Consider the following 72,089-nt stretch of genomic DNA (forward strand, 5'->3'; position numbering starts at 1 on the left):
ACTTTTACATTTTCAGAAGAACTTACCATTGGAATTGTGCTCGTGACCAACCATAACTCTGTGTTACGGTTCGTAAATTATCGAATACCAACCGTAACTGGTTTAATTTGGGTAAAACCCAATCGTAATACCAGTTACGGTTGGTAAAAAAAAAAACGGTACGAACCGTAACCTAATTACGGTTGCTTATGTCGTTCAGTAGTTACCAACCGTAACTCATCGTGTACATGGCAGTATTTATTGCACTATTTACGGTTGGTAATATGTAAATCGAGACCAACCGTAACTTATTATTGACTTTTTTTTCCAACAGTAAATCACTCTATATGTTTTCAATTTTCTTTTGATGTATTTACGGTTTGTTAGTAGATGACCATTACCAACCGTAGGTTTGTTACGGTTTGTATAGGTCCTCTCGTTACCAACTGTACCTTCATACATGCTTTCGTTTTGTTGCCTCGTTTAGACTAATGTGGGTATATTTTTGTCCAGGTCGTGGATGTACCTCCCCTAATGGATGAACAACCTTTAGCAAATGAAGTTCTCACTGAAGATTCTAGCTTTCACTATTTAAACGAGGAGACATGGAAGGAGAAATAAGATGCAAAGAAGTAGGCTAGAAAACGAGCCAAGTTGATTATGTGTATCATATTTTGTAATGGTACCACAAGTGAAAGTGGCTTTCAAATGGTTTGCGAGTGTAGTGGACAACATATAAGTCATGCAAAAAAAGGTATCGTGCACGAAGCCAAAACAAAGAGGAAGAATACTACTTTCACTAAGAAGACCTGATGCCCCTTCAAGCTTCAATTTGAAAGGAACGCGGCAAAAATGTGGTTTTTGGAGAAAGTTGTATGCGGTAGTCATAACCACCCTATATCGGAGAATTTGCTAACACACCCTTATGTTGGACGCCTTACTGAAGAAGAAGAGAAGATCGTAGAGTCAATGAAACAAATTCGTATGAAGCCCATTGATATCCTCACTCTCTTAAAGCAAAGAAACCCACAAAATGCTTCTACTTTGGCTAACATCTACAATGCAAGATCAAAATTGAAGAATAATAAATGGGAACAAAGGAACGAAATGCAACAATTAAGGCATTTGGGGAGACGCATAATTACTCGGTTTTCCACGATGAAGATGAGAAAGGAAGAATAAAACATCTTTTATTGGCTCATCCTGAGTTTGTAAAGTTGGCATGGTGCTCTCATCAAGTGCTTCTAATGGATTGCACATACAAAACCAACAAGTTTGAGATGCCGTTGTTGAACATTGTCGGGAAAACTTCTACCAATGTTCCTTTTAGTGTTGGTTTTTGCTTCTTGAAAAATGATCTCAAATAGAGGTATGTGTGGGCATTAAAACAAGTGAAGTTATTCTACATAGAGGGATTTACTCCAAAGGTGATTATTACCGACAAGGAACAAGTTTTTTTGAATGCAATAAAGAGGGTTTTCCAGAAAGCTCATAACCTTCTTTGCACGTTCCACTTGTGGAATAATATTGAAACTAAGTGCATGCGCATTGTCCGTCCAACCAAAAAAAGCGAAATAGATAGAATAAAGAAACTACCGTTACATAAACAAGAGGAAGCCAAAGAGGAATATAAGAAGGATGACAAGTTGGCGGAACTAAAATGGGATAGTTTCAAAATGGAGTGGAGAGCCTTGACACATTCTATCACCGTAGATGAATATGAGGATAGAGATCGTATGTTAGTGGCTCATTGGAAAAGAAGTTATCCAAGTGTTGTGAAGTATTTGTTGGATAATTGGTTAGATCCGCACAAAGAGAAGGTTGTATCGGCTTTCACTAACCAATATAGGCACTTTGACAACCAAGCTACAAGTACGGTGGAGTCATCTCACAACCGGTTGAAGAAGAAACTTCATAGTTGTAATGGTGGGTTAGTTACGTTATTCAAATCCATGGATGCGTATTTTCGCTGTGATCACGATAGAATTACGGAGTCTTTTTAAAAAATCCGAAGTATAAAACACACCAAATGGTTAGACAATTCGTGGTTGAGGGGAATTACATATCAAGTTTCGCAACGCGCAATTGATAATATAATGTATGAAGTACAACATTTTGAATTGGGGGATTATAAAAAAGAGTGTGTTTGTCCAAACATGACAAGTTTGGGACTCCCATGTCGGCATGTTATAGCCACATACCAAGACAAAGTGATCCCGATTCAAGATGTTGATCCCTTTTGGCAAAAATTATCATTCCGTGAAACAATATTTGATCAAGATTTTGGAGGAACGTTTACCGAAACCGAGATTGGAAAATCTCTAGCCGAGAAATATGCTACACTAAGCCGGGGCCAAAGGAAAATATGGTTGAGTAACTTGAGAGATTTCCTATATCCATAATTTAGGTATGATACCAAGGAACCACCAAAGGGGAAGAGTAAGGGGAGGCCTCCTACCAAAAAAAGAGGTACGCAGGAAATAAAAAAACAAGGGATTTGGCGGAAGAATCAAAGTAAAAAGATCCTTCGGGGTTATGAATGGTTGAGAAAGGAATATGAAGCGGAGAATGAGATGGAAGAGGATGTTCAAGGTAGAAACAAATGAAAAAGAGGTCAAGCGGCTAAAGGAGAACCAAATGTACAAGAAAAATGTATCGAGCTTCCTACTCAAGAAAGTGCAACAAGTAAAATTGATGTTAAAGGAAAAGGTCCGGTATTTCGCTCCAAAGAACAACAAAGAAGCAAAGTTGTTGTTAAAGGAAATGAATGCAAAGAAAGTGGAAAAAAATGTGATGGAGTTAAAGGTAAAGGTTCCTATGTCGGTCCCGAGGTTTCCTCCCAAGATAGTTCAATAAAAAAACTTTTTGGTAAAGTTGATGTTAAACAATTAGCAAGGAACAATGAAAAGATTCCGATGGTTGAGAACATTCCATTAAGTGGTGATAAGGAGAAGGTGACGCTTCGTATAAAAGGAGAGCCTAAACCACCTAGATGAGAATGGTCGATATATACGGAACTATTACATTCTCTATGAAAGTTACCTTCTTTTTTTCCTCGACTATATTCATGATTATATCAAGGACACGGATGATGTTCATGGTGATGAGAATTGTGGTTACCACCTCTTCGTGGATCAACTTGGACCCTTTGAAGACGCGAAAGAGTGGGTTTGTGACCAAGTTACTTACGTAAGGCAAAAATGCTTAATATAACTACGTGGTCACCCGACTTCTATAAGACGATGATGAGAGTTGAAAGAGACGAAACTGATGAGGTGTTAAATGAGAGCTTCGCAGAATGGGAAAGACGGTTAATCGGCAATATATGTTTGACAAGCGAATATTGGATGTGCATGCCTATATGTGGACAACTACTCGCCAACGCATTCAATTGCATCATTCATTTAATCTTCAGAGACATGAGCTATACATTTGCACCAACAAAAATACCGTTTGACGAAAATTTGTCAACAACAAAAATAGTTGTCATAGGGCACGTGCAAGGAAATCATTACATCGGCCTTCGATTGCAAGAAGGAATCCCATTATCTCATTTGAGGATGGAATTTGATTGTGACGTTGAACTCCCCAAGTCTTGGTGCAATCGATTTGAGGCAAGGATCGAATTATGGAAGGCCATAATACAATCCTTTCCATCCCAATTCATAGTTATGACTGATGATTCATATGCGTAAATGTTTTGAAGGGTGGTGAAATACATTTTATATTTTGTATTTTGGTATTTTGATTAAATGTAACGATATGAAAAGTGACAATATCATATCTATTTGATTCACGTTATGAATGAAGTATTTTGTTCAATTTATATTGTTCTTAACAAAAAATTCAAGTATGTTTAACTAATTTGAGTAGAATTCAAGGTTTCAGGTTATTTATGGTTGGTAACAAGAATTCCATTACGAACCGTAACTACCTTCACAAACATATTTTAACTGTCATTGCCATATACAGTTGGTTACGATAATCTAGTTACCAACCGTAACTACCTTCACTATCATATTTTAACTACCATTGTCATTTAAGGTTGGTTACGATAATATAGTTACCAACCGTACCTAACACCGACAACTAAAACCAAGCAGATATAAGTCATTTATAACCATTAAACCATCTTCATTACTAAACCAACATTACAACCATTAAAAATATAAATGACATTACAACTCATTCATTCATGCGATTTAAAAGGATACTAATATCCAGGTCTACGAGTGCGATAGAAGTCTTTAAGGATGTTGAAATGAGGTAAGTATTGAAAATTTGACCTTTTTCATCGTCTCCATTCTTGAATAGAGCTCTCTAAAACTTCAGCGTCAGTTTCACCCTTTAATCGTATTTGACCCATAATACGAACTAATGCCATAAATTCTTGAACGTTATCCCGAATAGTTCCATATCGAACATACAACATAATTCCATCGCGGTTATAAGGGTTACCTGTTTCGGGACAAAAGTTTTCAAAAAGAGTTCTCAAATAACTTGTACTCACAAAACCACCTCGACGTCGTTCTTCTCCTCTTTTTGGATAGCATAGAACATAGTTGCGGCAAATACATAAATCTTCTTCCAAAGTAAAATCAGGGTTTTGCGCCATAATCTAGTTTAAGGTAGGAGATGATTCATGTGGAGGTGTAACTTCTAGTAAGGAGGACAAGCATATATATATAACAAAAAAAAATTGTAGTATGTAACAGATCTATTTTTTGAAAATGAAGTTGTTGAAGGTTTTAACGGATATATTTTCAAATAAAACAAGGACATGTCAGTGAAAACTTTTTTTTTGTTAGAAAAGCAGAGTTACGGTTCGTACATATTTCGAATTTATGAACCGTAACTCTGGTGAAAATTTAATTCCAGAGCTACGGTTGCTTAATGGCTAAGGTTATGAACTGTAACTCTAAAAAAAAATTAATTCCAGAGTTACGGTTGTTTATAAAAATCTAAACCAACCGTAATGACTCACATCTGAAAATTCTGACTTACAGGGTTATTTACGGTTTGTAAGTATAAAAGAGTTACAAACCATAATTCTAGTTACGGTTCATCCCGCAGATTAATTATGAACCGTAAATGGTGACCAAAAAACTCTGGATTCCAGTGTGTTTTAAGTTACGGTTCATCCCGATATTTTGTTATGAACCGTAATTGGCTCTGTATCTTTTTAAATCAAATACTATCACAAACAAACACACATATCCATAACTTCAAATTCATAGATAATATCCATAAGTTAAAATCCATAACTAACACACATATCCATAAGTTAAAATTCATAACAACACAAATAAGTTCAAATTCATAAATAATATCCATAAGCTAAAATCCATAATTAACACACAACTATTAGTTTGTCATAATATCCATAAGTTGAAATGCATACCTAACCACACACAACTAACACATATCCATAACCAACACACAACCATAACTAACTACGGCGACCACCACGACCCCTTTTGTTGGTGCTACCACCACCACGAGTTTTAGGCCCATCACGACGACCACCGCGACTACCGCGACCACGACCACCTCTTTGGATAGTACCCACACCGTGCACCTCCTCTTCAAACTTTGTCTCTTCGCTTCTAGGTGAAGGTTGACTATGGCTACTACTCGCATCTCCAAGAGAGTTTCTACTCCTCTTTAAGCCTCTTTCTTCCGTGACCAACCCATCATACAATTCTGCCATGTTTGGATTATGCGTGTTCCTTATTTGGTCTTGTAATATCTTTTTTTGAGGAACTTTAATCACACTATTACTACGGATGCATGAAGTCATGCTATTTGCCAAAACTTGTCCTCGCTCTTTCTGTTCACATATTAAAAAGAGTGTTAAGATTATTTCATAATATACATTAATTTTAAAATCCAAAGTCATGAGGATAACAAAATTACGTATTGAAATGAAATATAGCTTCTTCCAAGTCAGACCAAATAGACCTTTTTTCTCTTTGGTCTCCTCGACCTCCTTCCTTTGTGCTAGAGCCTTTTGAATATATGGCTGGGCTTCCGGATCATTATTGATCACATGTGGATGACCAAAATGATAATACCAAACCATGTAATCATCAAAATATTCTTTCGTATTGTTACAAGCCCTTGCCTCTCCCGCTGCGAGTTGGTATCTTTGTTGATGGTGGTTGTTCCAAGCATCAACCGTCGGAGTTGGGATGTAGTTGAGTACAATGGTGGGGCCTTTTGTCTCGGATCCTTCCTTGGATAATTTGAATTTTTCCTTTAAAACCCTTTCTTGAATATGACCAATTTGGCGTAGAGTTCGACGAGTATTAGTCATAACGTAGGCTGTGGGATGATACAATGGTTTGTTGTAGCTTGCAGTCTCTGTGAAACGACGAGCATCAAATCCATTTTGAATCCTCAAATAAGGGTCAAAGATAACATCTTCAACTGTGAAAACATCTATTTCCTGCCTCACTCGATTGAGCTTCTCCTCTTTGTTCCTTTGTTGTCTACCAGTGAACTTGAACTTCTTTCTCGTAGGGCCATAATCATGTTCTTCCCATTCAGTATAAGGTCTCAGGCTCGGAAAGTGGTCATAAACCCATGCCTAAAAACAAATTAATTTAAAAAATTGGCACATGACTAAAAATATATCAAACTATCATATAGTAAAAATGTAACCAAACTTACCATTAGAAGCGCAACATTCCCGGCAATTTCAGTAGCTCCAACCCTCGAGGCCTTTCTTAGGCTGTCAAGTAAATATGCAAGGGTAGCAGCGGCCTTTCTTAGGATGTCAAGTAAATATGCAAGGGTGGCATTCACCCTATTTCCTGAGTTATCGGGAAAGAATACGGTCCCAAGAGAATACAACAAATACGTTGTGGTTGTATGCCTAACTCTTGTTTCATCCATCACCTCACATTCCCTTTCCTTTAAGAGCGTTCCTCCAAACTTTTTCTTCAGATTCTTCAAAATAGCTTTCTGATGATAGGTTGCTTATGTGGTTCACTTGGGTCATAACCAACATCCAACCGAAACTCCATCTCGGTTTCGTCTTTCTCCCACCCAAGTGTTTCTTGAACAAGGCTGTAAAGGTCAGTCCAAGACATGTTGTTGTCGAAACTTTCTGCCACAGATTGTTCTTCAACTTCTAGGTCAAGAATTTGCTTCACATCATCCGGTGTTATTGTCATCTCTCCAAATGGAAGATGAAACGTATCGGTTTCAAGCCAATATCGTTCTCTGAAGGCAGAGACCACAACACTATTATACTCCGATTGGGAATGAAGAATTCCAGGCCCTAATACTGTACAACCCACTAGATTGCGAACCGAAGCACATTCTTCACTTAATGGCCAATGGTTAGCCCTTTGACGCATGAGAAATTTCATCGCCCTTGCATGGTCCTAAAAAAACAATTGTACAAAAATAGAAACATATTTTGGTGAAATGAAATAAACAAACAAAATGAACCAAAATAAGTTATAAATTCAATTAGACACAGACTTTTGCGGCCCAGGAACCGGTATAACCAAATAAGATTGAAAACTTATATGGGGCCTCGCCCCTAGGTCTTCTATTCTTCTTCGGTGGAAACGACAACTCCTTTCCCTTAGGAATGTTCCTTTCGGTGCAGGATCCTTTCTTGGCTTCTTTTCTTTCAGTGGAGGTGCAGCTACAACAACATCTTTTCCCTTGGCATTTTCTCCCTCTTCATCATTTTCTTCCTCTTCATTCTCTTCATCATTTTCTTCCACTTCCTCCTCTTCATAATTTGGTTCCTCTTCCTCCTCTTCATCATCATCGGATTCTTTAGATTCTTCTTCATCTTCATCATCATTAGATTCTTCCTCTACAATTTCATTTTCGTTGCCTTCACGGTTAGTTTCGACTCTGACCTCTTCTTGATCATTAGGTTCCACTCCATTTAAATCAACTCTAGATTGAGCTACAGTTGGTTCTCTCAACCTAATTTCAAATTTATTCTTCATCTTCTCATTCTTGTGGATACCTCTATTATCTACCCCTAAATGCTTGTCATCGCGAGAGGTTGGCGTATGATCAACCGGGGTTAAGTTATTTTCTCTCTTATTTTTAACCCTATCAGGATTCCTACACAAGCATTACAATTGATTGATTTACTAAGGGTAGAACAAACAATATAGAAAACAACAAACAAAAATATTTGGTAAGCATGCTTATTTACGATTGGTAATATGACAGCAAAAAGCAACCTTAACGAATTACTCTTGGTAACTAATGAACCGTAAATAACCTACGGTTGGTAAGCCAACTTAACTTTTGAACCGTACATAACTATTTGAAAAGTTCTTAACATACAAGATGATTAACGAATGGTAAGTTTAATTGAGTTACAAACCGTAACTCAATTACAGTTGATAAATGTAATGCAAATATAAACCGTAAATATTATTTGAAACATCCAGAAAGAATTATGGTTCGTAATTCAAGTATCGACACCAACCATAAGTTTATTTATGGTTGCAAATAAAATTCGTAACTGAACATATATTCTCAAGACTTAGAACTTACGGTTGGTATTTGAGTTAAAACAAACTGTAAGTTCAACCAAATCTAAAGTTACAATTCGTATTTGGGTTATTACCAACTGTAACTCACATGCAACTGCAAATTAAAGTTTCAATTTTCTTACAAAACCCTAATTTTTGATACAAAACTAACTTAAATCCAACACAATAAACTAAACCCTAACTGGGTTTTTTGAAACATACCTCATATAAGTCATTGTGCTTGATTTTGACGGTTGAGGAGTTTCAAATTTATGTTCTTGACCTATTGGGGGATGTGGTTGATTAGAACGGCTACAATCTTCGTCAACCTTCTTCTTCGGCATCTCTAATATAGTTTTCGATCAATGATTATCAATTTTTCAAATCGCCGGTTAATCGAGGATGATGGAAATTTCAGTTTTAATGAAGGAGGAGAAGATAAAGATGAAGATGAAAAAAAATTGTTTTGATTTTTTCTGATTCCACTAGGTTTAAAAATAGGGGAGGACAATTCGGTCTTTTCAACAAAAAAATAAAGGGTAAATTAGTCCATTTAAGGTAAAAAGAGTAATCTAGTCAATTTACACCCCCTATAGGACATCCCCTAACCAACTAGAGGAACATTATTATCACACTGCCGCCCCTCTATTAAGACCCGTCGTCCCTATAACAGGATACTAAAATTATGAAAAAGCTTAAGATTTTTTCCATTATAATTCAAAACTTGGTGGGTGCAAGTGACCCCACTTGCACCCACTTCCCTCCATCCCTGGATAAATGCATTCAGCAAGGTTTCATGAAATTTGTGAATGGTCATGAAATGTAGGGATAAGTGAATGGTTCTCTGCTTTATGCTAATACTAGTCTCTTCCATGTTCAATCCAACAATTTACGTTAGAACTGCAAGGATGTAAATCTGATTTTGAATATAGACTGCAGTTTGTGGTCGGTTACTCACATCTGGTTAGACATCAATCACATAGGCATCAAATAATCCTGATGATTAATTACTTGATGGGTAATTAAGAGTTAATCTATTACTAGCATTAACTGGCTACCATTTGTGTAGCCACATTTTTTGAGTTATTCCATTTAAGTTCAATCTGGTAAACGGTGCAAGCAGAATATGTTCTTTGTATGTGAACTAGAACTTCATCCGTGTCGTAATTGCACAGCCTCCATAATAAGAAAGAAAAAATTATGTTACTTGTCATTTTTTTGGCTCAATGTAAAATGACAATTATTCTACATGTTTTTTAATTGTTATGTTTTTTCAGAGAATTGTTAGGTTGACGAAATACTTGTCTCGAAGAAATCATCGAGTAAGACATATAGTGGGACCAGCTAAATACCTTTACTATCTTAATGGTAGATCCATTACCCTACCATCGTTGGATTTTTCTCGGTTTGTTTTTTGGGACAAATTGCGGTCAACATACATAATTGTTTCTTTCATATTATAACCAGCTTATTTTTACATTAAAAAAATCAAGCACAACATCCATCATAATGTTACTTGTATCTTAACGACATAGAATAAGTATTGGCCCATTACCACATTGGACACCTACACTACCACCACCAGAAGCACCCATTAGCACTACCTTTTCCACCACCATCATTATCATCACTGGATCCATGCACGACAACTCACGAACACCACCCCAACTATCCCTAATGTTTATTGATAAATAAATTTAATGAAAGTATATTTATTAAGATAATTATAAAATTTATAATGAGAGATTAATAAATATTTATTATGAGAAATTAATAATACAATAACGATATAAATAACCACAATCATTGATTTATCTTCTTCCTAGACAAATCTCGGCCGCAACGAAATAGGAAAGGATATTTATTTAAATGTATCCCTCGATTCTTATATATTGTAGTTGTTTGTGGAAAATCAATCCAATGTGTGCTAACAATAGAAAGATATATTGAGGAGTTAGTTAACAAACATGTCCTTATCTTCAAATGTTTCAGTATTTTATCCAGTAGTCTTACAACCTAGGAGACAAACATTGTTAATTGTTAGAGAGAATTCTATAGGCAGTAGAAAACGACTTCAAAAAGCTATGTAGTATTCCTACTTCAAAATAAAATAAAATAAAATCATCCAAAGTCATTCACCAAATTTATAACAAAACTAAAAGCATTCAGGATTACTTCAAAATCATTCAGATTAATCTTACTAAATCTGTCAACTTTGGGGTTTACTTTTTTCTCTTTGGTGACATAAGTCGTCCCAAATTTATATAGGTTTTGCATTTATTCATTTTCCTAAAGTTGAATTCTCTGTAATTCTTGATCTATTTCGTTTCTTGTCTCTTCATATTCACTATTTACTCATTCTCATTAACTCTTTCTCAATCATAATCATATGCTTGAGAAAGGGAAAATAAATAGAGAAAAATATGAGAAAGTCAATCCACTACAATTAATTGCGTGTAACCTTGTATTTGGTCTGTTAATCTCAACAATTGGTTTATCTAAAAACATAATTGAAAAAGAAGAAGAAAAAGAACTAATAATCAAGAGTAAATAAATAATTTATCTACCTTAGGATACTATTTTTGCTCCATTACTATTACTTCTTCCACCACCACCATTAACGTCACCCCTTCACCAGTCACCGACTCATCAACACTAGAGCTGGCAAACCAAGCCAAAACCCGCGGGTTGGCCCGTCCCGTCCCGTGAAAACCCGCACCCGTCCCGGATGGTAACTAAACAAGACGGGCGCGGGTTGTATAATTAGTGGCTTGTGAAGAAACGGGTTAACCCGGCCCGTACTGTGAAACCCGCGGCTGGCCCGTAAACCCGTAATTTCATTCCCGTACTGTGAAAGAGCAACAGAACAGATCCAGGCTCCAGTCCAGCCTCTTCTTCGACAGCAGAAATCAATCACTACCTCCCCCATCCATTGTTCTTCTTCCCACTGAGTTCCTCATATCAACACCACTAATTTGATTCTCTGAAATCTCGTTCTTGAACTGAGCTGCAGTATCAATAGCACCACCAATCGAATCTCCTTATGCAACCGATTAAACCCATTTCATCTTCACAGCATCGACAACTCCTTCAATTCCTTGACAATGACTATGAACCCATCTTGATTCTTCCCTGAACTCTTGATTCAAACCCACAATTCCTATGGCTTCTTCTTCTCTGAATTTCATATCCCAGAAACAATCGTAACAGATAAAATTACCTCAGCTCAGACCCATCTTTCAATTTCACATACACATGAACCCATCACTGAACATCAACATAAATCTAAATACAAATACATGCAGCTCCACTCCATCCCAAACTCAATCCTTAGTTCCATTAGTACCAACAAAACTCGATAATTGAAACAACTCGATTCAGAAACTAAAATTATATCAACTTAGAACCCTAATTGAAACAACTCGATTCAGGAACTCTAATTCCTAATTGGGGAAGAACAACAAGAACCCTAATTCTTAGAATCAAAATTAAATCCTATACAATCATCTCTACCTTAATCAATAACAAACCCATGAAATATTATACCAAAACAAATTCAATTTCATAAAGAAATCAATCAAAACTGAAACCCCAAATTTACCTGGTTTTGATTCTTCATCAGAACAATCTCCAATCGATAATTCAACATCCAAAATCTTCAACAAAACAAACCCATCCTGTAGTTCCGTTTAAATCTTCTTAATCCTTTCTCGTATCGAATTCCAAACAATTAACAGAAACCCTAATTTTACTTCTCTATTTCATCATCTCGAGCAGAACTATATCAATCCCCTGACTCTCCTCCTTAAAGATTCACCACCACAATAACACCTCCATCATATAATAGTTTCATCAAACACTTCTCTCAATCGATCTCTCACAAACTCTCAGAATCGCTCGGAAAAGAACTCAAGAAAAACGAAGATGAAGAAGAAATAAGAAAAAAGAAGAATAAGAGAGAATAAGAGAAGGGATACGACTCTCAAAGATAGTTAGGAATTAACCCGTGAGCACCCGTGAACCCGCAAGCTTTACCCGGGACGGGCGCGGGTCGGATAAATGACCACCCGTGAAGAATTTCAACCCGCAAGCTTAGGATTGTATTAACCCGTAACCCGCGGGTTGTTCACAAGCCAGCCCCGTCCCGCCCGTTTGCCATCTCTAATCAACACCCACCACCATTATCGCCACCGCCTCTACCACCTACTCCGACCATCACAATCACCGTTAATATCTAATATATAGCTAATATCAAATAATTAATTATTTATTAATGGAAATGTATTTATTAGATTAATCGACGAAACATTTATATTGGAATACTTATCAATAGAATATTTATTATTCAAATTTAATGGAATACTAACAATATAAATGTTGGATTCAGCAAACCATAATCATTTATTTATGCTCTCTCTAGACAAATCTCGGTCGTACTTTATCTAGCCTAGCTTAGCTAAGCTTTATTTTGTATTGTAAAAGATGTTGGAGATTCTTTTCTTATTAAAATTTGAATCTTGGTTTTGTAAGCGTCAGAATTTAAGGTGACAAGGAATAATGAAACTTTATTTGAAAGTTTCAAACTTTGGAACCCATAAACTCTAATCATGGACAGAGGGTAGCCAAGGTGAATAATGATCAGATAATAATACTCTAAAGGCTAGTACACCACAGAATTGTGGGGGTGGTTGTCATATAGCAAGAATGATGACAAATTTATCAAAATGTGGGGTGCCTAAAACAGTGTTATGGTAACGTTCCTATAAATACGAGGTTAACGTAATACCATAAAGCAATTGCTCTCAAATGTGCACACATCTAAAAGAAATAAATGTGAATTGTATCAAGTTGGCAAATGATACAGATTCTTGAGAGAGCTTATAATTGCATTATCGAGGGGAATGGGCTTATATCCTTACTAAAGAGTAAGTTGCAGCGGTAACCCAACCTAAGCGATTAGATATCCCATGGTCTAGGTTCAAAAGGGTAAACTAGGTTGTGACGAACTCGCCAAATAACACTGAAAGAGATTTTCTCTTTCTCATTCCTATGATAAGAGTCAGTGTTGCATGTCATGTAAGAGGTTGAGATTTTCTCTTAATGATTCTTATAGCTTAGTCTAACTAAGAAAAGTATAGCAGGATACTTTCAAATAGGATATACCTATATGAGTGATAAGTGGGGCCGCTTCTATGATAACTATAAAGGCTAAGTTAATCTAGAGCACTCATAGAATTTCAAGAAGGTTCAGGGCCGAAATGAACACAACTGAGAATTTGACGATTATAAAGAGATATAATGTCTGAGATTTATTGTATCGATTTACATCAACGGCTGACAGTTCAACGACATCGCGTCCACTGATTGGCTAGTAAATCCGATATATTTTCACTAAGTTTGGTTCAAAGCCAAAAGCTACCATTTACCGATGCATTATATTTTCTGCTTGTTCTCTTAAAAGTTTGTAAGATTTTGTTGAGTCAGTATTTTCACTCATGTGGAGGATTGTTGGAATTTTTAGTGAAAAATTATTATGTGAGTGAAAAATTGGTCTTGAAAGTTTAAACTTCAAGAGGTGTGTTTAAAGGTCATGCCTTTTCACCATAAGACACTTAGTGCACAAGTGTTATAGAGAGTCACCATTAGACATGGTGAGTCACCTATGGATGAAAAGATACCTTGTAGAGTCACCATTGACCATATAAACCCATATCCTAGTTTTGTTTTTACACAAGTTAGAAGAGAACAAAAATAATTTTTGATGTCAAAAGTCAGATTCATGTAAGAGCACAGTAATTGTCAACATTCATCGGCCTAGTAGTATTGTAGTGCTACTTACTACAAGGCGTGATCGTTGTATCTTGGAAGGCGACATCCGTAGAACCGTGAACACCGTATGCGGGGATGAATTTTCTTTAAGGAAAGAGGATTACCTCTCCTCGATCAACCAATCTGATAAGTCTTTCTAACTCTCTTCTTATTAGTATTTTGTTTGTCACATGAACAGGATTCCGAGAAACCGAAACAACATATTATTTCCCAACAATATTCATATCACTCGAGAGAAATTTTTTTGTATAATATCATAGTGTATTAGTTTGTTTTGGGATTAGCTTACGTAATTATGATTCTTAAAATCGATAATCTAGTTTTGATGCTTCAATTAGGTTGTAATCCTACTCCCTCCGTCCCACTCCTAAGTGACCTATTTGATTTTAGATTTTGTCCCAATGATAAGTGACCTATATCACTAAACAATGAGATATTCCGGAATTATCCTTTTAGTTAATTATAAATAATATATGAAATATGTATAATTTGATAGGCATGTTTATATTCGTTACGTAGGTGTTTTAAAATGCTTTTCAATTGTATGAAATTTGCGAACATCCGTGGAGTATTTTGAGAGATAAACCATTTTTAAATTTCACTAGTTATTATTCATAAGGGTATAATTGTAAAAAATGATTAAAAATACTATTTTCCTTGCTTGCCTTAAAAATTGTGCAAATTTCAAATAGGTCACTTAGGAGTGGGACGGAGGGAGTATTATTTAAGTAGGCGATTAAGTTGGGCATCACAGTAACATTCTTGATTCACATTCAAGGATTTCCTTAGAAAGGCATCTGTAAGTGTTGCGAAGAACCAAAGACCTTTTGTTGGTTGTTGACCAACAGAGAGCATGGGACTTTGAGATTCGACCGAACATGAACTTTCTACGTCAGTTCAAGAAAGTGTTTACCTCCCCACTCTTTAAAGCAAGCGAGCTTAATTGAAATCTTTACTCTTTTTTTGGTTCACCAAACGGATTTTGATTAACCAAACGGATTAGGGACTAAAATGTTAAACAAAATAGGGACTGTTTATTTAAGAAATATAAATAAGGACTGAAATGCTTAACATAATAGGGACTTAAAAATAATAATATATGAAATCATTTATTTACCGAAATAAAAATAAAGATAAATATTTTAAAACTTTGTATCTTCCAAATGATACGTCGGATTTCTGTGAATTTATATATCTGGAAATCTCTTTCAATCACCTATGCAACGAGTATAAACAACCATATCAAATTTTTATTTTTTAATATATTTATAGTTTTCCGAAGAAACATCTATAATTTAAAGATAAATTGAAAGAGCTTATGTACTTTTTATATGTTGCCTATATTATAATGCTCAAATACTTCACTTGATATACTATAAAATTACTTAGAAGAGTCTATAGATTTTAGTTTAGACACGAAAGATTACCTCTGTTTCATTAAAAGTGATACTTTAATTTTTTTTTTCTTTCCATTTTTACCTAATATTAGGCTAAATTAAAAAGTAAAATGAAGGTACCACATTTGAAACAACTCGATTCAGGAACTCTAATTCCTAATTGGGGAAGAACAACAAGAACCCTAATTCTTAGAATCAAAATTAAATCCTATACAATCATCTCTACCTTAATCAATAACAAACCCATGAAATATTATACCAAAACAAATTCAATTTCATAAAGAAATCAATCAAAACTGAAACCCCAAATTTACCTGGTTTTGATTCTTCATCAGAACAATCTCCAATCAATAATTCAACATCCAAAATCTTCAACAAAACAAACCCATCCTGTAGTTCCGTTTAAATCTTCTTAATCCTTTCTCGTATCGAATTCCAAACAATTAACAGAAACCCTAATTTTACTTCTCTATTTCATCATCTCGAGAAGAACTATATCAATCCCCTGACTCTCCTCCTTAAAGATTCACCACCACAATAACACCTCCATCATATAATAGTTTCATCAAACACTTCTCTCAATCGATCTCTCACAAACTCTCAGAATCGCTCGGAAAAGAACTCAAGAAAAACGAAGATGAAGAAGAAATAAGAAAAAAGAAGAATAAGAGAGAATAAGAGAAGGGATACGACTCTCAAAGATAGTTAGGAATTAACCCGTGAGCACCCGTGAACCCGCAAGCTTTACCCGGGACGGGCGCGGGTCGGATAAATGACCACCCGTGAAGAATTTCAACCCGCAAGCTTAGGATTGTATTAACCCGTAACCCGCGGGTTGTTCACAAGCCAGCCCCGTCCCGCCCGTTTGCCATCTCATCAACACCCACCACCATTATCGCCACCGCCTCTACCACCTACTCCGACCATCACAATCACCGTTAATATCTAATATATAGCTAATATCAAATAATTAATTATTTATTAATGGAAATGTATTTATTAGATTAATCGACGAAACATTTATATTGGAATACTTATCAATAGAATATTTATTATTCAAATTTAATGGACTAACAATATAAATGTTGGATTCAGCAAACCATAATCATTTATTTATGCTCTCTCTAGACAAATCTCGGTCGTTCTTTATCTAGCCTAGCTTAGCTAAGCTTTATTTTGTATTGTAAAAGATGCTGGAGATTCTTTTCTTATTAAAATTTGAATCTTGGTTTTGTAAGTCAGAATTTAAGGTGACAAGGAATAATGAAACTTTATTTGAAAGTTTCAAACTTTGGAACCCATAAACTCTAATCATGGACAGGGGTAGCCAAGGTGAATAATGATCAGATAATAATACTCTAAGGCTAGTACACCACAGAATTGTGGGGGTGGTTGTCATATAGCAAGTGATGACAAATTTATCAAAATGTGGGGTGCCTAAAACAGTGTTATGGTAACGTTCCTATAAATACGAGGTTAACGTAATACCATAAAGCAATTGCTCTCAAATGTGCACACATCTAAAAGAAATAAATGTGAATTGTATCAAGTTGGCAAATGATACAGATTCTTGAGAGAGCTTATAATTGCATTATCGAGGGGAATGGGCTTATATCCTTACTAAAGAGTAAGTTGCAGCGGTAACCCAACCTAAGCGATTAGATATCCCATGGTCTAGGTTCAAAAGGGTAAACTAGGTTGTGACGAACTCGCCAAATAACACTGAAAGAGATTTTCTCTTTCTCATTCCTATGATAAGAGTCAGTGTTGCATGTCATGTAAGAGGTTGAGATTTTCTCTTAATGATTCTTATAGCTTAGTCTAACTAAGAAAAGTATAGCAGGATACTTTCAAATAGGATATACCTATATGAGTGATAAGTGGGGCCGCTTCTATGATAACTATAAAGGCTAAGTTAATCTAGAGCACTCATAGAATTTCAAGAAGGTTCAGGGCCGAAATGAACACAACCGAGAATTTGACGATTATAAAGAGATATATTGTCTGAGATTTATTGTATCGATTTACATCAACGGCTGACAGTTCAACGACATCGCGTCCACTGATTGGCTAGTAAATCCGATATATTTTCACTAAGTTTGGTTCAAAGCCAAAAGCTACCATTTACCGATGCATTATATTTTCTGCTTGTTCTCTTAAAAGTTTGTAAGATTTTGTTGAGTCAGTATTTTCACTCATGTGGAGGATTGTTGGAATTTTTAGTGAAAAATTATTATGTGAGTGAAAAATTGGTCTTGAAAGTTTAAACTTCAAGAGGTGTGTTTAAAGGTCATGCCTTTTCACCATAAGACACTTAGTGCACAAGTGTTATAGAGAGTCACCATTAGACATGGTGAGTCACCTATGGATGAAAAGATACCTTGTAGAGTCACCATTGACCATATAAACCCATATCCTAGTTTTGTTTTTACACAAGTTAGAAGAGAACAAAAATAATTTTTGATGTCAAAAGTCAGATTCATGTAAGAGCACAGTAATTGTCAACATTCGTCGACCTAGTAGTATTGTAGTGCTACTTACTACAAGGCGTGATCGTTGTATCTTGGAAGGAGACATCCGTAGAACCGTGAGCACCGTATGCGGGGATGAATTTTCTTTAAGGAAAGAGGATTACCTCTCCTCGATCAACCAATCTGATAAGTCTTTCTAACTCTCTTCTTATTAGTATTTTGTTTGTCACATGAACAGGATTCCGAGAAACCGAAACAACATATTATTTCCCAACAATATTCATATCACTCGAGAGAATTTTTTTTTGTATAATATCAGAGTGTATTAGTTTGTTTTGGGATTAGCTTACGTAATTATGATTCTTAAAATCGATAATCTAGTTTTGATGCTTCAATTAGGTTGTAATCCTATTATTTAAGTAGGCGATTAAGTTGGGCATCACAGTAACATTCTTGATTCACATTCAAGGATTTCCTTAGAAAGGCATCTGTAAGTGTTGCGAAGAACCAAAGAACTTTTGTTGGTTGTTGACCAACAGAGAGCATGGGACTTTGAGATTCGACCGAACATGAACTTTCTACGTCAGTTCAAGAAAGTGTTTACCTCCCCACTCTTTAAAGCAAGCGAGCTTAATTGAAATCTTTACTCTTTTTTTGGTTCACCAAACGGATTTTGATTAACCAAACGGATTAGGGACTAAAATGTTAAACAAAATAGGGACTGTTTATTTAAGAAATATAAATAAGGACTGAAATGCTTAACATAATAGGGACTTAAAAATAATAATATATGAAATCATTTATTTACCGAAATAAAAATAAAGATAAATATTTTAAAACTTTGTATCTTCCAAATGATACGTCGGATTTCTGTGAATTTTATATATCTGGAAATCTCTTTCAATCACCTATGCAACGAGTATAAACAACCATATCAAATTTTTATTTTTTAATATATTTATAGTTTTCCGAAGAAACATCTATAATTTAAAGATAAATTGAAAGAGCTTATGTACTTTTTATATGTTGCCTATATTATAATGCTCAAATACTTCACTTGATATACTATAAAATTACTTAGAAGAGTCTATAGATTTTAGTTTAGACACGAAAGATTACCTCTGTTTCATTAAAAGTGATACTTTAATTTTTTTTTCTTTCCATTTTTACCTAATATTAGGCTAAATTAAAAAGTAAAATGAAGGTACCACATTTTAGAAATGGAATGAAAAATTAATGTTGCCGACATGCATCGCACGTGCTCACTACTTGTCTATGTAATATCAATATTTGAGTTTTGACAAGAATATTATGAGACAATGTCAGTCCTTTTATGGTTGTTTTACAAATATTTTATTTTTTTTTACATCTTGGCGGATAACATATTGACATGTTGATACCCTTGCCAAAAATATTAAGAAAAGTCGGTAGTTTATTTTGATGCTTGTAATCTGTCACTTAATGACAGAAAAAAACTTCTTTGATCAACCTTGTATTAGGAACCATCCAAAATCTTTTAAGTTAATGAACCTGGCAAAATTGGGGCCTATGTCACTTAATTTGGGCCTATAGATTACTTCATGTACTTAACACACAATTATAAAAGGTGTCCAAATTTACGGAAACTACCAAAATTACTCTCAAAAAAATATTAATATTACTAAATTACCCCCATCAATCCTTAATAATAAACCTAACTAACTAAAATCAGTTTTCATTTCTAACCTAAAAACCGATTCTTCATCTCCTTACTCCCTATTTTTTCATTTTTTTGAAACCAAAAATCGTTGATGATCGACGATCCAAAAACGACTAATCGTTTTGTTTCTTCTATAAAATGTATAAATCATCAAGAATGAAGAATCCTACTAACATGAATTACTCTAGTGATAACGATCCCGGAATTGTTGAAGCGATTCGAAAGAAAACGAAGGAAGTTCACGAGGAAGCCGAAGCGTCTCGTATCGCAAAAGAGGAGGAAATGGGTCGAATCATGTACTTTTCTATCAACCCAATCCTCTAAACTAGGTTTTAGTAACATGCAATAGGTTAGAAATCGAGAATTTTGAAATCAAAAAATTTCAGTGTTCACAGAATCGGGTTACGTTAATGTCGAAGTAACCAGATGCTTGTTAGAAACGACTTATGTTCTTAAACTTATAAATCGATTGTTTTGCATGTGAAACGCAATCGGGGAACGTTAATTCATAAATATCCCAATTGTTGTGGCCAATATTCTTGGATCTTTATTTTGTTGGAATCGGATTACATGTCTTCACAAAAAACCGATTGTGTAGTTTAGAATCATACTTTATATGTATATCGAGTAAACCTATTTCTGGAATCGGTTTACATTAGCACTTCACAAAATCCGATTGTGAATTTTATTATGTTAGGAATTGGATTTTATATGTATATTGAGTAAACCGATTATGTACCTTGACTTTAAAAATGCATTTTATTTCATTGTTTTTTGTCGCTTAAATCCGTATTCTACAGGCAAAAAAATCAAGCCGAAAAGAAATATAAGCGGAAATATGACCTTGCTACTCCTAAGCCTTTGCGACCTCGTCGAAAAGACGGTAAAAATTTGAATGCTTCCCACCGAAACCCAAGGGGCACGGGGAGTAAAGCCAAAGGGATCATTATCGATGACCCACCACCTCAAGCGGAGCAACCACCACATGAAGAATCTGATTCCGAAACACCTACTGAACAAGAAGGTGATGATAGAGAAATTGAAGAAGACAAAGGTGATGAGGAAGGTGATGGCAAGGAAGGTGGTGAAGAAAAAGTGATGAGAGTGAAAGTGATGAAGAAGAAGGTGAAGATGAAAGTGATGAAGAGATAAGAGAAGTCGTTCAAGAACAAGAAGTTCAACAACAAGACCAAGGAGGAGATGCTAAAGAAAAAGGTAAGAAGAAAGAAGGACCAAAGAAGAAGAAAGGTGGCCACATGCCCGACCCGCTGAAGATATTTGCTCGCAGCCCTCATGATCCACCTTTAGGGATACCCGGTGATGGAGGAAAGGTATTATGGGGTTACAAACAGTTGGGCCTCCGTCGTTTACAATACCATAGTAAGTACCTAAACCTTATGCTATGTGATGTAAACATTATTATCCGCGTACTGTTTTGATTGTTGTCCATCGTGGTTGTTTTGTTTTATAGGATCACAAGGATGCCGTTCGTCTTATGAAGCCAGGAACGTCAGTGAGTATGATGAGGAAATGGCCACTGGAAGGAATGGAAATAATCGTTGGAGAAGTTCCGGAAGTAATCGATCTAGTCAATTCTACGGGGTTGATACCTGCGGTCGAGAATTTGGACCTTGGTTACAACATACCTCTTTGTTCCGCCTTTGCCGAGAGATACTACGGGGAAACGGATACTTTACATCTTCCGTTTAGAGAAATGACGATAACTCCAAATGATGCGAAGTTAATTACCGGCCTAAGCATAGAAGGTAAAGCCGTGAAGCACAAAGGGTACGAGCCAGAGCTTGGGTGGGACAAGATTTATGCGTGGACCAAGGAAGTGTTCCAATGGGATGAGGAGAATACCAAGAAGGATATGCTAGTAGGCAAGGCAAAGCAGGGGATATTCCATCTCTCGAGGCTGAGGGACAACTTCATGGGAACAAAAAAAGCTTCGTGCTGAGGGAAAAGAGGTGACGCCGCAACGTATCATCGCCACGGCCAATGCGTATGTCCTCTATGTCCTAAGAGATGTAATCTTCCCCGACATTTCCGGTGCCCGTGTGAGAGCCAACTTTATCCAGCTTTTGCAACCATTTGGACGGATTCGCGAATACTCTTGGGCCACTACAACCCTTTCACACTCGTTGAAGGAGAGAAAGTATTCTAGGTCTCAAAGGAACCAAATAGGAGGGAATATGGCTTTTCTGCAGGCTTGGATATATATTCACTTTCCAATATTTGCTAAAAGGGCTTTTGAGAACAAGGATTGGGACGGAGAGCATTATGGAGACAAGAACAACTACAAAAGTAAGCCGAAGAAACAAAAAATGGATTTTCTGAATTTGAGACGCCAGACAGACAACTTGACGACGAATGATGTTGTCTTTGATCCTTACAAGGAGTATTTGGCTAAAGGAAAAGGAAATAAGGTTGGTTGCCGAGAGCAAAGTGAATATTTTGGGCCTTTGTTTCACCTAAGAGGATATGTAATGTACAACCCTACGAGAGTCGCAAGACAATGCGGTTACGTACAAAAAATCCCAAAGGCGCACAAGATGTTCAACATCAATGAGACAAAAACCAAATCACATGATAATGATATTATCATTGTTCACAAGCATTTCCCATCATGTGATTATTGGAACGACAGAGTGTTACATAGATATCCTTTGGATGGTCCATCTCGAGAAGATGACGAGGCAATTCTGGGTTACATACCGTAGTACCTCAAAGTTTCGCATACTCGAGTGATACGAGTAGATGAGAGGACCAAGATAGAAGACAAAGATACGGCTCTCGATTACATAGTGCGTATTCTTACTCAATTACGATTTTGTTAATGGTTTTAGCATTATATATTGAATGTTCGTTATTTGAAATTGAAACAGAGAAGACGAGTCGGAAACTTGATAACCCAGGAAAAGCAAGAAATCAGGGAAGGGAAAAATGTGAAGGACAATGAAAAGCTAATTGATGAATTGAATGGTCTCGAAGATGTAGAAGTTGGTGCAAAGTTTGGGGAGCAAGATGATGATGATGAGGAGGAGGAGCCAAAGAAGAAGAGGAATAGACCCCCCCCCCCCCCACCCACTCAAAAAAAAAAGATGACTGAAGGTGCATCGAGCAGCGCCCAACCTGGTAAACGAGGACGCGGTGGACGTGGTCGTGGTGGGGATGTTCATGAATGAATGGTTATATTCATGTTTATGTCTTTAAGGATGGATAACTAGGGAGTCAAAACTTATGTCTTGTCTTAAACTTATTGTCGAATTATGTTTGGTTACACTCCTAGTCTATGAATGACTTAATCTGGTTTCTAGTTTATGAATGACTTAATGTGTGTGGAAAAAATGGAGGATTCTAGCATTATTTCTTTCAGAATCGGTTTACATATAACTATATGTAATCCGATTGTGACAGTTGCCAAAATGTTCAGTTTTAGAATCGGGTTTCATGTATAAAAATATGTAATCCGATTTTTAAGTCTGTAACTTTTAGAATCGGTTTACATGTATAAATATGTAATCCGATTTTTATGAAGAAAAGTTCTGTAACTTTTTGAGAATCGGTTTACATGTGCATTACAAAAGCCCGGTTTGTTAGAGGAAAATTTATATGATTTTGTAAGGACAAAATCGGTTTATGTGGTAATATATAAAATCCGATTGTTTGAATTTAATTCAAAAAAAAAAATAGCCGTTGAGACTTCATCTATATAAGGACAACCTCTTTGAGCCACTCCCACATCACACACTTAGCCTAGAAAATGGAATGGGAACCGTTTGAAGATTTGTGTCTGGTTAAATCATTTGCTAATACGTTCCGCGAACGTCCGAATGAAATCTATTCAATGTTTTGGAAGAGAGTTAAAGAGTTCTTTTACGGGCGTACCGCGAATCCCAATAACCGAAAATGGAGAGACTTGGCTTTTTGATTCAACTACATCAAAGGCGCAATGTGAGAGTACGTAATAGTTAGAAATATGGTGTACCGCTATCATCCACGAGCTCCTCTTAGGGAAAGAAATGAGTAATGCGATCATTTTTATACCTATTTCAACTACATTAGTTCACATACTAACATATAAGAATTCATTGAATTTCAGCTGGAACGTTTCAACGGGTTATGGAGAATTCGTAATGGGGAAAGAAAGTTCATTCACCACAAAGAATACACGACGTTGTACCGACGTGCTCAGAGGTTCATTGACGAGCATTTGATGTGTCAAATTCTAGAATACCCATATTGAGTCCTATATATATGTAGTGGGCTAATTTCCTAAACTATGTAATGAATATCTTGTTTCTGAAAGTAAGGCATAATCGGTTTACATGTGCATTACAAAAGCCCGATTTTAGGAATCGGTTTATGTGGGTATTGATCAAACTCCGATTCTGGGTTTACATCTTCCCAAGCATAAAACTCAACCCATAATCGGTTTACAAATGCAATAACATCAACCGATTCTGGATCGAGTAATTTTTTTTTACAGGTTTTGATTATGCATTAATGAAAGTTAATCTCAAGATTAACTTGATTAAACACTTTTTTATTTTTCGAATTAGCACTAATTTAATAAGGACATATCAGGCATTAACATAAATAGTGGATAAGGGGTTTCTATGAATTATTTCTTAATGACCTTATTTTGTCATGTAGCTATAGGCCCCAATTAAGTGGCATAGGCCCCAATTTAACCAGGTTAATGAATGTCTTTTTAATATATAAAAAGAAAACAGCATTTCAAATACAAAATGCTTGGTATACCATCGTAGAAACCTTACAAATGGCATCGCATTCAAATGATACCCACCCAAGAATACATGGCTGCTGATGGGGGACCGAAATTAACAGGGAATACCGTTTTAGTGATCCGATGGCCAGGATCGGATATAACTTTTTTGTTTCATATGAAACGGTACTCCTAATAATTCCTAATTCTGGTCCCCTATTAGCAGTCATGCAAGAGTAGCTCATCACTCTTCTTTTCAGGATATGTTTTTTTTTTTTCGCAAATGCATTCCCGCTGAGTTGTTATTTTCATGCTTCTTTAAGAATATATAAATAAATCATAATCAATCTCTTTCTTTGGATGAGAACTTAAATGACTACGGATTGAATACGAGATCATTAATCATTTTGGTTTCGGGTTTGAATTTGTATTTATCATACAAGCATTAAGTTAGCATAAACCATCTCAAATAACGCCATCTATGACATGTGTCTGTTAGCATAGATCATCTCGCAATGAATAGCCCATCATCCCCTATTCCTAGTCCTAGTGCAACGTACAATGGAATCATCAGATCAGATGGTACATCGGTCCATCTCTCTGCTCTCTAGTACAGGTTGGCGCAAGTTATAAACATCTCTTTCACGTACTGCGCATGATAGATATACTTCACCAACTTCGTGTTTCCAACTTTTCCTTACCATTTTCGGTTATCCCGATTTATAAAAAAAGATTATGCTCCGTGAAAAAAGTGAATATAATTTGCCATTTTCGAACGTCTTCCTCAGAAATCGCAGAGATGCTCTGTCGTTTTTATAAGTAGTAACCATTATCATCTAATAGCCTTTGGTTTCTGCATCCTCCACGAAACTTCTTCCACCTTCTAGTAGGCTATCTCTCCCACTTTCTCAAACTTCCTCGCTACCCGTTTTCTTTCATTTATACTGAGCTTTTCTTTTTTAGGTTTTTAATGTGTTTGTTCTATGAATCTTCTTTTTTTTGTTCGTCCACAGCTGAAATAACTTCTATTTTGTTGTAGGTTCTTCAATATAATCTACTAAACTGATTTTTTTTTCATAGATTTATAAGCAATGTCTTGGGATGACGAAGAAGAAACTGATAACAAATGGGATTTTAAATGGGGTGAACTTAAGGAGAAATCACACAACAGTGTTCATCTTTACGAGTCATTTATTTTCGAAGGGGTTGAGTATTTTCTCTATGATTGTGTTTATTTGCAACCACCAGATGATTCAGAGGCGCCTTACATAGGGAAGATTGTCAAGATTATGGATCATCCAAGCTATAGGAGGAAACTTAAGATAATATGGTTTTTTCGGCCTTCTGATTTACCAAATTGGCTTCGAATCCGAGAGATTACTTACCTTGTGCACGAGATATTCTTAGCGTCTGGGAAAGGTTCAGGCGTTGCCAACATCAATCCTGTGGTAACAATTAACGATTTACTCCTTATATAATTCACTTTATTAAACAATAGTTGTCAATTTTTCTAGAGTTTTACCCAATAATTTGATGCTTCTGATCATGTAGTGTTGTTAGGTTCTGTATCTCTGTTGTTGTTATGGCTAGTCAGATCCTAAGTGGGACTTATTATTTCAGTGGGCATTACTTGAGATTGTATGATGGCTTAGCTTAGGTCATTTCCTTCATATTTAACTACCAATATGATGGCTTAGCTTAAGACGCCTCTTTGTCCGAGCTTTTTCATATCCCCCAATTACTGATTTAAGAGAAGAAAAAGCAGGAGTTAAGTAGAAATTCTCTATTTAATCGAAGAGAAGCTTGTCATGTCATGAAAAGATCATCTTGTTGCAGTAAAAGCTACCCCACTAGCATTTCCTTGTCAATTAGATGGATCAGAATTGTACATTCAAATCCGCCCATTTTGAGCCTTTACTAATCTGTCACCCCCTTCCTACTGATTTATGTTCCAGTCTTGTCCATTAAAGGAATTACTAGTTCAGTATCATTCATCAACATTCTTGTAGTTTTGAAGTTTGGGCATGCACCGAATATGGATTTGCAAGCAACAAATGCATTCTGTCCGTTTTCATGTCTCTAGGAACATCAATACAAGGAAGATTGAGTAACTGAATTCTTTCTTGGATTTTCTTGTAAAACCTTACTTCATTGGTAGCATTCATTTGACAAATTATTAAATTTCTCATCGGGATGTATCAAATTATATACTGTTTCTCGCTTTGTAACATGATTTCTCCTTTCAAAGGCATCCTTTTTCTATGTGTAATCACTTTAGAGTTTGCACATTTACTATTCTCAACTTACGTTAGTGCACTGCTGGTATTCCTACTCAATTGAATTTTTTGAATGCGATGTCGTACATTCTAAGTACATCTTCTTTTTTGTTACTTGAACTGAATTTTGATAAAGTTGTTCTTAGCATGTCATGACATGATACACTTGGAATTGTTCAGGAAGCAATTTTGGGGAAATGCAATGTGATTTGCACATCAGAGGACAAAAGAAACCCACAACCTTCTAATCAAGAACTAAACACGGCTGATTTTGTGTTCTCCCGCACATTTGATGTCCACGAATGCACTTTTACGGATCAACTGGATAACAATATATCTGAAATTGCAGGTGGACAGTCTTTTGTTTTTTTATTTTTTATTTTGTTTTTTTAATTTGTAGTTGTCGTGATATTCTATCCTGTATCCATTTCAGTCGAGCACTTTTTTAATAATAAAGAGTACTCAAAGCTGAGCAGATATCAGGAATCCAAAGGTAATCCTGGAACTTGTTACTGTCATTTGATATTGAAATGCTAAGTTTAACCGATGCTTGAAACTTTAAAGTAAGTTTTGATCTTTCCGCATGTGGCAGAAGTAGAGAACCCCAAATCTAGTGGTCCTGCTATGAACAAGATAAAGGCTGCTACTATCGACCAAACTAAAGAGGCTAAGCTGAAACCTGTTGAAGGTTTAGTGTATCATTCGGGCTCATTTCAGAGTGGTTCTTTTGAGGAAAATGTTAGGCTTGGTGATTTGCGGAAACCACCTTCGCTTTCCTCTCCTCCATTACAAGGCGGAGAAGTTATGGGTAATGCAGCGGGGGCACGAAAGCCAAGAATGAGATGCAAGGATCCTGCAATGTTACATGTAAGACATGACCAGCCAGTTGGCCTGGACAGAATTAAAGCAAATCCTGAATTGGCACAAGGGGGTGATATGCAACTCGATTTTCAACATAAGAAGACAAAAGTAACAGCAGCGGAGTCTTTTCAACCAGCTAATCGAGGGATCTTAAGTAGCACGAACCTAAACAGAGGGATCTTAAGTAGCACGGGCCTAAATAAACTTACCAAGTTTACTGATAAAGAAGTTGCTCTTAAACCAGTGCCCAAGAAGTTCACCACAGCTGATACCTACTACCTTAAGATGAAAAAATCTCTGAACACCAGATGTGCCGACATCAAAGAGCCAAAAAAAGATTCTATTCAACACGATGAAGGGATCTTCAATCCTATAATTCCTAGTAAGAGATCAACCAAATTTCCAGATAGAGAAGTTGCTCCTGAAAAAGATTATGCTATGCATGATCAATTGGCAGAAAAGAGCAGAGCTGATATTCAACGTCTTAAAAAACCAGACCTGGTTGAAAGAAGAGAAACAGTACGTGCCAAAGATCTTGGAGAACATTACAGAGGGATAACTAGTACTGAGAATCTTAGTAATAGAGTGACCAGGCTTCCAAATGAGGAAGCACCTGAAGCTTCCCAGGTTAAGAGAATGTTCTCAAGTGATAGCCTCACTTCGGAGACCCAGCAAAAGGAAGATGTTGTAAGTTCTCCTTCCATTCCCCCAAGGAAGAATTTGTTTTTCTTCTCTTTCAGGTCTTTCCAAAAAAAAAAAGTATTAGTTCTTGCAGTGTCTATCACATGATATTTACTTGTGTTCGAGTAACATTGGCATTATAGTAGATGTAAAATAAGTTTTTAAAGCTGAGTGGAACACATGTCCTGGGGTCTAAATAGGCAGCAAGGCCAAATATTTTGGGTAAACTTGCAATTCGATAGCTTAAGCACCATATAGGTTCAGCATAGTATAATCCTTCTCCGTATCCAGATCAGTAATATATTCACACACATTGCTTATGTGCTGAAAGATCCTCTGAAGATATGTATTTTTCTTCACGCCAGAAGTATTATACGTCAATCTTGTGTGTAGACCACTGGAATACATTAGGAGCATAGAAGCTTGATCCAGCTTTTGTCTGAAAAAGGGAAGCATTAGATAAATCAAAATTAGTTTCAAATGTGAGTAAGATATACCTGCTTGATGGGGGATCGTTATTTAATAAACAGTTTGTGGGCTTGCGTAGTTGTATGACTTTTTATATATAAATGATGTTTGAATTTGAATTTACACTTTATTGTTTGTTTCTTATATTCCCTTTCATGCTTTCCTACGTTCTCCATTTATATTTAATGGTTCAAGCAACTTGTAAGTACTGCTTTTCTTAGTGAATTAGGCTTCATTTTACAGCAATTTCATTTTCCTGGAACATTGATTTAAAATCTTTAAGCTTTGTGTTTTTTTAAGATAAAAAACTGTGTGGAATGAAAATTGAAGTTGTGCTAAGCAATTACATATATGTACTAGCAGTTTCTTCCTTACAAAAGAAAAAGATTGTGTATACAGACTTTCTATTTCTTCCTTGGAAAATTATCATTTTGTGTTTGTCCATTTGTTAAAGTTATTCGAATCATGCATATGATGTTTTTCAGACATGGGAGCAAAGAATGGATCTTGCCTGTGAGAAAGGAACCCTTGTTCAACTTCAAAACTTGGACCCGTCCTATGCATCAGGTGAAATTGAGGTAGGCATGAAATTTCTAGTTCTATTTGAAATTTGTACATAACCATTGTTTCTTTAGGTTTCAGCTTTTTATGAATATTTTTGCATCTCCATTATGAGAGTGCTGTCCCATAATTTCTCTGTTTTACTTTGTGACTTCTCTGTATTGTTTTATTTCAGGATATAGTAAGGACCTATTTGAACGTAAGGTGCACTGCAAAGGTGTTAGAACAGAGTACATTCTCTAGCCCTCACAATGGTAAATGATCCAATTGAGTCTGGTAACTATTATCATTTATCCTGTCAGCATGCTGTGTTCCTTTATATGTAGTTTGGTTTGTAAGATTAGGAGCAAGATGTGGGCTCTATTAATCTCTCGCAGTTAATTTCTTTCTATTTTAGGTCAAGCTCTTTTGATTTTCAAAACAGAGGCGCAGGCAGAGATGGTGATTAGCGAATTGGGCAGTAGGTGTCTAATGCTTCCAAATGGAAGGTATCTCTACTTATACTTGCACCTGAAGTTTGTCAAAGCATATCATCATTTAGTCACATGAGTAAATAAAATTATGTGGTCTCTCTCTGCGATTTGAATAGTGCAGATCTAGACTGACACCATCTTCTCCTGATTGCATTCCAAAAAAAAAAAAAAAGTTAACAAAAGAATTTTTTTGGAGGATCAGTAGGGTCTTTTTGGAATTTTATCACTACTTAATATATTTGAGGCTTTGTTTATATTCAGACCCCTAATTGCTCAAAGAGGAGTTCCAAGGGTTTTGCGTGACAAATCAGCAACAATGATTGGCCATCTGATGGTGAATAGAATGAACAAGAATCAAGAGTGGGTAAAGAACTGAACTGCTCTTCTTAGTCTTGTTTTTTCTGTTAATTTTCCAAAATGCATTTATTTCTTCACTTCTCAGTGTTTGACTTCTGGTTTTCAGCCAAAGGCATTATCAACGTCACATTGTGCACAACCTAACACTATCGAGTACGAGCTGGCTTTAGATTGGATTCTAATGCAGAAACGGTCGGAAAAGTTTTGGCGAACCCTTTATGAGGTGATCATCAAAGAACTCAATGGTCGACGGCTCAGTGTGTTTTCCTGAACAAGTTAAAAGTTGTTGAGTTGAGGACCTACAAGCCAGTGGTAATGGTTAATCAACCGATACATGCACTACAAAGTAGAGACCAACTGCTGAGCTTCACAACTTTAACTTAGAGCATTGAATGCATACTCATCCACCATATACATTTTGTTTTCCACTTACCTCGATCTGTTACTGGTTTCTCTCATTATTGGAAATTGAGATCTTTATTCTTGCAGGGTCATGGGAAGGAACTGGCTGCTCTAAAGGCCGAACTAAAGCAGTAGTGGTTGAAGTTTGACGAGGGAAAATGTGATCGCTGGTGTAAATCTTATTCAAATGTCGGTAATCGGTATCTAATTCAAGCAGAAGGGACAAGTATATGCTAATAACATAATGATGACTTACAAGGCTAGTACTAGTACGATAAATACTTGCAAATCCTGAGTTCGTATGGGAAGAATTCTTGTAAATATTTCCAAATATTGGGCATAACTGTAATTTAACAATCATTAGTTACAATCTTTGCTGTAATTACTCAAATATATATATTTATCAATGGTACCCCATGACCATTTTTTTATCCACTTCCAAGTTTTGCAGCTAATTTATATGAAAACGAGATTCAGATGTGACATGGGGAATCCATTACAATGACGGGAAATTAAACATTTTACTTTGGTAAGAGTTGACTGATAGAACAGGAATAATGACACTAAAGTACCAATGTTGGTATCTATACAACTAGTATGGACTATGGTCCATGGAGAAGACTGCTGCAATTTCCCTCTTAACGTTTTCTTAAGGATCAACAGACTCTTCAGACTAGTCCATAGTACCCTTACCAATACAGGAACCTTTTTTTTTTTTTTGCAAAGTACTCATATTTGTGTACTAAATCTAACGGAACCAATATAACTCATCTTGATTTCGAATGGCAATGCAACGCAAACCCGTATATATATATCTCGTGTGCTAATATACGACCAATTAATGTTTGGATACAAATACGTTCTGTCATCATCCTCGAAAACAGAAATACCGCGGACGGCGCCACAATCTGTTCTCCGTACAACAATGTGTTGAACTACTTCAACAAGTCTGTGCGTGAGGATATTTTCATTTGTTGGTAGGAATTCATACAAATTCAGATTTCTTATAACTTTGTATACAGGTATACTGATTTATATACAATTCCAAACTGTTGAGAAATGGTTGTATGGATAACGAGCACATAATTCTGGGATGATTAAAATGAATAGAGAGAACAGAAAAAGAGGAAAGCTGTTTTATCTCATGGCTTTCCTATGCCAGTACCTGTTCAGACTTGAGAGTTCCAGAAAATCCAGTTAGAAGGCCATTTTCCTTGACTGAACCCCTATATCTACGATCACTGAACCATCTGGAGGTTTCTAACCTTGTATGAGCATGTGTCTGATAGGTTAGCTATAACAAATCCTGCAAACACCTGGAGTATTTGAACCGAGACATTAGCTTTTAGTAGCAACAGAAAAATTAAAAAAGAAAGGCAAGTACAGTTTAGACAATTTCATAGAAATTAGTCAAATTACAAAAACATTGCTGAAAAGTTGAAGAACTTAGAGCTTCTCCAATGGAATGTATGTGATGATAAATGTCTAAGTCCACATAGGATACACATTGATTTTCCCTAAAATTCTTCTCCAACCCAATTTCTTAAATCAATGTGAAGATGACATGGCTTAATTTTTGTTAGACATTGTCAAGGTGAATGTCAAAAACTTGACATTCACCTTGACAATGTCAAAAACTTGACATTCACCTTGACAATGTCAAGCTATCCTAGTAAGCTTTTACTTAACTAAACTTAAGTCCAATATATTAAATAACCATTTTTAGTTCTAATAAAATCTTAAAATTACTAAAAATAAAATTTACATTTAATTAAAAAAAGATCACAACTAACACCATTGGAGATGAATTATTTTTTTCCCTTAAATTTAAGTTAACACTGGAATAAGGATGTCTTATTTGTAATTCCACCTAGGAAACACACACAACACCATTGGAGAAGCTCTTTAATGCAATTTAACATAACATGGAGCTTCCATGTCTGTTTTCTTCAGATTTTGAATCTGACTCAGTCTAGTCTCACCGTCATCAAGCTTGTCTAAACAGGTAAATGTCAATTGAGTAAGAGTTACTTTTATCTAATGAGTAACCTTTGAGTTAGATGTATTTCTGAGATGCAATAACAAACGGTCTAAAATGGTCTCGACCCAAGTCAGCAGAACAAACACCGCCGAAGTATGCATCTAATTAAGTTTGTTCTCCAAGTTCTGTTGTTCATAAACTAAGATACATTGTTGGAACTACGATAAGATCAACAAAAACATAATAATGGTTTATCTTATACATACCTGAAGAGATCCGAAAATATAGATTGCGGAATACTGGCGTCCATGGAGGACCATATCTGCTACCATTGCAACGGGTATTATGAGGGACATGCCCAACGTTGCAACTAGAGGGGTTGTCCAAACAACAGAAAGGGCCCTGTTACATGTTCACAGTTACATGAATTATGTGTTGTTCACTTTTTGTATGTACTGAAATTATGGAGATCAGGAACAGTATATACCAAAAGTAATCTGAAATAACACTTCCCACTAAACCATTTAGCAATAAGACCTCTTCAATGGATGTGGAGTGCGGAAATTTGAAAGTTGGCTCAATGCCCATAGCAGTAAGAGGCCACACTGCATCGAAGAATCAAACATCATGTGTAACAATCATGGAAAAGACAAAACAGAAAAAGGTAATGTAAAGCAAATTATTATCATGTGAGCAACTCGTTCGTGAAAGCCTGTAGCACATCGGCGTTTATCATGTCGACCGCATATTAAGTCTCAAAGTGAAGTCTAATTGAACAGTCCTAACTTGGCATAAAACTTGGCCTTGGACAAAAATCAATGAGTTATGCGAATACAGAGCTAATTTCTACCATTTCGAGTAACTAAAATGTTGAGAAGGAGGAAAGCATGTTAAACTATACAAACAGGAGTTACTTTAGCCATGACAGATTGCGATTTGTCAACCCTTTTCAGTTCCCATTCAGCTATAATTTCTTAAATTCCGGATTTTCAAATTGTTCAATCTCCTTTCAGATTGTCCAATAGCAAATCCCTTCACATCAGACATTAATCAACTGATGTCCTGAGTAGTAGACTATAAAGTCAAGCCCCCAAAGTAAAGTAACCATTAAATCCAACAACTTGAAAACAGTTGGCATTTTTGACATTGTTTGGTAAGCTTCAGCCAAAGAAGTTTTCAAGTGGCCCAACCCTAGAATACTAAATCAACTGCTACTTGTAACTATATATAAATAGGAAGATGATAAAATATTTACAGTGTTATTGTGAGTTATAACATTGTTATCCTGATTGAGCCTTACAAAACCAAAAAAGCATAATACATAAATTTGATATGTACCTGTTTCCAGAGAGCTTACAAAATTATGCAACTAACAACTCAGAGTTCTAACCTCAGAATTACAACACTTTTCGATCTATTATATTATCTCACCAGTGTTCGATGGGAATTCACAAATATCTACCAATATTTATCATCTATGTAACTCGAGTGTGCTGAGCACAAGCGACTATAGATATTGGGTGAATTCCATGTTTTCCAATTAATAGAGCAGCTATAAAAAGCAGATAAAAAGGAGTGTCTTCTAAATTCTTACCAAGCCACCACAGTCCAAGAAGGCTGAACAATCCGATATATCCAAACATTTTATGCACGTCCATCTTTTCTCTTTCTGATCCAGCACATCTCTTTAGTAGCACTGCAAATGATTCCATACATTAATATCGTCAAACACTTGTACTCTTAGAAAAGCAAGTACAAAGAGATGAAAGAAGAACACACAACCAGTAAATAAGCCATACGTTACTGCGGCAAGTAAACCAAAAATGTCCCCAACAATTGAGTGCTTTGTACTTCAAGAAAAAATGAAACAGATAAGTTAGTACAACTATAAATAAAACTACAAGTACCTGAACTAGGTTTGTACTGTTGATAGATATATCACATATGGCCAGCAATCAGATTCAAATGCGATACCTTTCGTTATCCAACATACTAAAAGAACAAGCATGAGACGAGACGAAGGTTGTTATTCTGTAAGCAACACAGAATTTTTTTTCCAGCTACAATGATCAAAATTAGACATATCTTATGTTAAAACACACCTTTTTGTTCTTTATTGATGGAACATGCTGATATTAGCTCAGAGTACTAACAAATACCAAGATGGCATCTATTCAGCAAAGAAAGAAAAACCCAAGAACCAAGAAACTATAAATTCGCAGCAGCAACGCATACTTACTCGGATATTCCCTGTTCATCTGTTGCCCAAGTTTTTCCAAGTGTGGTCATAACAACACCAGCCATGCTTATAAAAACCGCAACAATCTTTGTTATGTTAAGAGGATCTTGACCAAGGCATGCGCCAAAGAAAAGTGTGAATAGTCCTGAAGTAGAAGACAAGACCGTTTACTTGCAACACTTGTGTTTGCCAGTGCAGCGTTGGAAAAATACTGTATCAGAATGAACAAAAGTTTCGATTTCAGATCTTACAGACAAATAGGACGTTTAATCTTCAGGGTATGTATGAAATATCCCATTCAATAGACTTATCGCAGATGGGGGAATAAAGATGAGGCAAGTTTAGAGGTTGCACCATTTTGGGTCGGAGCTTTAAGTAGGTTTCTATTTTGGATGTATTTGAATGAGCCAAATCAATTTGATTAATTGCATCATCCAGATATCAAAATCATTCAGAAATGTCCGACTGAAAATCGTAAAATATCATAAGAAATCTGTATAAAGACGTGTTCATTAATAAGCACCCACACATCTAATTACTTATGAGTTTCCCTCAATAAGCTTTCCTAGTTGTATGATGATTTAATATGATGTCTGTAAATGCAAGATTGATGGACTCGATAAGCACTTCACAGACATTGATGGACTCAATAAGCACTTCACAATCATAATTGCAACAAACTGATTATAATAAAAATTAAAAAAAAAACAAATCAAATCACAAGCAATACGTTACCTCAGTTGTAAACCATACTGGAGCAATAAGGAAGCTACATTTAGCAATCTCCCATGTTCGAAGTTCAGATTTCTGTATACCTCTATCGCAGTCATTCCCATCACTTTCCTTAGCAAGCAAAGGCACTAGTCCTTCTTTCCTTTTTCCGAGTTCCATGTCAGTAATTAAGCAACTTCTCATCTCAGTTTCTAGACCAGTAACCCTCATTGGGTTATCCAATGCAACCAAAGAGGTAACTATTGAGCTTGGATTCAATAGCTTTTTCAATGAAAATATGTTGCAAAGCCAGTCCTTGAGAATGGCAATTGGTAGATATATCGCCAATAGAGATGCCCCTAGATATGTAATTGCAAATGGGTGTTTGTATTCCAAAAATATTCTCTGCACAACATGATTATCACTAAGTTCACATGATAAACCCTAGAAACAATAGAAAAGAATTTTTATTAACCAAATTAGGCAAATCTATCTTAAAATCGACAAAAAGGGGTTTCATTAAACTAGTTATTAAACATACTAAGGCAATCAAATTTTGAAAAATTAGTCAAGATATTTAATGAAACAGTACAAAAGCTAACCTGAGTAATCTCTGCAGAAGTAACCCATATGAGAACAACAATACCAATTAAGAATAACCCACCTCTGTATCTCCAACCCATACTTGGAGTCGACAATGAAAATCCCCAAAACTATATCAATGAGAAAAGTTGATAAGAAGATTTCTCATCTTACTCCAGTCAACGAAATGCTGTGGAAAATGTAATCTCTTCACTTGCATCAGTGGAAGCGTCAAAGACAAGTTGCAGACGGTTCCTCGTAATAACCTCTCACTTTGTAGTTAGTGCCATAAGCAAAAACCCGTAGAGTCGTGCTTTCACGCGCGTAAGCACAGATGAAGAAGCGTCTCTCACCCGTTAGATCTAGTATTATAAAGACTGTTTCTCACCCGTGCTACGCACAGGACTGTTTCACTTATGAAACATCACTTAATAAAATCAACGGAAAAATGTATCATTTGTCCAAATATTTTTAAATCACGGTTCAAATGGACGGATAAAAAATAATTTGGGTGAAATGACAAAAAAAAAAGTAAGAATGAAACTGGTTTCATCCTAGTTTAAATTTTAAAAATAGCAAGGATGAAACTGGATACATCCTCTTTAAATTAAAAATAAGAAAAAATATTTGAAAATAGGCACGATAAAATTGGTTACATCCTGCCTATTTTTATATTTTTGGCCATTTAAACCGTATCAAAATCTAACTGTCCATTTCATCCTGGAATTGTTGATTTTGGTCTTTTTAACCAATTTTGTGTAAAATCAATTAAAGTACCTAAAAACATATTCATTAAACAAAAACTAATAAAAATTCAATTCAGAAACCCAAAAATAAATGAAATATTCATTAAATTAACAAAAATCAAAGTGATGAGAGAAAATAATTAATGAGTCATGAACTTGTAGTGCAACAACTCAAAGCCTATAATACTTGGTAAGCTTCATAAATAAATTGGTTAATAAGTCATATCATTAGTCTTCTCAAAATTTTGATAGTCATTATATTTTGGGAGCTTAAGTTATTTATTATTTTTTAGTATGAAAGACGGGCCCAGGCCCCTATCCAAACCTAGCCATTCGGATTGGCTCCACTGCCATATACAACTTGTCATAAGCCATATTTACGCTTGCCTATTAGTACATATATTATGGGCATGTGAGTAATCATTGAGTGCTTAACGGATTCATGACCATTTGCATCCGAATTTTGAAGAGATGGGAAATTTCATCTAGGAGCAAAAATTTAAACTTTAAATGTCAAAACAGTGTCAATCCGAACTATTTGTTGGTGTCAACAATTTTTTAGGTTAGTCGTTTTCGATTTCACAAAATTGGTTAAAAAGACCAAAATCAATAATTCCTGGGTGAAAAGGACACTTAGATTTAGATACTGTTTAAATGGTCAAAATTTTAAAAATGGTCAGGATGTAACCAGTTTCATCGTTCCCATTTTTAAATATTTTTTCTTATTTTTAATTTACACAGGATGTATCCAGTTTCATCCTTACTATGTTTTAAATTTAAGCTGGGATGAATCCAGTTTCATCCTTACTATTTTTTTTTATCCATTTCACCTGAACTATTTTTTACTCGTCCATTTGAACCGTGATTTAAAAATATTTGGACAAATGACCATTTTCCGTTTCTATTTTATTTTTGCACGAAAAATTAAATGTTATTATATTAGTGTACCATTATATGGAAGGCGATCAAAAAAGAGAGGAAGGTGATATGGTGATTTCGTGTTTAGACATGGAGCATGTTGCTATAACAAAAGAAAGAATACCATGGGTAATCAGCTACGTACGTTTGTTATACTTGTCATTTTTTAGTTTATGTTTTGGAAAAATCTCCAAAACATCAAGTTTATGTTTTTAGTTTATGTTTTTGAAAGTAAAACCCATGCAATGTTTATATTTCAGACTACGAACTTGGGTTTTCTCCTAATCCTTAAGCTCGACATCCGGATTATGTGACTTATACTTCATTTTCCCCAGCCTTGCTGTATTTGAGGAACCGATTTAGTACTTGCCTCTGAACCACGTAAAAAGATGGTAGGTAATCACATATAAGATTTTATTGATTTGTTGGGACTTGTTGGCTTGGCAGATTATACATGGTCTCAATTTTCCCATTCCTGCAAACTCCTCACAACTTTTCCCCAATTATATTACTACTCAATAGATGAATTCTTCACTATCCCCCCTTCATCATATGCCAATTGTAGTTTAGCGTTGTTGCATATGTGGAAGGGAGTGACTAATTGTCTGTGCACGAAACAAATGGACTTTAATCAGATTGGATTATATTGAACCCGTTAGGTAGTTATAATTTACCTCTCTATTTAAGAATTCTTCATTCTGTAGCAGTATATACGTTCACCCCTTATCTGATGTCAGGTCCTACAATTTCATTAGTATGGTAGCAATTGGAATCTGAATTATAAAAAATAGAATAAAATTTTTCACGGAGTCGTAAAGTAGCCCTGTGCTATATCTTGTCTTCGTAGTACTTTTATAAATCATTTTTACAGAGTTTGATATTTGCAGTACCTTGGATCACAGACACCTGCATGTATAAAAATTTGATCTATGCCTTCTCGCCATCTCTTCTCGCTTGGTGTTCATTCCGAGAGATCATAAGCGTTCTAATTCTATGTGGTAAATAAGTCTCCATGGGTCCAAACATATTTCACATGAGTCTAACTTGTGGTGCTGCGACGTAACCCCATGTAACTGTATCAACTGACCAAATATAGAGAAGTCGGAGACGAAATAGATAAGTCCACCATAAGGTCCATAACAACGGACATTGAAAGAGGACCGATGACCGACATTATTCTCAATGACCTTGCATCTCTGATCTTCCTGCAATTCCATGTTCGTTTATACATTTCAAGTGCGAATGGGTTCAATTGTGCTATACGAAACATCCACCTTTATTATGAAACATTAGGAGTTTACTTAAGTGTAAAATTTTATCTTAAACAGTGAACTCTGTAATTAAGAATGGTTGTGATGGTTGTAGTAGTAATTATTATAGTCTATTTTTTCTTACAGATGTGGATCTTATGGGTAGTCTCTATTTTAGGGACTGCACATCTATGGTATGTGGGTGACACTGAGAAGAATATGGTATTGTTCATCCTCAAATTTACAAAGAGGATTTTAAAGTTTTTGTCAAGATCTCCAGTTTGTAATAGAATGTCATATTACTGCTTGTTACTACCATTATTCTAGTAGCAACAACCAAACGAACAAGATCATTGGATCTTGTTTTAAACCATAAAACAGCAAGTAGAAGATGAATTTAAACAAATAAATAACAATAGTTTCACACAACAATAATTTACGTGGTTCGACATCGGAGTGTCTACATCCACGGGAAGGTAAAAGAAAGTTTTATTATGATTTTTATCTGTTACAAGGGTGATGAACCCCATTAATGATGATGAAGTTCAGTGAAAGTTTCAATAACGAAGGTATAACAAAGATGTAACGAAGGTAACGAAGGTATAACGAAGGTAAAACAAAGGTATTACGAAGGTAAAACGAAGATAAAACGAAGGTAAAACGAAGGTTACTAAGGTAAAACGAAGGTATAACGAAGGTTCCGAAGGTAAACCGAAAATAGAAGATAGAACGAAGGTAGTAATACTACCCAGCTATTATTCCTCTCTTCAGAGGTATTGGGTTTCTTACTCCTCCCTCTTTCTTCCACTCCAAAAGTCCCCCTTCTCTTCCTTATCTTCCCCTCTTTATAAGAAAAAGGGATGTTAGTTATTTACAAAAATGACATATGCTCAGATTCTAAGCTAACTTAGAACTGATTCGGTGTGCGCCGTTGTATGCTTATATCCGGCTGCGACTTCTAATCACCGTCCACGTGTACGATGCATGATTTGGTATCTACAATTTGTCCCTTTTATTGAGGGTCGATGATAAGCGATCCTTAAGAAAAATTCCTCTCACCATAATCGTTCATGCTTCGGTTGTTGTTTCCTTCGGCCGCTCCTTGTCGAAAGGTTCTGCATTCTTATCGTACTGGTACAAGCACTCTTCGTGGCTTGTTCTTTGTTGGTATTTGGTATTGACATTTTCAATACCCCGGCTTGGTGCTTGTCCGTTGCATGCTTCAAGTTGAAAACGCTCTGTAAGGCCGGTTGAGCAGCAACAACCTATACATCGTAGCGTCGACAACTTTTACTTCACAGCACCGTATTATTTGGGGTCACAGGGCCTCGTAGGATTACTCAAATTTATCTGGCACAAAAATGTAAGTGGACGACATTTCGTATGATTTTTTTGTATTATAATAAATAAGGTAAATTCATCGTATGAGCAGTAACAAATTTATTAAGTATTTGTATGGTTTGATCTTGCCCCTGCATTGTGGGGAATCGTAAATCCATTGTCGCAGAGGTAAGATGAGTGTTTGAACCTGTCACCCCGTTGGCTAATCTCGGGCCAGGAGATTACCGAACGGTGGGGGTTGAAAATCTCCCGGAAACGTGGTGTAAAACTGAATGTTTTGCAAACACCCGTTCTGCTGAGCTGCCAAAGGCATGTCATGTTGGGCATCTCTTTCTTATGGAAGCCTTCCCCCTGGTCGTACACTCATAGACGCTTATGGGGGAGTCCGGAGAGATTGCGTGTGAATGATAGACGCATTTATGTGTCTAATATAGCTCAATTGTATATATTGTTAATGCTCGATTCTGTACTTATTTGGTTATATTATTTATTTGTAGGTGTTTTCGGAAAAATAAGGCTTTGCGGCGAAATTGGCTAAAAATGTGGCTTTTGGACCTCCGTTAATAACGTAACAGAAGCACCCCAGAAATACCCCGGAGGAACCCTGAAAAAGTGCAGGAAACATCCCAGAAGAATTGCTAAAGGCACCCCTAATTTGGATAAGGGGCACCCCATTTCAGGGCATGTACTAAAGGGACCCTCGAACTGGATAAGGGGGAGGTCATCTTCATAATTCAAATACAAGTTTTGGCGGGAAAATGCATGCAGCGAAAAACAGTTTTGGAGATCGAATTCTGACGAGATTTTAGGAGATTCAATGGATGTATTTGGTACGTATGGACTCTAACTGACTGAACAGGCCTGGTACAATCGATTTTAACCCAACTAGTTGGGCTGGAATGACCGGGAGAAGCAATCAAAGTCCAAACAGGACACGTATGTTGCTGTTCACGTTCAAATATTTTGTGAGAAATTTTTGGGAGACTTTCACGCTGGATATACATGTATCTAGTTTTGTTCAAGTCAGGAGAGAGTTTTGTGGCAATGGGATAGCTAACAGACGCGTACAGAAGAGAGAAGAAGATAGAAACCCGTAACTGGAAGAGAAGAGAAATAGGAGATTTCATCGGGATTTGATGACCCTGTTGAGTTATAAAAAGGTTGGGTCGATTCATAAGAGGGGTTAGAAACCCTTAGGAGAGAGTGTAGAGTTCAGGATAGACGAGAAGAAGAAGTTACAGGAGATATTGATGCTGCTGCTGCTGCCATTGAAGATCCTGAAGAACACGAAGAACAGACTTACATAGTCAGTCGTTCTTCAGCAGTCTTAAATAACAACACCAGTGTCGTTCTTTTGCAGCAGTAAAGGCTTATCGTTTACAACAGTCTTAATAGCACTTACCCCTTTGTAACAGTGACGCTGTAACACTTCTACAGCGTTGCTAATTCCTGTTTCATCTTATATACATCAATAGAAACACCTATTTTAGCCATGAATTTATCTTGTGAGTGTGTTTTTGGGATGAGGAGCTAAACCCAATCCCAGGGGTGATGGAGGAAGCCATTCTTCCAAAAATTATGTGGTAAAATTCATTTAAATTTATTTGTGCAATCCTTTTATGATTAATTGCACCGAATGAAAATTGAATAAATGATTTTTATTAATTAATTGTGTTTTCTCTTGATGAAATATGCTTGGTTTATTGCTTTTGATATTTCATGCTTGCGATTAACAATGGATGTTTTGAAAATCTGATTTAGGCAATGATTAGAATCACAATTGTTTTTGATTTGAATTATAATGTCTAGAATTGCATGGTAATAATTATTATTGAATCAAATGAATTTTGGTGAATGGTGGAATCCTAACCCCTGGTCTTTCCATAATATTTACATCACCTTTGAATTTAATTTGTTTTATCTTTATTTTTATTAAGTCTAAAAATTATTTCCTTCACAAGTCTGAAAAGAACCCATTTTTTACCACAACTACAATCACTTTTGAAACTCCATCAAATTTTTGGCGCCGCCGACGCGGATTTGTTTTCAGGTAGCATTTTTTTTAGATTTATTATTTTTTTTTATTTTTTTTGTTCCTTTTTACGTTTCTTTTTGTCTTTGATTTACAGGTTTGAAGTGAACACTAAGGACTTGGAGAAAAAAAAAGCTTAAAGCGTAAAGAGAAGACAAAAAAAAGATTTTTTTTTTTTTTTAGGATTTAGTTTTATTATTATTTTTTTTAGAATTGTATTAGGAAATATTTTGTAATTTAATTTTTGTTTTTGCACTTTATTTTTGTGGACTGTGGACTTTAAACTTTGGACATTTTTATTTTTATTTTTATACCCTACGGAAGGGTAGTTTAAATACAAACTGTTTGCAGGGAAGGACGACGATTACGATATCGTCTCGGCCCCTCGGGTTCGCAGATGACATAGGAGTCGTGGCCCGAGTCGACTTTAACGGTTCATCGCCCGTCTGGTACGGGAGGTAAGTCCAATTGAAACACTCGCGAATCTCCTGCAAGCGGGTTACTGTATTCCTTAAGGTGATAATTGTTTGAGGACGAACCAGACTGTTTTTATATTCCTAGTAAAGGGCAAGGCCTGGCCTAAACAAGATAAGGGTTCAGATTTCATCACCGCTCCCTTCTTGCCCGCCTTAGGAAAACGAAACCTAAAGCGAACCTAAGCCTAAAATTTGGACTAGAAAGAGACCTATAGGGTATCGAGCTTAACAGGACAATCATTCGAAAAATATTGGTTACTCTTTTAAGCACACCTCGAAGTTCTTGACGGTTTCTGCGAGTTGAATGCGTGACTGCGCCGCATTGGATCGGTGAGGTTTTGGGTATCAAAGCTCCACTGAGCTTCCCTCGCCTCGATTCAACTTACTTTAACTCGGATTGATTCCAGAGGGGTTTGCTTAAATTGTAACGAATTCCCTTTCGAAGGATTAGAAGCTGGTCTAGAAACAATCTAAGTGGAGCCATCATGCTTGTTGTTTGCTTTAGGTTTGCTAGGTTTGTGTGGTAAAGTCGAGTCAGCCTGCTGTGTGATTGCTAGAACCTTCCTGTTAGGATTTTTATTTCTTTTTGAATTCTTTTTAGTGTATGCCCGATTTTGTTAATAGGGCTTGGAAAAGAGATACTCTAGGTCGATTGATTAGCGAAAAACCTAGTTCTTCTGATTAAGCAGGGAGCTCGAAGATTCTTCTTTGAGAGCCCTGTTTTTGGAAACTTCAGTTTTGAGAATTTATCTCTGAGTGATAAAAGTACCCCTAGTACTCCAGTTGTGCCAACGATGGCAACTTTGAAAGATTACATGTTCCCAACTAGGACCAACCGAGCTTCATGCATTAAATTGCCAGCCACTACGGCTAATTTGAGATAAAACCTAGTATTCTTCAGATGATCCCTATATTCTTAGGAAAAGATGATGAGAACCCTTATTTTCATATTAGGGACTTTGAGGAAATTGTGGGACAATTAGGATAAAGGACCTTACCGATGAAGTCTTGAAACTTAAGATGTTTCCCTTTTCTTTGAGAGACAAAGCCAAGACCTGGCTAACAACCTACCGTCTGAATCCATAGAAACATGGCAGGAACTTATCGCTGCCTTCTATATGAAATTCTACCCTAAGCATAAAACTGCAGCTGTTAGGCAGAAAATTAGTGCTAGTGTGCAACAAGAGGGAGAGTCTCTTTATAGGTTTTTAGCGATTCAATGATTCCTATCTCAGTGTCCTCACCATGGATTTGATAATATGAAACTTGTACAGATTTTTATGATGGTTTAGACTATTCGACCAAAGCATGGTTGAGTCTATGTGCGCTGGTGAGTTCACTAGTAAAAATGCTGATGATGCTTTTACCTTCTTAGGAGCTATCGCTGAAAAATCCCAACAGTGGGAATCTTGTGTTGAACCCCCTAAAAGACTCTTGGTCAATAGAAGTAGCACCAATATGGTAGATACGAGTTTTGCGTCAGATGCTAAGTTTGCTGCTTTATCCAGAAGGTTAGAAGCTTTGGAAATGGGTCAGACTAAAAATAGGTCCCTTGTTGAACCTAATAGAGCCTCTCAAGTCTCTAGTTGTGGAATAGAGCCGATAATTCATTTTGGGAAGGTCAGGTTAGTGAAGAACAAGCCCATGCTGTCTATAACAACTAGGTTTGAGAACCGTCAGAAGTTTGACCCATACTCAGAAACCTACAACCCTGGTTGGAGAAACCATCCTAATTTCTCTTGGTCTAAGGGCCAGAGTCAAGGCCAGTCTAGCAATTCTCAGCCTCCCCCAGGTTTTGGTTTTAAGAACTCTTCAGGTCAAACCCAGTTTCAGAACACTTGAGAAAAAGATCTCTACCTTAGAGGAAGCTATCACTATGTTAGAAGTAACCATGACATGCTATCAAAGAACCACATGAGCTTTCAACAAGAAACTAGGCAGGAATTGAAGAATACTTCCCAGAGTCTTGCCAAGTTAGAACTTCAAGTAGGACAAATAGCTAAGTTTATAAGTGAGAGAGAAGATGGAAGGTTCCCTAGTCATACTGATCCTAACCCAAAGGAGAGAAATCGTACAATCATGTGAATGCTGTCACAACCCTAAGGAGTGGAAAGAAGTTGACAACAAGGTCCATGCCTGATAGTGAACATGTTGTAGTTCACCCTGCTGAGCCAGAAATGAGGAGACTGATAGAGTCTCCAAAGAGACCAATGAGGGTCCTGTTGAGCCCACTTTGTTCCCAGAGCCCCGTTTCCCCAGCTGCTAGTTCCGACTAAGAGGGAGTCCAACTTTAATGATATATTGGAGGTTTTTAAGCAGGTTAATATCAACCTTCCATTATTAGATGCAATTAGGCAGATTCCCTCTTATGCCAAGTTCCTTAAGGACTTGTGTACGCGAAAGCGTAAGCTCAGTGTCCAGAGAAAGCCTTCATAGCTAGTCATGTGAGTTCTATTATTCAGAATACCACTACTCCTAAGTATAAAGACCCAGGGTCCCCTACCATTCTTGCACAATAGGTAATACGTGTTGAGAAAGCGTTGCTTGACTTAGGAGCCAGTGTGAACTTATGCCATACCATGTGTACCTTAAGCTAGGACTTGGTGAGATGAAACCTACCCAGATAACACTCCAGTTAGCTGATAGGTCCTTTAAAATCCTCGTGGTGTGATCGAGGATGTTCTATGAGGTCGACAAGTTTATATCCAGGATTTGTATCCTAGATACCCAACCTGTCCCGACCCAGAGAACCAAATACCTGTGATTTTAGGTCGCCCATTTTAGCTACGTCAATGCGATCATTGTCGAAATGGTATAATGAATTTATCTTTTGGTAATATGACTATTGAGCTGAATATTTTTAATGTAAGCTACCCTCGAGCTAGATAATCGACGTAGAAGAGGGAACATGATAGGAACCTTAGTTCAGGAGTCATTACCAAACATCGTATCGAAAATCCGTTAGAGAGTTGTTTATCCCATTTTAGCCTGGATTTCGACGATGTAGTAACATTGAACAAGTAATGCTCTGTTGGATTCATTCCTGTGTTAGATTGATATATGGAAAATAGGTTCGAACCATTACTAGCTTCGAGTCTATCTTAATACCTTATTTAAAAGAGCCTCCTGAGTTGGAGTCTAATTATACATTTTTAGGCCCACCCGAGTCTTTCCTGTGATTATAGCTTCCGATTTGGATAGTGATCAGGAGAAGTAGGCCAGAGACCGTGCTTCAAGAAAATAAGGAAGCCTTAGAGTGGACCATAGAGCTATGAAGCAAGTGAGGATGCAAACCTGATTATGACTTAGAGAAAGCAATTGACCTTTTTCAAGAACCCGATGGTCTAGAAATTAGGAACATTGTGACTAGTCATGTAGAGGCACCCAAAATTCTAAGTTTGGGGGTAGAGAACTAGAAGAATCTCTTGAGCATTTTAAGGACTGGGAAGATCCGGAAATCAACAATAATAAAGGTTGTCTGAGGTAGTGAAAACCCTAAGTTTGGGGGGGTAGTAATGATTCTTGTGATCGTCAATTATCCCCATTGGAAGTCCCTAACTTGGGACTCAAGCCTAGTGAGGTATTCCATGAGTCTATTCAGACTCCACAACCCGATCCTCCTGATAATGTCCAGGAAAAATCCATATGTTAGAGACCCGTTTTTCGGATGAATCTGTTTGCCGAGACACTCATATGAAGCCCAAGTGGACACCTCAGATAAATCCAGTTGTCTTGCGAGAAACTTTAGATCAGGTTGTGCTCTATCTTCTCATTTTTCTGATCTTGAGCATTTGTCTCCTATTCGTGGCAGTTCTATTTGGTCTTATGGACCCACAATTGTTTCGACTATTGGTATACGACTTTGGAAGGTGACAATTCTTTTGAGGTATTTGATGTCTAGCTAATGACTATAAATTTAGCATTTACTGGGAGGCTCCCGCGTTCATGTGATACGGTAATATCCTTCCTTATTTCTTTTCCCTCCAGTGGTAATAGTTTCTCCTTGTTCATGCTTTTAATTTCATCTTTAGAACATTGAGGACAATGTTAGATTTAAGTTTGGGGGTGGGGAAGAAACACTTTTTGTCACCTTTTTGCAATAAATAAACTCCAGAGCTAGAAATTTATGCCTATTGAGATTGCACTAACTAATCTAAGTGGATGGAAGCATTGTTGTAGGAGTTGAGAACCAATCTGATTAGGTGGAACATCTAAAGAGTCTATTCATAAAAGCACAGAGCTCAGGTGTTAGAAATAACATGATAGTTTCACCATATCTCGTTGAGTCCTTTTCACTTCTATTTTTATTTTATTTTTAAATATGTTTCTAAGTGATGGTGGGGCCCACGATTCAAGTTGTTACCAATGCTAGGGTGAATTAGAGTGATTGAGATACCATAAAAAAAAAAATTGAAAAAAAAAGTTGAAAAAAAAAAGTTGAAAAAAAATTGGAAAAAAAGAAAAGAAAAGAAAGAAAGAAAAAAAAACAGTTATAAAAAATAAAAAAAGAAAAAAAAAAGAAAAGAAATTGAGACCATACCATTTGACCAAAAGGAATAAATTCAATAAAGTCGACCACTGATACCCTTGTATATGCCAGTTGTGTTGACCTAGAGTTAGGTTATCGACCACTGGTACCCTTGTATATGCCAGTGTGTTGATATTAGTCAGACTAGTATCTCAATCCATTAGGATAGGTTCATTTTGGCGGAGGCCTTCAGACAGATATGGGAAACACCGTTCACTTAGTAAACATCAAAACCATCTATGTTTTTCTATATCCATCTTCTTGATTTATCCATGTGATTAGTTTTGACTCCAGATATTGATGTCCATAGTGCGACTATCTTAGTAGAGCTCTGTCACTTTATATGAATTTTAGTATGCTTGAGTGCAAACTCGTGTACAACAATTGGAATTTCGCATCAGGGTACTTCTTCCTGTAGTCAATAAGTATGCCAACCAAGGAGATTCTTTAGTGCCTTCCAAGGTTCTGCGTAGATAGCTAAGGTATGGAGTACAGGTTTTGTGGGTATATCTCTTGTAAGCCCTCCCGAGACTATAACTCGGCCACTAGGGACACCTAGGGGTTTAAAGGCTTATTGCATACGCTAAATGCATTCGACGATGCCTGCGACAGTGAGTTAGGATTTTATTTTGTAGTTTTGATTTGCTCGGGACTAGCAAATAATAAGTTTGGGGGTATTTGATAGACGCATTTATGTGTCTAATATAGCTCAATTGTATATATTGTTAATGCTCGATTCTGTACTTATTTGGTTATATTATTTATTTGTAGGTGTTTTCGGAAAAATAAGGCTTTACGGCGAAATTGGCTAAAAATGTGGCGTTTGGACCTCCGTTAATAACGTACCAGAAGCACCCCAGAAATACCCCGGAGGAACCCTGAAAAAGTGCAGGAAACATCCCAGAAGAATTGCTAAAGGCACCCCTAATTTGGATAAGGGGCACCCCATTTCAGGGCATGTACTAAAGGGACCCTCGAACTGGATAAGGGGGAGGTCATCTTCATAATTCAAATACAAGTTTTGGCGGGAAAATGCATGCAGCGAAAAACAGTTTTGGAGATCGAATTCTGACGAGATTTTAGGAGATTCAATGGCTGTATTTGGTACGTATGGACTCTAACAGACTGAACAGGCCTGGTACAATCGATTTTAACCCAACTAGTTGGGCTGGAATGACCGGGAGAAGCAATCAAAGTCCAAACAGGACACTTATGTTGCTGTTCACGTTCAAATATTTTGTGAGAAATTTTTGGGAGACTTTCACGCTGGATATACATGTATCTAGTTTTGTTCAAGTCAGGAGAGAGTTTTGTGGCAATGGGATAGCTAACAGACGCGTACAGAAGAGAGAAGAAGATAGAAACCCGTAACTGGAAGAGAAGAGAAATAGGAGATTTCATCGGGATTTGATGACCCTGTTGAGTTATAAAAAGGTTGGGTCGATTCATAAGAGGGGTTAGAAACCCTTAGGAGAGAGTGTAGAGTTCAGGATAGACGAGAAGAAGAAGTTACAGGAGATATTGCTGCTGCTGCTGCTGCCATTGAAGATCCTGAAGAACACGAAGAACAGACTTACATAGTCAGTCGTTCTTCAGCAGTCTTAAATAACAACACCACTGTCGTTCTTTTGCAGCAGTAAAGGCTTATCGTTTACAGCAGTCTTAATAGCACTTACCCCTTTGTAACAGTGACGCTGTAACACTTCTACAGCGTTGCTAATTCCTGTTTCATCTTATATACATCAATAGAAACACCTATTTTAGCCATGAATTTATCTTGTGAGTGTGTTTTTGGGATGAGGAGCTAAACCCAATCCCAGGGGTGATGGAGGAAGCCATTCTTCCAAAAGTTATGTGGTAAAATTCATTTATGCAATCCTTTTATGATTAATTGCACCGAATGAAAATTGAATAAATGATTTTTATTAATTAATTGTGTTTTCTCTTGATGAAATATGCTTGGTTTATTGCTTTTGATATTTCATGCTTGCGATTAACAATGGATGTTTTGAAAATCTGATTTAGGCAATGATTAGAATCACAATTGTTTTTTATTTGAATTATAATGTCTAGAATTGCATGCTAATAATTATTATTGAATCACATGAATTTTGGTGAATGGTGGAATCCTAACCCCTGGTCTTTCCATAATATTTACATCACCTTTGAATTTAATTTGTTTTATCTTTATTTTTATTAAGTCTAAAAATTATTTCCTTCACAAGTCTGAAAAGAACCCAGTTTTTACCTCAACTACAATCACTTTTGAAACTTCATCAGTGAACGCTTTACCCAGTATGAAGATATGAGACCGATGGTGCTTGCTCCGGTTCTCCATTATATGCATTAGTATCCAAAAACGTATCCAATTTATGGGAATGTATGCATTATTCAGAATTGAAATGTATCAAATGCATATAACAATGTATGCTAATATAAACAAGATGCAAGGAGTCTAAATATTTGCAAACTCTTTTGTTGGGTGTGATGTATGCCCCTTTTTGGTTTTGGAAGCTGGTTGCCGAAGCTTGTGAAAGCAAAATTAATCGCCCCGCTGCTGTCAATGGTTGCAAGTATTATGCTATATGTGTACCCCTTGTGATTGGGACAATAGTTGTCTTCGCGCCGCTGGGGTGTGTGGATATGTATTTCTATATACAAATTTGGCATTGTTGGGCTTGAATTGCACCCTTTAATTATTCTGGAATTGATCCTTGTAACGGTTAGTGGTGGTGCGCCTTCAGCTGCGTCCCCTAGTTGAGAAGATGCTAGCTACTTTGCTAACTGCTGCAAATTGAAAAAACTCACACACTGTTGATGGCGTTGATGAACTTTTCTCGTCCTTGTTGTGACTTTTCATCCTTGCTTCGGCTTGGGTGTGATGAGTCTACATCTTATAAATCAAGTACCTACACAAATAAAAACCGAAAAGAACTTGGGAATTTACACTGCATCAGTGGTTACTTCGTCTTCTCCTACATATGAGCTTTGGGCATGTGAGGTCTCCCGGGGTTGATCACACATTTTTATGAAGAGCAGGTGCAGTCCTTTCTGAAACTGTAGAGCTTAGGCATCTGCATAAGCTCTTCAGTCGAGCTAGGGAACTTTCAAAAGTCGCCGACTTTCAGAAGTCATCGACTTCTGAGCCATCGTCTTGGTACGTTGGACCATGGTCGTTGTTACTTTCGTCATCATATTCGGATCGAAAGTACTTTTTACGTTGGGTAGCTGCGGTTTCACAGGTGTACTCGTCACCCGCGTTACTAAAGATGATTTGTGTAACTCTTTTGATGAAGTTAGCATTAGCTTGTATACCGTGGCAGCATGTTCTTCTCAGCTTGTTCAGGGTAGAAACGTCTTGGCAACCTGAGCAAAGTATCAAAGGATACTTGGAGTCTTTGTGTAGCATCGTTCCTTGACCTTTAGTCTGAACTATGGTCCGAGCAAGTCCATCCGTATAAAAGGTAACTGGAAGTAGGGGGACACTTTCCCGTAAGAAGAGATAAGGTATATCGGTCCTTGGAGAAGTACTTTTTAGTACTTCTTAGGTCCTTGGTACGCCTTCATGAAGAGTTGTTCTGATGGTTTGAGTTGCTACCACAAACTAAGCTTTGGCGTTTCGTCAAAATCTGTACTACGAGCTGAGGGCTGGAGCTTTATCTTGCTAAGGTTCTCCCACAAAATTCTCAAATCATATAAACTACGACAGTCTGAGGAAGTATATATACTACGACAAAGTATATATATACTTTGTCATGACTGCCGTACTTTGCGTATGAACTGAAGTATAAGAATCATTCTTATAAAGAATGAAGCATCAGCTCTCATATCATCATACTAAGTATTGATGCTTAATGTAAGGAAAGTCCATCGTACTGATACAAAGCTTTCGTCATTAGCTTCGTAATTTGAAAGTTTTGTCATCAGCTTCGTATTTTGAAGCTTCGTTAATTATGATGACGTGTTTTGAAGCTTCGTGTTTTGAAGCTTCGTTAACTATAATGACGTGTTTTGAAGCTTCGTTAATTATGATGACATGTTTTGAAGCTTCGTGTTTAGTATGAAGCAACGTCATCATATTTGCATATCGTTACAAGGTCCTTGTATTAGGTATGTAATCCTTGAAACTTTTGATACTTCCATAATTAGTGAATCGAGCCATACTGTCGATATTGGACTTAAGATCATCTCTTTAGATTTCCTTCTTCGCTCCTTGAACTACAAGACACTTTGTAGTCCGAGTTAACTTGGATTATTAACATCGAGAATCATATGACTTCGAACCTTGGCTCATCGTCTTCAGGACTTGCATCTTTGTCTGAGGATTTTGAATCCACATTGCAGGATTATGACAATCAGTTATGAAACATTGGCGTCAATCTTCGGTTCTTCAGTTCATCTGTATTCAGCTTCGGGTTTTGGCAAGCACTACTGGCATCGGACTTTGGCTGGTGCTCTGTGTCATCGGGGTGGAAGAAGAGTCATTAGGCTTGAGTTGTACGCTGGTAGACCTTGCATCACCGTCCGCCTTGTATCTTCGTGACACGGCAGAGCTTCTTCATCGGCCATGCCCCTTTGGGACATGGCTTTGCATCTTCATCGTCCATTCCCCTTCGTGACATGGATTCGTGACACCGTCGTAGGCCATTCCCCTTCGTGACATGGCAGAGCTTCTTCATCGGCCATGCCCCTTTGTGACATGGCTTCGAATCGTCGTCGGCCATGCACCTTTCATCTTTTGCTTTGAGCTTTAGCTTGAACTATAGGACCGAAGGTACACCGTCGGGTTTTGGAGGGAAACCTTTTTAATCCTTCGTAAAAGATTTTTATCTTCGCTGCACCCCCAAAGATACTTGGTTGTTGGTCGTATACCTGCAAAGAGATGAACGGGAAAAACTTGTCGTAATCCCCTCACTTGGACTGCGGAGCTTAGATCTTCGGGTTGCTTGAATCTTCGTAGTTGAGCTGGCAGCGGATGGACCATGCTTCGTCATTGTCATCGGTTTGAATTATCAGCATCATCGTTGAGAAACAGGTAACGCTTCCAGTAAAGTGTAGAGATAATGAGGTAAAAATGATCAATAACGGAGTATACATTGGAAAACATGTAAGAAGTATGTGGAGTGATGGACTGCATCTCCGGACCAAACTGGTCTCGCGTCATAACAATTAGTTCATCGTTACAAGGCTTATCTTCATAAGCATGAGGACTATCTTCTTAAGCAAGAGCTTATCTTGCCAAGCAAGAGCTTCGGGTCGAAGCATTATCTTCTTAGATCCTACGTTGGGATGTTGGTACCAAGTAGAAACCATCGTTGACTAGAAAAAATCCTTGTTGGAGTTTCATTCTTCTGCTTGGCACCTCATCGTCCACTGGCCTACATTATCGTCATACAATTTTCCCCTTTTCTTCTGACTGGCGTCAGTTGAAGTTAGAGGAAAACTGTCTTCACATTTTCTTCATCGTACTTTGGTTGGTCTGCGACGTTGGAGATGAGGAGCAAGCTTCGGAATTGGGGTGTTCTTCATTATTGGGGAGAGCTGGTGTTCTTCACTATGAAGAACCTTTCGTTTATCATCATTGTCCTTGGACAACATTATCATGAGGTATAAGGAATTCCGAAGCATTCATTGATAAGAATGCGTGAAGTATGAGAAATTACGAAGCAAGCATTCTTCGAGTTGATTGGTCCGAGAAATCCCGCAGCAATCGTCGGATTTTGCTCGTCGCTGCATGGCTTTGCACTATCGTTGATCTGATTGGTTAACCCTTATTGGGAAAAAGCATCAGCATAACATGACTAAGGATCTTTGTTGCAAGACTTGGTACCATCGGGAGCAAGTCAGGTACTTGGTGAATCACGCTTTGGGCTTCTCATTATTGAACTTAGCATCGTTGTCTGGCGTGAGCCTAGCTACGCTGTTGTTACATAGCAATTGCATTACGACTTTGGATTGGTCCGAAGCTATCTTCGGAATTAAGCTTTGAGTATTTCAGGTCAGCCGGCTCATTAGCACCAGACCTTTATCATAGTTTGGCTTTACGCCCTTGGCATCCGACCTTGAATCCAAACTTTATCTTCTTAACTTTCCCCCTGTGATGCTGGTCCTTTTGAAAAAGGACAGGACAAAGACACAAAGTAGAGAAGGTAAAGACATAAAAAAGATGAAGTCATAAAGTAGACAAGATAAGGTAGTTTGACCAATAATCTGACATCTCCTGACAAGTTTTGAAAAAGGAAATAATAAAGAGTTTTTAATCAAAATTTCTTGTAATCTGTGACCTGAAAATCACTTTTTCTTTTTGAAAATTATTTGGGTTTAAACACTATTAAGTTGAAATGAACCTTTTTTTAAAAGTGATATTTACCCTTTAATTTTAGATCTAAACGAAGGATAACCAGAAGAAATAAAAAAGAATGATTTATGGAAGCATTTTTATAAACAGATCATAAATATTTTCATTATTCAAAAGGACACAGACGTAAAAAAATCAATTCCCAAATAATGATTCGTTGAATCATTATCGCAAATAGTTGACAATCACAGATCATGGCTCAAACGGCGAAAACAAAGCTTTTAGATAGCTAGAATGTTGTGTTACTAAAATTTAAATCAAAAGAGGAGATGGTATGACAATACCACTTTATAGTAGCAAAATTTAATAACTAGAAATCCCAAGAGTAAAAGCAAAGAGAGATCAGATAATGGAAAAGCTTAGAAGTTGATACATGGGTGTTGTCAGGTGGTATTTTTTAGTTGAATGATACTCAACTAAACTTTCTATGTGGAACACCAAATTAGAACAAATCTCCAGTGAAGGAAACAAGAAAGTGAAAACTAATTCCAGAGAATAAAAAGCTAATAGATACAGAATAGGTAGAATAAATTCTTTACCCATTCCCTGTTTCTAGCGCCAAATTGTTACTACCATTATTCTAGTAGCAACAACCAAACGAACAAGATCATTGGATCTTGTTTTAAACCATAAAAAAACAAGTAGAAGATGAATTTAAACAAATAAATAACAATAGTTTCACACAACAATAATTTATGTGGTTCGACATCGGAGTGTCCACATCCACGGGAGGGTAAAAGAAAGTTTTATTATGATTTTTATCTGTTACAAGGGTGATGAACCCCATTAATGATGATGAAGTTCAGTGAAAGTTTCAATAACGAAGGTATAACGAAGATGCAACGAAGGTATAACGAAGGTAACGAAGGTAAAACGAAGGTAACAAAGGTATTACGAAGGTAAAACGAAGATAAAACGAAGGTAAAACGAAGGTTACTAAGGTAAAACGAAGGTATAACGAAGATTCCGAAGGTAAAACGAAGGTATAACGAAGGTTCCGAAGGTAAACCGAAGATAGAAGATAGAACGAAGGTAGTAATACTACCCAGCTATTATTCCTCTCTTCAGAGGTATTGGGTTTCTTACTCCTCCCTCTTTCTTCCACTCCAAAAGTCCCCCCTTATCTTCCCCTCTTTATAAGGAAAAGGGATGTTAGTTATTTACAAAAATGACATTTGCTTAGATTCTAAGCTAACTTAGAACTGATTCGGTGTGCGCCGTTGTATGCTTATATCCGGCTGCGACTTCTAATCACCGTCCACGTGTACGATGCATGATTTGGTATCTACACTGCTGATAAGAGATGCTAGTCACTTCGAGTTTGCTGCTAGATGCTACCAACCATATCGTTCCCCTTTCAGCACTTAGAGAGCTGCCTTATTGGTATGAGGAAAAAATCCAAGTGAAAAACATAAAGACTATTGCCAGTGTGTTTTATAAGTTCTTATGCGGCTCCTTTTTTATTTATTAAAGATACAGAAAGCAAATTCCCAGTGATCATTTATGAGACACTCTCCACCAGTAGATAAGGAGGAGTATTACTTTGATTTGGTCATATGCAGAAATATCATGCTTCCCGTCCCCTACATTTTGGCCTCAATTCCTCCATTGCTGCGGCATAAGGAAATTCACCATAATAAGATGCTAACTCTCTCAGTTATCAGTAGTTCACATGTAGACCATACGAAATAACTAATAATTAACTATTAAGGCCGACGACTAATAGCAGGGACAACGATATAAATAAATCAGACGATAAAATCTCATTTATCCGTAACTCATATATGCAACCACAACAAAACAAAACAACTAATTAACTATCAAGGTCGATAACTAATTAACATCAGGGCTATTTGTGAAGAGTTAAAGGATAAAGTCATGGTTTCTGCGTGTACATCTTTCATCATCCACCACGTGTACAAAAAGAGACACGTGGAAGGCATGCAAAACATGATAGCAAGCATCTCATCAGAAGATGCCACCGGTCAGCAGAGCTGACGGTCAGGGACAGAGGATCACAGAGGTATGATGGCTCTGAGGAGCACCAGATAATACCCCTTGGGTGTTATCACACCCAATCCCGAGGAAGATCTCAGATCAACGGCCGAGAGGAAGTTTGGCTGACACAGATGTGACCAGACAAAGAGACACTTGTCTGACACGAGCAGACATCCATCTACCCGCATTAAATACCAAAGAGATATACACGTGTCAATCAGCGCGTGGAAGAGGCGAGGATAATCCTTCGTATTCAAGCTCAGGCCGTGGCATATGCCGAAGACCTCTGCGTAATAGGCACAAAGCACAAGAAGATAAGATTACAACGGCGCCTCAGAAATGGGACCCACGTTCCAACCCTATAAATACCCCTCTCCACTAAGAGAAAAGGGGTCGACGAATGGAGAGCAATTATAGGAGAATATAGGAGAGAGAAATAGGAAGAGTAAGTAATTCCCCTACTTCCGCAGACCAATGTATACTCTAAAGTCATTCGACTATCTTTGTAACCATTCAATACATAGTGAAACACCAACTCCGTGGATGTAGGCCTTAGTGCCGAACCACGTAAATCTGTCTTATTTACATTTCAACACCTTAAATTCAGCATTAAACTTCATATGCTTTACATTTATACTTGATTCTTGGTTTATTCCTTTATACGAACATTATTTATGATTATATTCGACTAGACAATGATAAGCCCGAAGGCTTCGAGTCGATGAATCGATATAATCATCACCGTTACGCATACGATGTACAATTCTAGAATTAGGATGTATGCGAATATTGTTTGTGAACACGTGGATGGATTCGTGATTTATGTGTTCACAATCTGGCGCTAGAAACAGGGACTTTGTCCCGGTAAAAGATTTATCTTATCCTGTGATTTCACCTTAAACGCGCATTATGGTTGTGCCATATTCTGGGTTCAGCGTGCTTTCAAAACCTTTTTTATTCTTGGTTCAGCGTGCTTTCAAAACCTTTTGTATTCCGGGTTCATGGTCTTCATTTTCACAAACACCATTTCAAAGCAGACAAACCCACGACTATCTATCACAGATTTGCACGTAAGGCGTTTTTCTTTTAAAAATAAGACTTAATAATCCAGATTCATGAGTTCACGCGACGGATCTGCCTTTTCAAGAGTTTTATTTTTCAAAAGTAGTCTGAAAACAAGATCCATGATTGTTTATTAGAGGATTTGTATTGCAAAAACTAGACCGATGAAGTCTTTACATTTCTCTTTTATTAAGGCCCTTGGGCAGCTCATTTCCTTCTATTCCAATAATCTTGCGGATACGAATGACACTAACCCGATCCTCGTGGATATCTTAGGTTCTCTTTATTTATTCCCCTATGCAGAAAAAGATTAAAAATGGAAAAGATACTAGAGGCAGGAAAAACCAATGCCTCATCAAAGGAGACACCGAGGATTACCCCGGTCATGACCCGAAGCAAGCAGAAAGGAGACAAAGCTAAAACAGCTACTCAGAGGCAGGATGCTGCGAAAATCACCTCACCTATGAACACTAACTCCATTGCAGCCGCGGCTCTCAAAGCAGCAGCCACGAAGACTGTTGCGGCCCTCCAGGATACAGAAGCTAACAAGACTTTGGTTTCAAACCAAATCCATCAACAAAAAGAAGGGGTGGAAGAATCTATGACACATCAGCCCGCACATCCACCAATCTTCGGAATGCCTTCAACCAACGGTCAGAATCAAACCATACCAGTGGTTTTAGTACCGCGGGTGGAAGCTCAACCGAGGGGACCAAACTTGGAGATACCAACAATTGAAGCTGATCCTCGGCCACCCTTAATACACACAGTAGACGAAGGGGGAACTATGGCCGTAGGGGTACAAGCCGGAACTCCCAATCAGGGATCAAACCAGTCCCACCAACTGATGGTAGAGCTCGAAGAATTGAAAAAGAGCCAGCAGGTCTACGCAGACGCCGTAGCTCTTCTGGCCATGGAAAACCAAGACTTGAAAGATAGGATTGCCCAAAACACGAAGACTAGCCAACAACTGGACGAAGCAAATTCTAAAGCACCAGAGCCTAATCGAGACCGAATAATCATCCTAGCAAACGCCGCCAGGGGAAGCAGTGTATCCGATCCGGAATATGCCGCTGAAGACTTAGACTATTATGACAACGAAGTTCGAAGAAAGAAACGCTCAACTGAGCATGAGAACGTGGGATATTACCGCGCAATGGAGGAGCTGTGTGATGAGATGATGGCTGAGATCAGGCAGTTAAAATCCAGACAAGGCGGAGGAAGGCTTGAAGAGGTGATGAAAGAAGCTAACTCCACGCCCCTAACTCATCGCCTGACAAATACCCCCGTTCCGTTAAAGTGCCCTGTCCCAACTTTTGAATGCTATGACGGATCCAGTGATCCCGCGGCACATATCCGGTATTATAATCGTATCTTAGCCCGATGGAGTCAAAACGACGCCGTCCTCTGTAGATATTTCCCATCAAGTCTGAAGGGATCGGCTTTGTCTTTTTTTGACAACCTGCCACCTGATTCCATCAACTCCTACGATCAACTCGCAGAGAAATTCTTGAGGACCTACATGTACAACAAAGCTGTCAACACCGGAATGGATAAACTTTTTTCTATGGCAATTGGTTACAAGGAGAACACGAGGGAGTACACCAACAGATGTCACAAGATCTGCCAAGCCATAGGGAGTGTGGATCCCGTAGTAAGTATCAACTGCTACAAGTGGGGATTAGACCGAATGAGTCCACTATTTGTTGAGATCCACGGAAGCGTACCTAAGACAGAAGGAGATCTTCGAATAATTATTGAGAAGTACGCCCGTCTTGAAGAAATCCAGCGTGAGAACCCGAGGGCACAAACGCAGAGGTCTCACCGTACCAACTCCGCAGAACAAACCAGCGGGGCCAAAAGAAATAGCTCAGTGGAACGGCCTCACGAAGATAGGAAGGAACGAAGAGATGAACGATGAAAAGACGATCGAAAATTCGAAGATCAGGTTTACACGAAGCTCAATGCTAGCTACGCTCGGATCTTGCGAGAGATCAAAGGAAGGGAAAATTTGGAGTGGCCGTGGTCTAAGGGAAAACAACACCCAAGAACCGAAAAGTCTAAAGATTTCTGTGAGTATCATTGCTTCAATGGACACCAGACCTAGAAATGCAAAAACCTCAAAATAATGATCCAAAAATTGATTGATGCTGGCGAACTCAAGCAATACATATGAAAGGAGGTCACCGAGGACAGATCCAAACGAACCAAGCAAGTCCAACTTCCAGAGGGAAACCGCACAATCAACACCATCTCGTGTTCCGAAACCGCAGGGCCCTCACTTACAGCGCAGATAGGAAAGAGGCTACAGAAGCAATTCGAAGACCACTGCGAATTATATAAGATTGATGACGTAGAGGTGGACGAGCACGAAGAGTGGATGGACGCACCTATTGATTAATGATTTTCTGGGGTTGTAGTAAATAGGATTCGTTTCAGACTTGTGAAGGAAATGGAATTTTTAGATTTAATAAAAATATATATACAAAAATATTAACAAAGGTGAGAGGTACTGGGACTAATGATTCGGCCAATCTTCATAACATAGGGCTCAATGATTTATTCTCAACAATAATCGCTCAAAACATATATGGACTCTTATTTTTCCAAAGTAGATTCTCAAAACATTGATTGTAAATGTTAAGCATGGAACATCAAATCACCTAAGCTAAGCATGACCCATCTAATCAAATAACACCCAATTTAATCAAATCATATTTCAATTAATTTTTAATGCTAAAGTCTTAAAAAGAATTAATAAAATTACCCATGTATGAAGCTCGACCTCCTCCGTCGTCCCAGTGTTGGGGTTTAACTCATCATAGTAAAAATGCTCTCAAAATAATTTATTATGGCTCAAAAATGGTTTACAAATGATGAGAATATGAGAAATACAATAAAACCAGAGAACTACGACCCTCAGTGACAAAATAAGACTGCTGAAGCCCTGTCGCAAACGCTGTGGAAAATAAGACTGCCTGATTACGACCCACAGGTGTTAGTCGTTACTACTGTAGAAAAACGACTGCTGTTGCAGGTCCGTTCTTCGCGTTCTTCATGTTCATCATCATCAGCAGCAGCAGAAACCGAGTTTGGGAAAACTCGAATTTCTTCTTCTCTGGCTCTCCTCAGCCCCCCAGACTCTCGACAACCTTTCTCTGACCTCCAAGGACTCTATTTAAACCCGAAGCATGCATCGAATCTCCTCCATAACTCCACAAATCCTCGGCAGTGAAAGAAAATATTTTCGGATATTTTCTTTCTTGTTTTAGCTTTTCACGCGTTTTCTCTGGTCCAGCACGCTCCAATTCGACTTATTCACGCCTCAACACTCTTCCAACGCCAGCAGAACTCCCCCATGCACACAAGAACTTCAATTTTGTTCGTGTTACAGTCCACGTGCTCTGTTTTGGGTGTGTGAATCATACCGAAAATTCCAGCCAAATTTGATCGATCATGTCACCCATACTATGTTCCTTAACCTATATCACATCTCTATACCAAATTTCAGCCATTGAATCGACCCATAACCCCTTCATTTTGACGATCGAAATTCTGCCAGAACTGTTTAGAAATTTCCCGCCAAAATCGTTTCAAATGGGGAAGAAACTGGTATCCCCCTATCCAGAGTAGGGGTGCGAATAGCAGCTTCCTTGGGGTGACCTGGGGTGCCCCTTAGTAATTAGGTTACCCCTTATCCAAAAGCGAGAGTCCGAATAACACTTGTCCTCCGGGTGCCAAAATCAACTTTTCAAGCCGAATTTTCCAAAAATGTTTATTTCCTAAAAATACATAAAAACACAATATTAGTACAAAAATAGAGTTCCAACAATACGGACATTGAGGACAAATTAGACACAAAAATGTGTCTATCACCTATCGTCTTCGATACTGAAGATATCGAAGAAGATATGGAATACCATAACGATCCCTTGGTCCTCACACTACCAGTGGCCGGATGTAACCTCAAAAAGATCCTCATCGACGGGGGAAGCTCAGTGAACGTTCTATTATACGAAGCCTTCAAACGGATGAAGCTCCATGATGAACAGCTAATGACCTCTTATTACACCATCTACGGGTTCAATAGAGCGCCCACCAAGGCATTGGGAGACATCGTGTTGCAGGTGAACGCCGGGCCCATGAAAGTAGAAACACGATTCAGCGTGGTTGACGCCCCATCCCCCTATAACGCCATTATTGGACGAAAGTGGGTACATAAACTCAAGGGAGTGGCATCAACTTACTACCAATATCTCAGGTTCCCTACACCCGAGGGAGTGATGAAAATCAAGGGAGATCGGGTCTCTGCAAAAGAGTGCCAGACCACTCAGGATCGTATCAACAACGAACAGGAAGAGCAGCGAAAAACCCAAAGGATCAAAAATAAAGAAGCTGCGAAAGAAAAGTCCATAGACCTGTTTCTCAAGGAAACCACAAGGAAGGGCTTGACAAAAGATGATAATGTCCTTAACACATAGGCAAGTACTTCAGCAGCCAACGAAGGACAGAAACATACCAAATAGCAATTAAAGAACGTCCCAGTCCTCTGGGGACCCGAAGCCGGTGTTCACACCAGTGGAGCCCGAAAAGAAATCAACATAGGAACGGAAAGAAAACCCGAAGAAGATGATCAAAGTAGGGACCATAATGGACGAAAAAGAGAAGATTCCTTAACCAAATTACTTAAAGAATACGCGGATGTATTCGCCTGGAAGTTGGAGACATGCCGGGGATTGATCCGAAAATAATCCAACACGAGCTGCGCATCAAACCAGGCACGCCACCTTTCAGGCAGGAAAGAGAAGGAAAATAAAGAAAATAAGAAAATAAAGAAAAGTTGCACCAGAGTATCATAAGGCAGTAGAAAAAGAACTTCGGAAACTACTAGAAGCAGGCTTCATCAAGGAAGTCAAATACCCTACATGGATCTCCAACATGGTCGTCGTTCCTAAGAAAAATGGAGGGGTTAGGATATGCATCGACTTTACTAACCTCAACAAGGCATGTCCAAAAAACAGCTATCCCCTGCCAAGCATAGATCACTGGTTGAAGCAGTGGAAGGATACGAAGAGCTGTCATTCATGGACGGATATTCTGGTTACAACCAAGTAGCCCTGGCAGAAGAAGATCAACTACACACAACATTCTACACCCCGCATGGCCTTTATTGCTACACTAGAATGCCCTTTGGACTTCGAAACGCAGGGGCAACGTACCAAAGAATGGTCGATGCTATCTTCAGGCCATGGATTGGTAGTACCCTAGAAGTCTACGTTGATGACATGCTCGTCAAAAGTAGGCTGCGCAAAGATCACCACCAGGACCTGAGAGATATTTTCGAAGCAATGAGGAAACATCACATGAAAGTAAATCCAGAAAAATGCACTTTCGGTGTCACCTCAGGGAAATTCCTCGGATATCTGGTAACAAAAAGGGGTATTGAGGTAGACCCCGCGAAGATTCAGGCCATAGTGGAAATGCCATCTCCGAAGAATTTAAAAGAAGTGCAAAATCTCAATGGGTCCTTAGCAGCCTTGGGAAGATTTATTGCCCGATCCTCGGACAAATGCAAATTTTTTTTCAATATTCTCAAAAAAGGGAGTAAGTTTGAATGGACCGCAGAGTGCGAAGAAGCCTTCCAAAGAATCAAGGAACACCTGGCTTCAATTCCAATCCTGTAGAAGCCTGATCCTGATGAGGTTTTAGCATTGTACATAGCAGCGACAGAAGACGCAGTTAGCGCAGTGTTGGTCAAAACCAATACGAAGATAGAACATCCTGTCTATTATGTCAGTACGACCCTCAATTCTGCGGAAAGGAATTACACGAAGATCGAACAACTCATCCTGGCATTAGTATGGGCTACTCAAAAGCTGAGAACCTATTTTCTAACTCACTTCATCCGCGTCCCATGCAAAGCACCACTGTAAGCAGTCCTCAAAAGCGCGAGAAAAGTAGGTAGAATAGCCAAGTGGAACACCCACCTGGACCAATTCAACATTCCCAAAAATCCCAAGTTTTGGCGGATTTCATAGCAGACCTCCCCCTGGACAACGATGAAGAGATTAGGGGAATACCAGAAGCCGACGAGGAAAGCAAGGATCTAGTTGATGTCCTCGAACCCGCGAGTCAAAGACAATGGAAGTCTTTGTTGATGGTTCCAAAAATAAGGAAGGGGCAGGAATAGGCATTGTCATCACCACCCCAACTGGAGAAAGGATCGTACAGGCACTCAGGTTAGAATTCAAAGAGCATACTAATAACATCGTCGAATACGAGGCAGTCGTACATGCCCTCCGCTTAATAATAAAGATGGGGGTAACTGATGTAAGACTAACAAGTGATTCTTAGCTTGTCATACGGCAAATAGGGCTCGAATACAATGTGTACGACGACACCCTCTCATCATACATGGCCTTGGTCCAAACATTGGCATCACACCGAACATCAAGTTCCGGCACTTATGCAGAAGGGATCTCAGGCACGCGGATGCCCTAGCATATATATCATCCATGCTGACGGACAAGAGTATCGAAGCTATCAAAATAACAAGGGTATACGAGCCTTCGATTGCAACACAATTTTCCTTTGCTACAAATCAAGATACAGTGGAAGAAAATATCGAAGATCAGGTGGGAGAAGACATCCGTGACAATTTTGACGAAGAAGATATCCTGTCAAGAGCAAATCAAGACGAAGATTTCAACAACGAAGATGATTGGAGAATGATGATCCATGCGTTTCTCAAGGATGGAACCTTACCCTATGATCACAAACAAACCAGGAAAATACTCTCCAAAGTAGGAAGATATGATCTTCGGGATGGGATCATGTACAAGAAATCTTTCCTTGGACCGTTACTACGTTGCTTATCCAGGAAAGAGGGGCATCGAATTCTAAACGACATCCATTATGGTGACGCAGGGAATCATAGCGGCATGAGATCACTAGCCGACAAAGCAAAAATGCAAGGATATTACTGGCCCACAATAATACAAGATGTTGCAAGAATGTCCCGACGATGTGAACAATGTCAGCGTTTCGCCAAAAAGATACACGCACCAGCAACAACGTTGAATTCTGTGGATATTCCGTGGACATTTGCAAAATGGGGCATAGATATCGTTGGGCCTTTCATCGAAGGATCAGGGAAAAGACGATTTTTGATAGTAGCCACGGACTACTTCAGTAAATGGGTGGAAGCCAAAGCCTTAGCCAGGATCAGAGACGTGGACGTGTTTACTTTCATATTCCAAAACATTATTTGCAGGTTCGGCATACCAGCTGAAATCGTGTCCGATAATGGTAAACAATTACAGGGGAAAACATAGACATGCTCTTCGACACTTTCAAAATAAGGAAAAACAAGTCCACCCCCATATACCCTCAAAGCAACGGACAAGCGGAAGCTACTAACAAGACCCTCTCCCTTATCCTCAAAAAGCAATTAGACGAACACAAGGGGCGATGGTGTGAACAGCTACACAATGTATTATGGACATAAAGGACAACACGAAGATCTGCCACTGGGGAGTCCCCATTTCTCCTCACTTATGGAGCTGAAGCAGTCATCCCAACGGATATCCTCATGCCAACCAAAAAGACCGAAGCATGGGAGAAAAATCTCACAACAGACATGATGTTAGAAAGACTGGACGACCTGGAAGGAAGGAGGGAAGCAGCATTGCAAAAGATGGAAAATTATCAACGGAGACTAAGAAGGGCAATATGTGCTAAGAACAATCCCGCAGTATCAACGAGAGAAGAAATGGGGAAAGTTAGCACCTACATGGGGAGGACCTTTTATAATACACGACATTGCGGGAAACGGTTCCTACTATCTTCGCAATCTGAAAGGAGAGGTCCTCCGGCACCCTTGTAATGCTAAATGGCTCAAACCATACTACCCATAGGAGCAGTGCAGATTTGCATCTGCGTGAAGAATACCAGAAGAAGAAGGCAGCGTAACCGATTTACATGTTTCTATTTCTGGACGAGGAGTAGCAGGCCTTAACCTATCAATCAAACAAACTTTTTGAGAAATCTTCAAGCAAACGAAATGGTCAAAAGGCCCGCTAGATGAACGCATGTATATTACATAATAAATTAACAATAATTGGGAAAGTAGTTAATCTACAATCTCTAAGGGCTACCCTATCAATGTCTATGAGTGTAAGACCAGGGGGAAAGCACCCAACAGAAAGAGATACCCAACCAATTTTAAGGCAGCGGGTCGACGGAATGGGTGCATATAAATGTTTTCAAATAAAGCATTCCATATCCTAGAACGCTGCCTCGGCCCCCACCTTTTGGGAATCCTCTGGCCCAGGATTCGCCAGCGGGGTGACAGGTCTCAAGACGATCACGAAGGTATTTACCTTCGATGTCGCACTCAAACACTCTCAACTTTTTACAAAACAAGTTATTTGTAGTTTAACACTTCACAATACTTTAAAATAAAAAGATGAATTGATAACGCAGGTATGCCAAAAGGATGATCCATTTCATAAAGAGTTGACTACAAGATTCAGCAAATAAGATAAAGCAGGAAACACATCAAAAAATGATCTGAAATTATATAATCAACAAGGATCAACTTTCTATGACTAATCAAAGAAATCTACTTGGACGATACAGCTCCATCAACAGGGTTGTCTCTGCGAGATGAAGGTACGCTACCACCTGAAGAGGGCCCAGAAGAACCAGGCAAGGGCGCGGGAAGGGGACGACGCGGATAATTCTTGACAAGACCATGTTCGACTTTAAGACCAAGTTCAATCTTATCTAGGACTTTGTTGGTCTCTTCAGCCAACTGACATCGAGCTTTATAAGTGATAACAGCGGTCCGCTGGTTGGCCTGAGACATCAATACAGATAGGCGTTCCGCATCTTTGGAGGCAATCTCCGCTGCTTCCTCGCGAGACGCGGCCAACCCTTTGAAATAGTTGGCTTGTCCTTCCTGTTGCACTAAGGAAGATTGAGTTTTTTTAAGCTCATCATTTGCTGCGTGAAGCTGTCCCTCGAGTGCTGAAAACAAGAAATACCAAGGGGTTAAAACGAAGAAATAACAGAATCACACTCGATAAAACGAGGTTATACCTTCGACATTAGCCGAAGCCTCTTCATACTCATTGACAACTGCGTCCCGAGCCTCATCAAGAAAGTCATATTCGGTGGATAGTTTCTTATAATCCGTTTGAAGGTTCGTAAGAGCAAATTGACTCGCTTCTAAATCTACCTGCTTCATTGAATCCAAGTGACGAAGATGGTTGACTTCGTCATTCATCTCCCCCATCCTTTATGGAGTCGATACACATTCATTTCAAGATCTCTTTCAGACTCCACTTGTCGAGCAACATCAGCTCGAGACGCTGCTAGGGATTTACTAAGAGCACCAACCTCGGCCCTAGCATTATCTCTTTCCTCGGAAAGACGCAGCATACTATACCTAACCCCGGGGCTTAAGAAAGAACGAGCCTGTTGTAACTCTCCTTCCAAAAAGCGCACTCTAGCCTCTAAGTCCGAAGCATGTTCTCGAGCATCACGCAGGTTGTCACGCGTCCATAGCAGCGTACTGATTAATGTTTTTGATTATGATTGTAGTAAATATGATTCGTTTCAGACTTGTGAAGGAAATGGAATTTTTAGATTTAATAAAATTATATACAAAATTATTAACAATGGGTGCGAAAGGTAACCAAGACACTATATTCCACTATTATGCAAAATTGAATGATAAATATTTCAAAACTCTATTCAATTCTTAAGTCCTCTTTTATCTTTAATTCACTATCAATCACACAGATTCTCAAACATTATTTGTAAACCTTAAACATAGATTATCAAGAGATTAAACCAAGCATAACCTATCAAACTGAATAACAAATAATTAAGACAATCATTCAAATAATTTAAAACTCTGCAAAAGCAGCGATTAGGTGAATTATATAGTTAATCATAGTTACCTCCTCCGATTCACTTATAGTCACATCAAATAATGGATTATCCAACATATTGCAGGCTAAAGGATCATGAACTACATCGTCTAAAACGGTGGTATCTCTAGTCAAATCCACATCCTTTTGAATAGGTGAATAATTATTAAAATTATTTGGATTTGTATTAGAAACAACACTATCATTATAAAGCTCAATCGAAGTAACAAATTCCTGATCACAATGCTTACATATTTCATGTTCTTCATCAATACTATCCTCATCATAATCATCACTATAATAACTTGAAAATGATCGAACCTTATCAAAACAAGTAGTGTTACCAATTCTAACCTCGTCCTCTAAATTAGGTAAATATTCACTATTGATATCAAGGGTAGAATTAGAAACCCTATTTTGGAAATTTAGATTATTTCAAGCAGCATTAGCCAACTATTCATTTTCTGCCTCTAGACGTGCCTGAATTTCACTGAGCATAACACCTATACGTTACCACTCTGGTTTATCATCTCAGAATATCGTGTACACTCTTCTTTTGAACTATTCATTGCAACTAAACATTTATACGTCCTTTCAATCCGTTGTTGGGTCTCTTCTAGAGATGGAACAAGTTCAGAAATATCATAATCAGGACTAGTTTCCAAAAACGAGTAACCGGTACTACAGTGTTCCTTATTTTCTTGCTCGTAAAACCAATTCGCGTGTGGATAGTAATTGGGCTCACCATGGTATGAACCATAACCTTGAAAAGGTTGGCGTTCCCAACTACTATTCCCACCATGGTCATAAAACTGATGATGTCCATATTCAAATTCAGGTCGATACTCATTGTATTGGCTTCTATCATACCAGTTCGACATTCTTAATTGCAAGGGAATTCTACACAACCACAAACAAGGCCGACTCGACTCTACCAAAACAAACCTAAAGATTTCTAGCAAACAAAAAGCATGATGGCTTCACTTAGATTGTTTTCTAGACCAGCTTCTATTCCTTCTAAAATGAATTCGTTATAATTTGAGCACACCCCTCTGGAATCAATCCGAGCTAATGTAAGTTGAATCGAGGCGAGGGAAGCTTAGTAGAGCTTTGGTACCCAAGGCCTCACCGCATCAGAAGGCGGCGCAGTCACGCATTCAACTCACAGAAACCATCATGAACTTTGAAGTGTGCTTAAAGAGCAACCAATATTTTTCGAACGAGTTTCCTATTAAGCTCGTTACCCTATCGGTCTCGTTATATTCCAAATTTTAAAGCTTGGGTTCGCGTTAGGTTTCGTTTACCTAAGGCGGGCAAGAAGGGAGCGGTGATGAAATCCGAACCCTTATCTTGTATTGGTCAGGCCTTGCCCTTTACTAGGAATTTAAAAACAGTCCAAATTCGTCCTCAATCAATGAATCACCTTAAGGAATACAGTAAACCCGCTGACAGGAGATTCGCGAGTGTTTCGATGGACTTACCTCCCGTACCAGACGGGGGATGAACTGTTGAAGTCGACTCGGGCCACGACTCCTATGTCATGTACGAACCCGAGGGGCCGAGACGATATAGTAATCGTCGTCCTTCCCTGCACACAGTTTATATATATATATTTTTTTTTAATAATAATACCCTTCCGTAGGGTTAAAAAAAATAAATAAAGTCCAATTGTCCAGAATAAAGTCCAAATAAAAAGTCCAAAAATTACAAAAATTATGAAAAATAAAGCCTATTTACAAATCCTAAAAAAAAATTATGTCTTTTTTTTTCTTCTCTTTTAGCTTTTAGCTTTAAGCTTTTTGTTCCCAAGTCCTTAGTATTCCACTTCAAACCTGTAAATCAAAGACACAAAAAGAAACGTAAAAAGGAACAAATAATAGTAAAAAAAAAAAACCTAAAAATTCTACCTAAGCACAAATCCGCGTCGGCGGCGCCAAAATGATTAATGTTTTTGATTGTGATTGTAGTAAATAGGATTCGTTTCAGACTTGTGAAAGAAATGGAATTTTTAGATTTAATAAAATTATATACAAAATTATTAACAATGGGTGCGAGAGGTAACCAAGACACTAGATTCCACTATTATGCAAAATTGAATGATAAATATTTCAAAACTCTATTCAATTCTTAAGTCCTCTTTTATCTTTAATTCACTATCAATCATACAGATTCTCAAACATTATTTGTAAACCTTAAGTATAGATTATCAAGAGATTAAACCAAGCATAACCTATCAAACTGAATAACAAATAATTAAGACAATTATTCAAATAATTTAAAACTCTGCAAAAGCAGCGATTAGGTGAATTATATAATTAAATGAAATAGTTACCCATTTATGTTGCGTGAATAGCTTCCTCCATTGCCTTGGTTACGAGGGAATTAGCTCATCATAGTATAAATGCTCTCAAAATAATTTATTATGGCTCAAAAATGGTTTACAAATGATGAGAAGAAGAGAAAATGGTGTAAACATCTAATGTGCGACCCACAGGAAGCGTCACACAAGAACGATACGTATGAAATGTTGTAGTCTTTGGGAAACTACGACCCACACTCCACTGTCGCTGTCACTGTTGAAGAACGACAGTCTCTTACAATCTCTTGTTCTTCGTGTTCATCTTCATGCAGCAGCAGAAACAGAGTTTTCTTAAACTCTGATTTCGTCTTCTCTAGCTCTCCCTAGCTCCCAAAACTCTCGACACCCTTGCTCACTTCAATTGTACGTGTATTTATAGTGAATTGAGGCCAAAAATCCGACCATTGATTGCGTATATACTCTCTTTAATTCGATTATTCCTCGCTGCCAAAAATAGAGAATAATTGTCATTTAAAGAATTTTCTCATGTCAGCTTGCTTCATGCACGCTCCCATTCGACTTATTCACGCCTCAACACTCTTCCAACGCCAGCAGAACTCCCCCATGCACACAAGAACTTCAATTTTTCTCGTGTTACAGTACACGTGCTCTGTTTTGGGTGTGTGAATCATACCGAAAATTCCAGCCAAATTTGATCGATCATGTCACCCATACTATGTTCCTTCACCTATATCACATCTTATACCAAATTTCATCCATTGAATCGACCCATAACCCCTTCATTTTAACGATCGAAATTCTGCCAGAACTGTTTAGAAATTTCCCGCCAAAATCGTTTCAAATGGGGAAGAAACTGGTAGTCCCCTATCCAAGGTAGGGGTGCGAATAGAAGCTGCCTTGGGGATGACATGGGGGTTCCCCTTAGTAATTAGGTTACCCCTTATTCAAAAGCGAGAGTCCGAATAACACTTGTCCTCCGGGTGCCAAAATCAACTTTTCGAGCCGAATTTTCCAAAAATGTTTATTTCCTAAAAATACATAAAAACACAATATTAGTACAAAAATAGAGTTCCAACAATACGGACATTGAGGAAAAATTAGACACAAAAATGTGTCTATCACGTACCATTAAACAAACAACGGTCATGATTGTACTTATTTTGCATATCAACCATCAGTGTTCGCTTTTCACATCACTCAGCTGTTAAGGCGTTGTGCTCATTAGCACGAGCATTCCACTTTACGGCTTCGCTTTTAAACTTACCCACCAACTCCGCAATACGGGATTTCTGTCGTTCCCTTTCTTTCCGAAGCCATATCAGCTCGGGAACTCCACCCACTGAAGATAGGGTGGGGAGACTCAGACAGAACACCAAAATACAGATCGGGAATCACGAGGAGTGAAAGATCCGTAAAATACGAACCTGTGAAGGACGAGACATTTCTACGAGTCTTCTCCAATTCGTTGCGGACTATAGCAAGTTCTGAACGAAGACTCTCCTCGGCGTTACCCAGCTGTTCTTTTTCCTTCAGACGGCCCCTCGGTTCATTTATTTCCACTTCAGCCGCAGACAGTTCCTATTCTCTATGACGAATCTTGGCCTCCAACTTTAAAGACTTTTCTTTGAAGAATTGGTATATAACATGGTTACAATGTTCGCTCCTCCTCATCTACGTCACAAACAACAAACATTATTATACCAAAGGGATCGGATATCACGAAGAACACAATGTGCGGATATCACGAAGAACACAGAGTACAAGGATTTACCTCTAAGACACGCTGCTGGGGAAAACCGTATTGGTACCCGTCAGCTATGGCCATCATATCAGCAACAGAGGAGGGAGGGTCAACCACTAGGTTAGCTTCCGAAGCTCTCAGATTCTTCTCCCACATCTCAATAACGCGGGCTTCAGAAGACAATTGCATCATCCGACGAGTATAAGCGTCGGAATTCTTCTCACCAGTGACCACTGGGGCAGGTTTAGGGACGAACATCAGGTTCTTCTTCTTAAGCCAAGCCAAAATGGCATCTTCACCTTCAGGCATTAGCGAGTAAGGGAAATGCTCTGAAGGAGATTCAACCGCAGACTTCCCCTTGGCGGTTATCTCCTCACCCGCGCAAGTCTCGACATTAACACCCTCAGCATGACCACCTGCGTTCTCATCTTGCTGATCAGTGGTACCTTCTTTGCCAAGATTCCCAAGCACATCCTAATCATCATTTGGGGAAAGCAATGAGAAGTCTTAGGAAAGACCCATGGCGGCATTCACATCAAAGGATTCCCCCGCGGAATATATCCTACCGAAAGAAAATTCAGGGGAAATAACGGGCAGAGTACCCACACCAACAATATCATCGCCAACAGGGGCAGAACCACCCCCGCCAGTACCACCAACGGTAATATTACCCTCAGCCTCACCATCACCACCCGCGGAAACTTCTTCTTCACCATCACCACCCGCGGCAACTTCTTCTTCACCATTACCACCTTCGTCATCAGGGTGAGAAGTGTCGGTACGCTCTTCTCCATTGGACATCTCTTCATCCTCACCATACCCTTCGTTTACGGGACTCGTAACCTCCTCATAACCCTCAGCCTCACCGGTAACCGCAGTAGAAGATCGTTTGGGTCCAAGTTTCTTCTTCTTCGACACCTACAAATCAGTATACATCCCACAAAGGATCATTTTTTCCCTCACTTCAAAAATGAAAATTATTTCAAGCAAGGAAAAAGGGGCAAATAGATAGAGAATATAAGAAGAAACTATACCTTGGCAGCAGCATCACTCTTCGTTGGATGGGTAGCACCAGAACCCTCCTCCTCATCTCCATCAACGACATCAAGATCATAAGGAAAATTCATGCCCGCGAAATTCGGACGCCAAGGACAGAAATCTCCATA

At 37.9% G+C, this 72,089-nt stretch overlaps 1 protein-coding gene and 1 pseudogene across 4 annotated transcripts; one reads left to right on the top strand and one right to left on the bottom strand.

Moving 5' to 3' along the window:
* Positions 1–25,312: 25,312 nt before the first annotated feature.
* LOC113301278 (protein ANTI-SILENCING 1-like) lies at positions 25,313–31,137 on the top strand. 4 transcript variants are annotated; one of them, XR_003336167.1, is made up of 11 exons: positions 25,313–25,509; positions 25,704–26,071; positions 27,080–27,248; positions 27,333–27,392; positions 27,492–28,447; positions 29,395–29,487; positions 29,646–29,724; positions 29,868–29,958; positions 30,205–30,303; positions 30,407–30,523; positions 30,790–31,137. XR_003336167.1 is itself a non-coding variant. In XM_026550047.1 (11 exons), exons 2-10 carry the CDS (start codon positions 25,715–25,717, stop codon positions 30,569–30,571), a joined length of 2,073 nt encoding a protein of 690 aa, XP_026405832.1. In that variant the 5' UTR covers positions 25,313–25,509; positions 25,704–25,714; the 3' UTR covers positions 30,572–30,612; positions 30,790–31,137. The 4 variants fall into 4 exon arrangements, 3 of the variants coding, with proteins under 3 accessions (XP_026405832.1, XP_026405833.1, XP_026405831.1); XM_026550047.1 differs by having other exon boundaries at positions 30,205–30,307; positions 30,407–30,612; XM_026550046.1 differs by having other exon boundaries at positions 25,314–25,509; positions 30,205–30,307.
* A 495-nt stretch (positions 31,138–31,632) lies between these two features.
* LOC113302255 lies at positions 31,633–36,494 on the bottom strand (annotated as a pseudogene).
* Positions 36,495–72,089: the final 35,595 nt, after the last annotated feature.

The sequence above is a fragment of the Papaver somniferum genome, chromosome 8 (genome assembly GCF_003573695.1).
Source record: "Papaver somniferum cultivar HN1 chromosome 8, ASM357369v1, whole genome shotgun sequence".
NCBI lineage: Eukaryota > Viridiplantae > Streptophyta > Magnoliopsida > Ranunculales > Papaveraceae > Papaver > Papaver somniferum.

Bases quoted from the DNA above. Each gene is read 5' to 3' on its own strand.
- LOC113301278 (XM_026550047.1), top strand. From the start codon at position 25,715: ATGTCTTGGGATGACGAAGAAGAAACTGATAACAAATGGGATTTTAAA. The intron at 27,393-27,491 runs GTAATCCTGGAA...CGCATGTGGCAG, and splicing joins CAGATATCAGGAATCCAAAG to AAGTAGAGAACCCCAAATCT. The intron at 29,488-29,645 runs GTAGGCATGAAA...GTTTTATTTCAG, and splicing joins ATGCATCAGGTGAAATTGAG to GATATAGTAAGGACCTATTT.